We start from the raw sequence: 72,089 nt of genomic DNA, 5'->3' as shown, positions 1-72,089 counted from the left end.
CCTATGTGTAAAATCATGGATTTCAAAAATGAAACTATTTTAATAGAAACTAATTTTGGTAAATCCAAAATTATGACTTGAAGACCTATCAAATGGGATGAAATAGATTTTCCCAAGGAGTGGGTCATTGAAGGAGCAACACCTCCTTAAAATGTTTTTACTGAAATTTCAGAAATTGAACATATCCCAGATGGGACATTTAAATTGAGATTTCATGAACCAACATCTTTATTAGAAGCTAATGAACATAATAGTGTTCGATCTAGTTTACCTAGATCTATGTCTTCTTATAGATCTTATATATCCCCTGTTGATTATATTGTGCAGTCTCCATCAAGAGCATCTACTTCTCAAATAAGAGATACTGATTCTAATAGAATTAGTAATTTAAGAATTAACCAGGATAATATTGTAACTGGTATTAAAGACCCATAATTAACTGAGCCAGATATGAATTTTCCAAGTATTTAATGGATCAAGTCCAAAAAATTGATTTTTGTTGGGGATCACACGCAAGATTACAAATCAGAAAAGAATTTTGTACTCCTAAATGGGAACCATTTAGAAAATGGTTTCTTGAAAGTTTTAAAACTGAGGAAACAATAATTTTCCAAGATGAATTTTATAGTGATCTTTCCAAAGCAAACAAGATTATATCTTTTGTGCCTTGGTTTTATGGCAAAATATCTTGATAATTATATTTCTTTTCTCGAAAGAGATTATAAATTGACTAATGGAGAAATCGTTCATACTGTATTTCCTCCTCGACAGTCTTTTCAAATAGGCAAAGATGATAAAACTTTGCATTTTGCAGCTTTTTCAAAATTAATTGAAAGTGATAATTTACCTGTCATAACTAAATATGTTAATAATATGGTTGGACAGCAAAATTATTCAAACATTTATATGAATATTTTGGGTGAACAAATATTTTCACTTCATGAAAAAGTTGATAAACGTTTCACTTGTCTTAATAAGACTTCTATTTCTGATAAGGATAAACAGAAGGAAGTTGTTGCTACTCCAAGCATACAGCCTCCTCCTGAGATTCATGATTTTAAATTAAAACCTTTATCAGAATTAGAAAAACTTTTAGATGAAAAATTTAAAGGTTTAAAAATCAGTCCTTTAATAGCAGAGGATGACACATATTTGTCTGATATTGATTATAAGGCTCGCATAGCATCAGATATTATTAAAATTGATGAATATTATGTTGTTAAGCCTACCCAGAGGATGTATTATTATCCTCGCCCAACTCCTCAAGATGTTGTATTAGAGGAACATGAGCATGTCATTTCCAATAGTTATAGTGGTAAGGAAATATATGAATGGAATATTGACGGTTATAGTGAACGTTATATTTATTGTACTATTCATAGGATGTTGATGTACAGCACTATCTGCAAAGTTCATAAAAATACTGAAAGAGTTATTGCAGATATGATTATAGCTGGTTTTACTGGTCAATTAAAAGGTGGTGGGATAATTATTTAACCCCAACACAGCGTCATTCTATTCTAACTGCTGTTAAACCAGAACGGGGTAACGAAGCACCTGCTGCTACTGCAGTTTATACACTGGTTATTAATATTGTTGAACATTTTTCAGGAAGATGGACGGATAACAGTGAATCTATTCGTACCATGCTTCAAAACCTTAGATGTAAGACCTTAACCTCATTTAGGTGGTATAAAGATGCCTTTCTTTGCAGGGTCATGGAATTACCAGAAAGTAATGATGTCACACCCTAACCTTATTAGGGTGTGATGGGCACCCGACCCCATATACGGAGCCGAGCGAACCCTCAGACTCTGATTTCATACATATTCTTTTCAAATTTCCAAATCAAATCACATGAAGCATACAATAGGACTTTCAACAGAAACGGAGAATAGACATCGTCTTAGGCGGCCACGTGTATCAAACATATCACATCAAATCCGTAGGCAGGCGGAATGTACATCGCCTGAACATACATACATATACGAACATATAGGCCACCATAGCAAACAGGGCCGCTTAAGACACAGATCTCAGACCAGACCAAACAAAATCTGTGGACATATGAAGCCGCTTACGAACTGACACTCTGTACCCACGACTCTGTCTGCAAAGTCTCTAACACAAATCAGAAAGCACAACTTATGTATACTCTGACTCGGCGACACCCCAGAGGGAAGTGGAGCTCGCCAATCCCGCTGAAACATCTCCTAGCAAAGTATTCTGATCATCTGGGTGTACCTGCGTGGCATGAAACGCAGCCCCCGACGAAAGGGGGTCAGTACAGAATATGTACTGAGTATGTAAGGCAAGAACTACAGTAAACAGAGTCATAATCAGAATCAGAAGTACGGAAGTAAAACAAACGGAATCATAATCAGATTCGGAAGTACAGAACGTATGTACGATATGCAAAATAATGAAAATAACTTACTGGAAACACAGACCATGCATGCCAAGAACGGTATCCAGTCCCTTGCGGGACCCGAGGAAGAACGCGACGCCGCCCTGCCTTCGGCGCCACTCACATCTAACTCCAGAAGTTTTGCTCCGAAATCCCCGACACACACAAATCATAATATCATATCATAATAACAGATCATATGTGGTTCAGCGAACCATAACACATCTAACTCCATAACACATCTAACTCCGGAATTCATATACGGTGCCCGGCCCTCGAATGAGGGACTCGGGAACCGTGCGCACGATATAAACCGGCCCGGGACTCGGCGAAGGAAGTAATGACACATGCACGAGCAGAGTAGTGAGAAACTAAATGCACCTAAACCAAGACTCGATGGATAAGTATACTTACCGACCTCTGAAGGCTTAGAAACGATTTTCGGGTCAATCTGACTTAGTATGAGAAAGTTATGAGCTTTTGAAGTACAGAACGTTCTACAAGTGTTTCAGAAACCATTTTTGGAAAATCAAAGCCATAATCATGTCGCGTACCTTTCGGATCTCGTTGGGGATCAAATCAAATAGAGCTTTGAAATCATATGTACGTATCAAGGTATATCAAAGACTCGATGGAATCATCAAACGGGCTATCATACTTACAAAACTCTTTTAGAAACATATCGAAGGTGAATAAGGATCATAGACAAACTCGGAATCACAGAATGGAATATCCCCAAGATACATATCATACCTTACTTGGCTCTAAGACATGCCGAAAGAAAGAAAGGGTAAGCCTTACATACCTGTGCCACGACCAACTAGTTACGCTTATTCGTCCAAACTTGCTAATCTACATACAAAAGAATTCACATAATCATTAAATCCATTGTTATTCACTTGTCGCAACTTCTCAAATAAATTCACTTACATTCTGCCGAAATTTCGGCAGCATCTCCCCTGTAAATATACCATCCCCGAGGATACGACTCGGCCCAAACCATTAACAACAAACCCGAGAATTCAACTCGGCCAAACCAACAACAATACTAGCAACACTTCACTATCCAATTCAATTCAATTCGATTCAATAACCTTCAAACGATTCAATCAACATACTACTCCATCCAACATCTTCCAAATTTAACAAAACCAATAACAACCCATTTCCTTCTTCCAAATTTAATCACAACAACCTAACTTACAATCTTCCAAACTTAACAAGAATAATGACAACACATTTCTTTCTTCCAAATTTATAAACTACATCTACATCCCACACATTGACAACATTAACCACAATAATACAAGAACTATATGAAAATTATATTATCTTCTCCAACAACCTACAAACGATTCCAACTTCAATTTAAATCGTTCAACCTTCATTTTCATCATAGAATCCACACAACAACCAAAAATATTAAATAAAAATTAGTTCATCATTCCAACACAACCACCCCCTACACGGCCCAACTTCAACATTCAAAATTTCATGACTTTCATTCATTCTCACACACTACAACACACATAAACCATATAAAAAGAGGATTAAAACTTACCTTCTTCACTTAGTTCTTCAACATGACTAGGGCTTGAGATCGCAAGAATAAATAGTTTTCTTTCTCCAACAACCACTCCACGTTAATTAGGGCCTTCCACTTGCTTGGAATACTAGAAGGAAATAATTTTTCTTCATCAATTTTCCATGGCTCAATTGTAGGGAGCCATGGCCGAACCTCCCCCTTTGTTTCTTTCTCCTTCTTCTTTGTTTTTCTTTCTCCAAATTTCTAGAGCTTTTATGGAGAATATGACTAATATGTCATATATATATATATATATATATATATATATATATATATATATAGCTCCTCCAAACATGTGAGGGGCACATGCTTCCTTTCTTCATTTTTTTCTCTAGAATTTTCTTTCCTTTTCTTGAATTTTCCTTTAATTAACACAGATGACCACTTGGCTTGCTTCATAAGCTTCACCCATATAGGAGTGGGACCCACATATACATGCACATGCACACACACACGGCCAAGCCTTGGCTTGGTCCCGAAATTTCAAGACAATTTTTGTAAAATTCCCATTTTACCCCCAGCCTTCCACATTATTTTCATAAACCATTTTGCGAATTTCTCTTTCTACCCATGGCCTTTCCAAATATTTCCATACTACCAATGCTCGTAAATAATATTCCTAACAACTCGTTCATCGAAATAACTCTTGAAAATGATCTTATCCTTAACTTGCCACGACTTTCTCGGATTATCCGAATGTATAAAATACGGGATATAACAAATGACTCTCACTGGAAGTCCAAATTTATAGATGGACTCCCTCCTCTTTTTGCAGAAAGAGTTAGAAAAGCTCTTAGGAAAGGGGAAAGAAGTATTAATTATGATTCTTATACTTATGGAAAATTAATTGGTACTTGTATGCAGGAAGGATTAGCCTTGTGTAATGAAATTAGGCTCAATCAACAAATCAAGCGCCATGGTCTTAATGAAAGACAATAATTAGGAGAATTTTGTGGATAATTTGGGATGGACATTCCACGATCTTCTAAAAAGCCTCATAGGCATAAGAAAAAGCATAGAGACTTCCAACAATGGAAGGAGAAGCGCTCGCAGAAAAAAGCTAGGCGCAAAAAGACTTTCAAAGAAAGAAAGGATTTTATTAAATCCAAAAACCCAAAAGCCTGTTATAAGTGTGGCAGAGTAGGTCAAGATCATTATTATAAGAACTGTAAGTTTAAGGAGAAGATTAAGGCCCTTAACATAGATGATGACCTTAGAGAATCTTTATATAAGATTTTGTTAAATTCAGACCCAGAAATAGAGGATGATTCTGGAAAGGAGAGTGATAGTTCTTCCAACTCCTCTTCAAATGAAGATATTAGGGTATTAGACGAAGAGAGTTATATCTCAACCAGTTCTCATGATGAGTGTCAACCATGCCAAATAGGGCAACCTTATGTCAAAACCAAGGAAGACGATGAGTTTTATAAACTTGTTTTCCGATTTAGCGAAACTAGTCTTCATGTTTTAGATGGTAATAACCTTATTGACCTCCTTAAACATATTAAGGATTCTAATCTTAGGTCCCAAATCATAGACCAAATAGGTTCCAAACAGCAGCCCCAACAAGAACCAACTGATGTAGAAATTAGAGAACCTACAGGACCTTATACTATGGCTGGATTCAAACAACTCCTCCAAGAACAACGGAATATCATAAGTACACCGGCAACCGCCCAAGATTTAGAAAGAGAGGTTCATAACCTTAAACAAGAAATTTCCACCCTTAGGAGACACCAAACCACTCTAGATTATCGAGTCTCGCAACTGGAGGGAAAAGGAAAACAAGTCATAGACACACCAATTTATAACACTATAGAAGACCTACCAGTTGATAACACCATAGAAACTATTGCTACGGAGGAAGAAGGAAATAGTGGTAATCCTAGTTCCAGTTTTTTGACAAAATTGGATATTATTACTTCTTTTAAATTTTTTATAAAAATTACTCTTTTAATTGATTATAACTTCAAAAAAGAATTTACTGATCTAGTTTATAGCGGAGCTGATTTAAGTTGTATTCAAGAAGGATTAATTCCTTCAAAATATTTTCAAAAAATTACTCATAGTTTACGATCTGCTAGTGGCCAAAAAATGGGTATTACTTATAAATTACCCAAAGCTTATATTTGCCAAGACAAAGTTTGTATCCCTGAAAACTTTGTAGTGGTAAAAAATATTTCAAATCAAGTTATTTTAGGCACTCCATTCATCCATAAATTATTTCCTATTCAATGGATGAATGAAAAAGGTTTTATAGGGACCTATGATGAAAAATCAATTAAATTCCAGTTTATAACTAAACTTTTTTCAAGGATTTTAAATGAAATTAAAGATAGATTGATGAATAAACATCAACAAATTAATTTTCTCAAACAAGAAATTTATACTCTTCAAATTGAAGATATTTTACAAAATCCTAAATTACACGGAAAAATTGAGTTTATAAAAAATCAAATTTCTTTACAAATTTGTAGTGATCATCCTAATGCTTTTCGGGACAGAAAAAGACATATTGTCACTCTTCCATATGAAGAATCTTTTTCTGAAAATAATATTCCTACTAAAGCAAGACCATGTCAAATGAATTCCGAATATTTGGAATTATGCAACAAAAAGGTCTTATAAGATCTTCGAAATCTCCATAGTCATGCACAACTTTTTATGTTAATAAACATGCTGAACATGAACGAGGAGTTCCAAGATTGGTGATAAATTATAAACCCCTTAATAAAGTTTTAAAATGGATTAGATATCCAATCCCTAATAAAAGGGATTTATTAGATCGTCTTCATAATGCGATTATATTTTCTAAATTTGATTTAAAATCAGGTTATTGACAAATCCAAATAGCCGAAACAGATAAATATAAAACTGTTTTTAATATTCCAATTGGACAATTTGAATGGAATGTTATGCCTTTTGGGCTGAAGAATGCCCCTTCAGAATTTCAAAAAATTATGAATGATATTTTATGGATTATAGTAATTTTATCATTGCTTATATCGATAATATTTTAGTATTTTCAAATACTATTGAAATGCATTTTAAAAATCTTGATATATTAAAGAAAATTATTATCCAAAATGGTTTGGTCATATCTAAACCAAAAATGTCTCTTTTTCAAACAAAAGTCAGATTTTTGGGTCATAATATTGAAAAAGGGAAAATTATTCCTATTAATAGAAGTATTGAATTTGATTCTAAATTTCCTGATATTATCACTGATAAAAGTCAACTCCAACGATTTCTTGGAACAACAACAACAACAACAACAACAACAACAACAACAAGAAGCCCAGTATAATCCCACTATGTGGGGTCTGGGGAGGGTAGAGTGTATGCAAACCTAACCCCCACCTTGAAAGTTAGGGCGGCTGTTTCCGAAAGACGCTCGGCTCAAATTATATTTCACCATTTTATAAAGATTTGGCCAAGGACACATCTATTTTATATGATAGACTAAAGAAAATTCCAAAACCTTGGACTGATGCTCATACGCAAGCAGTTCAAAAGATCAAAGGGAAAGTTAATAATCTTCGTTGTCTTACTTTAGTCAATCCTAACTGGCAAAGAATTATAGAAACCGATGCCTCTGATATAGGCTATGGAGGAATTCTTAAGCAACTTTCTCCAAATGATAAACAAGAATATTTAGTCCAGTTTTACTCTGGCAAATGGAATAATAGTCAAAAGAACTATGCTACTGTAGCAAAAGAAATTCTTGCTATAGTTAAGTGTGTTCTAAAATTCCAAGGTGATTTATATAACCAAAAGTTTTTAATAAAAACTGATTGCCAAGCATCTAAATTTATGTTTAATAAAGATTGCAAACATGATGTTTCCAAACAAATGTTTGCCAGATGGCAAGATCTTTTAGCACCATTTGATTTTAAAATACATTATAAAAAGGGTCAGATAATAGTCTCCCTGATTTTCTCACCCGAGAATATTTAAGTTCATAACTGTCATTTTCTCATTTACAGGATGAGGTCCACATTGACACCTCCCTCTAATAGAGGAAAAGGAAGAGGACAAAAAGGAATGAGCAGAGACACTGTTCTTGCCCAAATGGGTAACAAAAGGCTAATAGCCGACAATATTGCAGAAACTTCTGGTAATACCTAGAAGCAATTCGCTTATGCTGAATATCTTGCTTTCATAGAAGCACAGAAAAAAGGGGATAATATGCCTCCATCATACTCCAGTGCTCTCGCAGCTGATGATAATGAGGACACTGATTCATACGAAGAAAATATTCATCGAGAGTTAATAATTTTCCTTGAAAGTGATGATCGCCAATGGAAGGATGAACCTTGGCAAATAATGCAAAGGTATTTTAATACAGCGTCATACGCTACTCCGACTTATAAATATCGGATGAATTATGAAATGATCCTTTCATATACAGGGTCAGCTGAATCCCAACATTTTTATCCCGTTAATAGCAAAAAAGTTTATAACTTTTCAAAAATTATCATAAAAAAGATATTTTCTCCAAATGAATGGGGAATAAGTCCATTAAAGGACAGGGATTATATCCACCCAGAACAAACGGTCCCAATTAAATTTAATTATTGGGATTATGTTGAAAGTTTTAATAAAGCTTTTTTATATGAGAATCCTAATGGGAAACACTCATGGTTTATAAAAATCTGTGCCAATGTTTATAAACAGGGCATTCCAAATTGGTTTTATCAATGGTGGATCCCTTATGGTCCAACCGTGAAATCTTTACCAGAACCCTTCAAAAGTTTATATACTGAATGGGTTGATGTTTCTCAAAAAATTATAGATTTGGAAAATAATATTACTTTCTCTGAAGAAATTTCTAATATGTATTTCTTCATTTAATTTTCTATTCCATGGATTATGAAATGGTCAGTTGAAGTGGGTTATACCCCCCCCCCCCCCCTTCCAAAATATGCCTTGCTTAAACAGAATTTTTTATATAAAATTCTGGAAAAAATTGGTTCAAAAATCAAAAGATGGAACCATCCCAGGACAAGATTTAATAAATCAGATTAAAACACCACCATTGCACATTATAAAGACTCCATTAATTCCAGACAGAAGGAAATTTCTAGTCCTTTTGAGCACATTGCTCGAAAAATTCAAATGAAGAAAGGAGTAATTCCCCCAGAGCAGCTTATAGCTACATACATGGAGGAATTTAAATCTAATTTAATGCAGCATCTTAATATGAAAGCTATTTCTGATACATCAATGGCATCTGTCGGTCATACCACTGATAATGATGATGAAGAAGAAGAAGACCATAATACTCAAGTCTTAGCAGGAGAATCTCAAAGTACAGATAATACCGAGGACTATGAAAAATTCATGGCTCAATTCATTGGCCAGCCGGAAGAATCTTCCAGCTCTACAAAAGACAAGGGCAAGTCACCGATGAAGTGATAAGTGGGACCCGCCACTAGGCGGCTACTTTAATAAAGAGAAATCTACTTTTATAAAGCAACTTTAATTATTTGTATCGTAATAATTATGTTTTATCTTTTGGTCACTTTCGGCCCCTTTTACTTTTATCTGGCCATGATGTTGTCGGCCATTTGTATTTTGTTGTTTAGTATGTCTGATCCGTTATATAAGGATCATTCTTATTTAGAAGAAGGCAAGTCTGGGATCCCCCAAGCACAAGCCCTCTACTACTCTCTCTTGTAAAAATCTTTTTTTCATAAATAAAAGTTTGTTTATATAAATTTCTTCTCTGCTGAGCACAACTTTCATCCTTAAGGTATAATTTTTATTTTTCTTTTAAACTTTTTAAATTTTAATCAGTTCATGTTTAGCCTTATAGGCTAAATACTCCGTTGAATTACGTCACACTAAACTACTGAGATTATGGTAATAATGCCTTAATGTATCATGATCAAAGCCAACACATGATGTTCAAGGTTAGGTAGAGACTGACCCAGGCGGACTGTTCATAACTAGGCGGTGGTCCTGTTGTTAGCCCGCTTAGCCGAGGATGGAGTTTTAGGGCGTTTGTTGGACTTGTTCTATTAGAAACAACCCCAACGCCAGGGGTAGTGACCTAGTAAAACTGTTGTTACCTAGATGGCATCATGCGGCGACGCGATCCATTATTATGGGGAAGGGGCAATTCTCAATTCGTGGGAGGAAGAAAGCAATGCCGCTGTTGTCGCCACCGCCCGTGACGACCAACAAAAATCCAATATCGATGTAAAACTATGTTGCAAACGCTTTTATGTGTAAAACTATGTTGTTTTTTTCTCAGATCTCGAAAATCGTTTTCCGATCACATTTGATTGTATTAAGATCTGAGGGTATTCATCATTTTTCAGCATATTTATAGACAATGTATTTTTTGAGTGTATTCTTCATTTTCTTAATGTATATATTATTCAACAAGATCACATTTGTATGATCTCCGGTGGAGTTGTTGCAGATCTATATGAATACAGTGTATCTTAATTATTTCTTTTTAGTAAATACAGTGTATTTTTAAAAGGATTTGAATATATTCTTCATTTATTTGAGTATAAATACATTCAACTACTGTCGAATAAAAGAATTTATGAGTGTAAATACAGTCGAATACATTAAAAATGATTATTCTTCATTAATTAAAAGGATTTCTGAGTATAGTCGAATACATTCAACTTTGCGACGCCGGAGGCGACCTTATTGATTGGAGCTCGAATACATTCAAATATAGCCAATACAAAAGGATATATCAATATATAAATACACTAAAATACAAAGCTCCGTCGTGCATGTATTTAAATGCACTGGAATACAATCATTTTGAATACATATGTATTTAGAGAAACTAATGTTGCATGTATTCAAATACACGTGACATCAGATAAGATTGAATACAACTGAAAAGTGTATTCAAATACAATCAAATACACGCGAATTGCCTAAATATAGCCACGAGCTGTAAATAAGTAAAAGGTAGCTACTATTCGTTAAGAACTCCTAAAATGTAGTTGTTTGTGTAAATTGTCCTTTTTAATATGATGCTTGAAGTTATAACTTTTTTTTTTTAAGTTATAACTTAGTGTACCAAGTTAAATTTTTTTCTTTTGGGAGTGAAGGAGTCGGGGTTACATTTTTTTTTTCGTACATGTTTAATATGGATGCTCGATGTTACTTATTGTATTAATTGCATCATATTTTTACTTTAATATAATATTTATTTTGAATGTTATTTAAATTTTATTATATTTTGTTGTTAAATCCATTATAATATAATAACGAAAACTGTCACGTTATGTAACGACTGATTTGGTATGATCGAGTTATTACCATTTTTTTTTCTCATCTTGTTCTTAGTTGTTATTTGATTGATACAATCAATTCAAACAATACAATGCAATACAATATAATATACTATGAAACGGTTTGCAACAAACATCCAAACAAGTTGTTAAGGAAAAGAGGAGAAGGACCAACTGAAATTCAAACCTTATCCCCTCCAGAATGTGAGGCAACAGCTTCACCACACTTTTAAGCTTTCAGCTAGATGGTTCTATTCAAATAATCATGCGCATGTTTGGAATTAAATTTAGAGTAAATTTACATTATGTAATCAGTACTCCTATAGCATGAGTCAGTTGTAGCTAGCCTTGCGGGTATAATTCTTGCAAAATTAAACAAACCATTTAATATACCCTTAAAATATGAAAATCTACACAATTATTAAATCTGTAGTTTTGAATTTGGAGTTTAAACTACCACAATTTAAACCAACCATAAAATTTTCTTGAAGTTTGAACTGCAATTTGGGACCCTGGGGATTTTTCGTAGTACATTGTGCCAAAGTTTCACTTATCAAAAATTGGAACTCCAACATCCTATGTTGAAACTCTTCCGTGTTTTAGCTATGGGTAATATTTATCCAAATTTTATTTTCCACCTAAAAAAAGAAAATTACTCTCAATTATATTAAAAATAATAACTAAATATTAATAAGCGGTCCAAAAACTGGTCATCCTAATTTTTACGAAAATATATGGGCCCAAGTCCCAACCCCAATCTCTTGGCTAAGATATGAATTATGATGGGCTTACCCGACCCAAACTCCATTTTCGGGAATATTGTGGGCCTTGATCCATTAACTTGTTTGGGCCTTATGGATTTACCTGCTTTGAACGGAAACTCTTCACAGTTCCCTCATTTTTTTTTTTTGTGCGTTTTGTCCTTCATTTGGAGCGGTCTTTAATTTTTTGTCCTTCAAATTGGTGGTCTTTAAGTTTTGCCCTTCGCCTAATACCCCAAGATTGTGGGTTCGAATCCCAGTTCAATATAAAAAAAATAGCAAGGTAGAATTTTGCTTCAAAATTCTGGCCATGCAAATTCTGCCTCAAGGCCAAAACCCTGTCTTGCGAATCCAAACTCTATATTGTGAATTTTTTTTAAATTTTTTACTGAGCGGGGGTTCAAACTCGAAACAAAGAAATTTTTAGCGAAGGGCAAGAGTTAAAGACCACCAATTTGAGGGCCAAAAATTAAATACCACCCCCCAGCGAAGGGCTATCCTGCAAATTACCCTATCACTCATCAACCACGAATAACAAAGACATTTTTTTGCGTGGAATGTCCTTCAAAGGCACTAGTCTTTAATTTTTGGCCTTCAAGTTGTTGGTCTTTAATTTTTGTCCTTCGCCTAAAAACCCATGAGTTCTGGGTTCGAACTCCAGCTCAGTAAAAAAAAAAATTTAAAAAAATCGCAAGGCAGAGGTTTGCCTTAAAGCCTAATTTTAGGTAAAAGTTTGTCTTAAGGCTTAACTTTTGCTCGAATAGGCCTAATTTTGCTACAACCCTCTATCTTGCGAAATTCTTTTTTTTTTCTTTTGAGCCGGGGTTCGAACCTAGAACCTCGGGATATTAAGCGAATGGCAAAAATTGAAGATGAACAATTTGAGGGACAAAACTTAAAGACCAGTCACGTGTGCTATGATTTTTCTGGTTTTCTTGTGTCAAATTCAACAGGTCCATATGATGGAAATAGTTGGATATAAGAGGGATTTCAAATTTATAAATTTCAAATGCACATTTTTAAGTATATAAAGTTGAAATAAATAGAAGTGAGTTGTGTTATTTGTTCCGTGTGCAAATAATTCCAGCTTATAAATTTGAAATGCATGAGACGAGATTCTCCATCCAAATGTGCGTCTGTGAAGTTCAAGTTATATATTGTTTAATTGCAAGTTTGCAACTGAAATACTTTTAGATGGAACTGTTAAAAACAGTATAATTGTTGACCGGAGAAGATTCAACATTTGAATTGGCAACAATGAAGAATTGTGACAATGACCATCTATTGAGACAAGTAGTTTCGTTATTGATTTACGCCACGGCTAACTTAATCCAACCTTATTTGGTTACTGTTCTCGTTGTATTTTTTGTTTTTTTTTGTTTTTTTTGGTCATAACTAGAATAGTGTTGGTTTTGCCTTAGGCCTCATTTGTTTGCACTTAATGAAGGTCAGAATCTGAATGATTCAGACCTTAAGTCATTAAGTGCATTTATTTACATTAAGATTTAAGCACTTATTCAATCATTAAAATTTTGAAAAAAGTCTTAGGCCTTATTTTTTTGCACTTAATAGAGGTCTAAATTTGAATCGTTCATCGCTTATGTCATCAAATGCATTTGTTTATATTTAGATTTAAACACTTATTTAGTCTGAATAGATCTTAATTATTATGATCTTGAAGAAAGTCTTAATATCATTAAGAGGTATTTTTGTATGGATAATTTTCGCCACCACTAACCATCTATGCCTTCACAACTATCAGCACCATCACCGTCGCCAACCAATAGCCACCACGACCAACTGCTTATGTCACTAGTAACCACCAATTAGGGGTGTTCACAGTTCGGTTTGGGTTGTTTTTTGGTCAAAACTGTTACTTCTCGTATTTTCGTACGTTAAGTTTCGTCCTAAGTTAGTTGACGTAAGCTTGGAGTACAAGCTTATCCTTGAGGTTATAAGTGCTTAAGACCATGTTCAATAAGTGTGAAGTAAGTATCGTGAAGATTAAAGGTCGAACGAATCGAAGAAAACGCGTTTCAGCGAATGCCAAGTAGAATGTGGCTGTACTGAGTATGTTCCACTGCATTTAGGCCGTATTTGGGTGATTTCTGTTGAGGTTTCTGGTGTGGGAAATGCTACTAGTTTGCGGTGGCATTTGGAGAATGCTAGACCCCATTTCGAAGCAGTAGGGCGGTGAACTTGTTTTTTAAAACGTTTTAAGCTTCATTTCCTATCCATGTCACTCCAAATAATTCCCTAAGTTCCATATGAGCTCTTAAGAGGTTTCCTTATCACCCAAGTGAAGATTTACAAGATTATAACGCGAGTTAACACTCGAAAAGTTCATAGAGATTGTGTAGTCTCGTTCTTTCATCTTGATGTTGTTAGGAAGTTATTTCAAGTTGAAGTAAGCTACAATCAAGTGTTGGTCTTGCTGAATTGAGGTAAGGATTAACCTTATTCTACTTAAGTTTGAGATTATCTATGTCATAGCTAGTTTATTTGATGAAGAACTTGTGAGATAAAGGTTGGAAATCATAGTCGAATTGTTGTAGTTTGTTGAGCTATTTTGGGTTGTTCCTAAGTTATCTTGTGGCTGGAAATCATGAAAAATGACTTGATTATGTTGTTTTTGTTGCTATGCCAATTATGAAAAGAGGGAAGTTACAAAAAAGTATTGTTTATCTACATGAGACGATTTTGTCACTCGATATACCGTATTCTAGTTTTCTGTTTGTTGACAATGGTTCTATTATCATTTTGTCGGGTGCCATACGACTAGCGTGCGTGATTGTTGTCGGATAGATCGACATAAGTTATGTAAAGGCTATTTCTCTATCTCTTGTTGACATGAGTCCGAACCTAAATGAGTTCTGAACGAGCATACAAAGAAAAGTCTTTCATAAGATCTCTTAGTCATATTATTCATGCTATAGTGATCCCATGTCGGGAGTTTATGTTTAGTCTACATCGTCCCATGTCTAGTTAAGAAGTAGAGCATATATATATGTGTGTGTGTGTGTCATTTACAGTATTAACTAGCTGCCTTCGGGTCATACAAACATATAGTTGCCTTCGGGCCATACAAATATACAGTTGCCTAAGGGCTATACAAATATACAATTGCCTTCGGTGCTATAAAAATTGCAGTTTCCTTCGGGCTATTCAGATATACAGTTGCCTACGGGCTATACAGATACACAGTTGCTTTCAGGACTATGCACTTTGCCTTCGGACTATTTAATAGCCTCTGGGGATATGCACTTACACACCGAGCCTTATATGAGGCTGGACAATTTATTTTAATGTTATCTATTTGATATGAGTCAGAGACAGGTAAGCATACTTCCAGATTTTTATTGACCCCTTAGTTCACATTCTGTATACCATGTATATTAGTTTAGTTTCAGTTATTCAGTTGCCTTACATGCTCGGTGCATTATTTCGTACTGCTATCCCTTTTGTTGGGGCGCTGCATTTCATGCATTTAGGTCCTGACAGTTAGATAGACATGCCTCCACAGTAGACGAGCCGAGTATCAGCTTGATTGGTAAGCTCCACTTCATCTAGAGTTACCATGTCCAGAATTTGGAAGTCATTTAAGCACTTGTAGACCATGATGGGTAGGTCGGGGCTTTGTCCCGATCGTAGTACAGTTATGTCCTTTTAGAGGCTTGTAGATAGGTCATGTATATTCAGTATATCAACATGGTAGCCCTGTCTATATATATATATATATATATATATATATATATATATATATATATATATATATATATATATATATATATATATATATGTTGTTTGTAGACAGACATGGTGGCCTCGTTAGCCCGTTTAGATATATTTATATATGTTGGGGTGATCCCATTTCCGTGAGATAGTTGCCATTTACATATTATTCAGAATGTGGCCTTATCGACCTAGGATGGCATGCTGATGTTACAGGTTGGCTTTGTCGGCCCAAATTTGTTGTACAGTCAAACCTCTCTATAACAGCATCATCGGGTCCGAAATTTTTCAGCTGTTATACACCTATAACAGTATTAACATTTAAATAATACTTTGCTGTTATAGACAAAAAAGATGCATAAAATCTAATTTTCATATTTAGTTGTGCAATTCTAAACTTCATCACACTTTGTATAACGAAGGAAGATAGTTTAATGATGAAAATATATATATTCATATGATATTTTTTGTCATAAATAATGTATTAAATGATCCAATATTTGATCAAAATCTCTACACTTATTATTGGTAATCATAGGTATTATATTTGTATAGAGATGGTTAATTATTATATTACCAAAAAAAGAAGATAGCTATTATATGGGAGGTAATTTTACAAAGAGCGTACTGTTATAAAGTTAGCTACTGCTGTTATAGGTGAAATGTTGTTACAGAGAAGTAAGATATAACATAAAAAATCGGTTCCGAAAAAACTTGGTTGTTATAAATAGGTGTTGTTATATGCGAGTTTCGTTATAGAGAGGTTTGGCTGTATATGTTCAGGTTATATGAGTTACAGTTGGTACACTCGGGGTCAAGTAAGGTACCGGGTGCCGGCCACGCCTCCCCAGGTTTGGGGAACGAAAAAAATCAAAACCAAACCAACTTAGTCGGTTTTTAAATATTAAAACCAAACCAAATGTAATATACATTTATCGTTTTGATTATTATCGGTTTTGGTTCGGTTATTCAATTTTTAACCATACATAAGTATATACTCTTTCCTTTTTTTCCTACTATTATTTCTTCACATTAAATTAAAAAAAAAATAAGGTGGCAAAATTTTTATTAGGTAAATATAATATCATTTCATTAAAATATACACAGAACAAGTCAAATATATTAACTATACAATGTCTTACGATATGTTCAAAGTAAGTTAGAATACTTGAAAGCTAAAGATTCTTGAAACATTATCTTCCTCTGGCACAAGAAAGATTGACTAATCAAACTTTGTGAATTTCATTCTAATTTATATATATATATATATATATATATAAATTATGTACATAATTTGTCGGTTCGGTTCGATTTTTTCTTCGATTTTATTTTAATAAAACCAAACCCAAAACCAAACCATACTATCGATTTTTAAAATTTTAAAATCAAACCATACCAACCCAAAAAAGTGTCTGTTTATTTAATCGTTTGGTACGGTTTTTGGTTTGGATCGATTTTTAACTATACCATGAACACCCCTACCGCCAACCACTAATGGCAGTCGCTACCACACCAAGCACCTCCATCATCATAATTATATTTATTGTCACCACCACCGCCTCTGCTACCACTATCAACCACTACCACCACTGTCGTCAATCACTACTGTCAATTACCTCCACCATCACAACTGGTACCATTTCCAATAACCATCACACATTCTTCGGCCACCAACACCTTCAACAACTAACATCTAGCAACTATGGTGGCTAAATGGTAATAAATGAGTAATTGGGCCCGGTAAATTAGTTGGCCGAATAGATATGGGCTTTAATTTTCCCGATGCAATAAGTAGGGTAAACGAATAACAAACATATTCTTTTTTTCTAATTTCAGTTTGGATCTTTAACTTCAGTCTTTCTTAAATTAATCTTGAAGCAGCTAAACATTAAGTATTTTGTAATTTTTTGTTATGTCTTAAATAGTGGTCCTCCAAGTGGCAATTTGTACACTTGCCCTTTTTCAACCTTAATAGTCGAGAAATAGATATTGCCTAAAGTTTCAAAATCTACAAGTGAAACTCAATATCGTAAAGTTTCACTTATGAAATTTAAAACTTCAAAACTATGTCTATTTTTGAAAGACATATCAAAAAGCATTCATTGGACGTTCAATCTTGTCACAGGGATTATCATGTCTTAGGACTTTCGTTGTTGCATCATATATGAAAAAATGAATATTGAGCCTAAATAAGGACATCGTAGCTAAAAAAAATGTAAAATTCTGGTAAAAAATTAGGTGTTCACACATATACTCATTCAAAGTCAATTAGGTGTTCACACATATACTCATTCAAAGTCAAAATTATATTGTTGAAAAGCTTACCAAAAATATTATCAACTTACTTTCGCAAGCGTTCACATTATAAGTTCTTCTACAAGTGCTTTTATTAATAAAAATGTTATGATGTAGATGTCTAAATTATCAAAATCATGTGCAATCTAGGTAGACTTTTAATTGCAAAAATAAACGTCACATTTGTTTAATAATTAATTTATCAACACAATTGACCATGTTAGTAATGGTGAGTTGTTACAAGGATTTTAGTTCAGATCATCTATAGATAAATTACATAAATCTAATTAATAACCACATCAATACAATCAAATATGTAAAATTGGATGATAAAGAATTATTCAAATGCGGTGAAAGAAATTGTTTTCTTACTAAAAAGAGGTAATCCTCATAATTTCACACACATTTGTTAAGATATTTTTTCTGGCCAATTTAGCTATATATACATCTTCCTATCTAGCCTTCAAACAACACTGCTAATTTCAACATATCTCATTCGTTACACTTCTTCCTAGCTGCTTGGCTTGTGGTAAGTATCTGATTTATTGCTTCAAGTATGAGCACTATGATTTTCTACGTAAATGATTTCAATTTCAACCAATTCGTTCCTCAATTTTCTTTTGAGTAAAATTTCTCTCTTACTCTTGCTTGTAGGGAAAAAAACGGATTCTTCTTTTGAAATTAACAACTGTCATAAAATAATATTTTACGTGTCTTCAATTGATATTGTTCAAATAGTGGTATGTTGTTTTTCAATAGTGAAATTTTCATCTTAATTCTTTTTATACAAAACACTAAAAAATAAAAAATTCACTATTGAAAGACAACATACCGCAATTTGAACAATATCTGTTGGGACCGTACAATATTATTTCACGACAATTGTTAATTTCAGAAGAAGAATTCATTTCTTTCTCTATAGCAAGATGAAAGAAAGAAATTTTACTCAAAAGAATATTGAGAAACAATTTGGTTTGAGGGCTAAATAGAGAGATGTATAACTAAATTATAACAACAACAACAACAACATACCCAGTGTAATCTCACAAATGGGTATGAGGATGGTACGATCTACACAGACCTTATCCCTACCTTTCTGGGGCTAGAGAGACTATTCCGGATAGATCCTCGGCTAAAAAAAATAAAATGTAATCAAAACAAGATAAATATAGCTAAACTGTGAAGAAAAAAATATCTTAACAGATGTGTGCATTATGAGGTTTAGTTGACACATTTACCTCTTTTGGTATGAAATATTGTTGTTCACCATATTTGGACAATTCTTTACAAGTCAATTTTGAATATTTGTTTGTAATGATGTGGTAATCAATTAGATTCTTGCAATTTTCCTATAGATGAGATGTAATTAAAATTCCTGTAACAGCTGATCATTACTAACATGGTTAATTGGGTTGATAAATTAATTATTAAATAAATATGACTTCTTAGTTTTGCAATTGAAATCCTTCCTAGATTGCACATTATTCTGATATTTTAGACATTTTCATCATAAAAAGTTTATTAATAGAAGCATATGTAGAAGAAACTTATAATAACGTGAATGCTTGGGAAAATAAATCCATAACGAAAAAGGAAAATAATGCCTAATCCACAGTGCAATTATTAAAAAATATATTTTGAATCGACCATCCATATAACCCAAAAATCCACCACACTGCACTAATCCACAGTGCAATTATTAAAAAATATATTTTAACTGTAAAAAGAAACTCAAAAAAAGAAAAAAAGCAGTAAATAAAAATCAACGGCCGACCGGTGCCTACGTGACTAACGTTGCAAAGACACGCTTCCCTCCTATAATAATAATAATAATAATAATAATAATATTCATTTACATTTTATTTTATTTACACTGTCCCTATTTATTAGATCTCAAACATATTTTCATTTCTTTCTTCTCTCTTCCCCTTTCACTCTTCTCCGATCCGGTACGTACACAAAATCTTCCTATAAATATATATATACACACACATGAAAAAATATCAGTTAATTACATTCAAATTTGATTTGATCGTTAATGTGTTTTTTTTATCTAGGGTTGGAGTTCCCCTTCATAATTTAATCTGAGAAAAATTAAATTCAAATGGCTGCTCCACCCGCTAGAGCTCGAGCTGATTACGATTATCTCATTAAGCTCCTTTTGATCGGTGATAGCGGTAATTTTTTATTTTAAATAATTTTTTTTTTAATGTTGTTTATGCATTTGATTTGTTTGTTTTTATACTTTTGTTACGTTTGATTGATTTGAACTTTTGTAGCGTTATTTGTATATGAGACGTTGTACTCCCTCTATCCCAATTTATGTGATATTTTTCGCTTCCCGAGATTCAAATCTGCATGAACTTTGACCTAACATTTTAAAATGTATCTTTCACCAAATTGACATGTGAAAGTTGTAACTTATGGTACTTTTCATGTAGTTTTCGAATGTATAAATTTTATTTTTAAAAATATTGAGTTAGTCTAATTCAATTTAGCTTCAAAGTTTAGTCAAATTGACTTTCAACAAGCGAAAAGTTTCACATATGTAGCCATGCGATCTCGGTGCTTATTTTCTCAGTTCTAAGTTGCAGTTTTATAGGTAATAATAAAAATTTGTGCAATGATGCTACATAAGTTTTGTCGGTCGAAGAATGAAGATTTGGTGTTTATAGGATTTTTTGCTTACTTGAGACACGAAACACCATTAGAGTTTGGGAATTTACTGTTATCATTGTTATATTGTTCTTGCGTTTGAAACAGCGCTTTAATTTTGCAGAGCTATTGTAATTAGTTTCATCGTCTGTAGCCCTGCCATCTAGGTGTAGAAATGTGATGTTAGCTTATTTTCTCAGTTCTTTTGTGATATTTAAATTAATGGCTTATTCCTCATTTCTAAGTTCGAGTTTTATAGGTAATAATAACTTTGTGTGCAATGATGCTAGAGAACTTTTGTCGGTCGAAGAATGTAATGGAGAGTTGTTTATAAGAGTTTATTTTTGCTTACTTGAGACATAGTTGGTGATAGTTCAGGTGTGTTTTGATAAATTGTTGGTGAAAGTTAAACACTTGATAGTTTAGATAGGGAACTCGCAAAAAAGTGATGCTTCAGGTGTGTTTTTAACCATTATCTCAAATTTTTATGTATGATATCATCTACATATTTGATTTGTTTGTATTTCTTATTTTACTACGTAGATTGATTTAAATTCTGGAGAGTTAATTGCATATGAGATCTTGTAATAAACCCTGCGGTCTCGGTGAAGAACTGTTATGTTAGCTTATTTTCTCAGTTCTAAGTTGGAGTTTTATAGTTTAAAATGTGTGCAATGATGCTGGAGAAATGTAATGGAGAGTTGGTGTTTATAGGATTTTTGTTGCTTCCTTGAGACATGAAATGCCATTAGAGCTTGAAGAATTTACAGTTAGCATTGTTAGTACTCCATCAGTTTCAATTTGTTTGTCCTAGTTTGACTGAGCTCGACGTTTAAGAAAGTAAAGAGAACTTTTGAATTTTGTGGTCTTAAACTAAAAATATGTATAATATACCAGCATGCCCTTGGTCTTGTGATCTTAAACGTGTCATACCAGCATGCCCTTGGTCTTGTGATCTTAAACGTGTCATATGGGATGTTGCAATTAAAGAGTTGCCAAATTAAGAAAGAGGCATTTTTTTTTGAAATAGACTAAAAAGGAAGGTATGACAAACTAATTAAATTAGAGGGAGTATTGCATTTTGCACTTGAAACTGTGCTTCATTTGCTGGTATGTGTTGCATTTTTATGTAAATAGGAAGGGAAATGTTATATGGATTCTTATTAGAGTAAAAAATCGACGTTATGCTTATTAGGTCGGGCTTTGAATTCCCTATTTTTTTCTTAGTTCTGTTCATTTCTTGTCTGATCTATTTTTTACATTTCATAAGGTGGGGTTGTTGTGGTTCTGTTACATTTATTTTGTTAAATGATAGAGAGCAAAGTTGATAAAAGTTATGTTACCATTATCAAAAAAAAAAAAAAAGAAAAAAAAGGAAAAAAAGGGAGGTTGGTAAAAGAAATACTAGTGAGGGAAACATAATATAAACATAATTAATCATCTATGGGAATTTTATTAGATGTATGCATGATATTTAGATCATAATTCAGAAGTGAACTAGCTCAATTTTTAGATGCAAACTGTCTGAACTGGTAAAACATGAAGAAATAAGAAACAAAAGCTAGTAATCAACTGTTCAATATATACATATATATATATATATATATATATATATATATATGTAAAGCTACTTTTTTTTTTTTTTTTTTTAAAAAGATATATATGTAAAGCTCCCCTTCAAGATGGAGAGTGTTGATCATAGCCCCGAGTTTGTTGCACATTTAATCTTGACCTTGAAGTGAACGTGTCATCTGGGTTCAAAATCTGGTAGATATAAATTGGACTATTTTATTTATAACCGTGGTGTCCGGGTCAGCTTGCACGCACCTCGACTAATTCCACGGGATACTTGCTACCTACCACCAGTAACAGGTACCACATAACTGTGTCCACCAAGGTTAGGACAGATGGAAAGAAATCACATGTGTTTTTGCCTCTCCTAGGATTTGAATCTGAGACCTCATGGTCCTTAACCCACTTCATCCACACCCTGGGGTGCAATATAAGTTCGGACTATATTCTTGCACTAATAGACTATCAATCAATCTCATCGTATTTGGACTTCTCATGTAATATCGGATTAGATACAAGATATATTGCAGTTTGATTATCACAAAGAACTTTGATTTTCATCACTTCTCCCGGCATTTCTTTTGATAGTCAAGGAAAGTTTTATTTACTTCAAACTTTGACTCCTCAAGCAATTGTTTTAACCACTTAAGTGCATAATGTGTGAAGGCCATAGCTATTTTCTTAACTTTTGCATATGACATCTCAACCAAATCTGATTTCTTATTTTTCCAAGACATCAGGTTTATACCAGCAAGGGTGGCCCAGTTGGTTGAGCATGGGGCTTCCATAATGGAGGTCTCAGTTTCGAAACCCCCTGCTTATGACAACAGGGGATTTGCCTTCTGGGTCGAGCTCGTCGCACTAGGCAAGCCTAGTGCGGGTTATCTCTCCTATGTGGTTTGCGGGCTATTGCACAGGAGCGGGGTTTACCTGTGCGCACCCGAAGGGTAGCGGCTGCGGGTTCCCTTGTCATTAAAAAAAGAAAAAGAAAAAGAAAAAAAGACATCAGGTTTATACTAATCATTATACAGTACTTGGATTACACATTGCCTTATTAGATGGATGTCGGATGTCCTAAATCTGATCTGCATGCTTGATAACTTTAGCATTTCCTCTTATTTTGGTATAAAAGTCCCTGACACATAATATTCTTGATATATCTAAGATGCGGACCATTGCATTTGGTGAATATTATGAGGATATTGCTAAAATTGTCTAACAATATTAAGTGTCTACAATTGATAATAAGTTAATTTGACTAACCTGACTAATTTCCTGTCTATAACAGTGTTGATTTACTAAAGGCTCCCATGTTGTGGGAACATGTTGATGTTAGGGTTAATTGGCTATGGCTGTGAGATGACTATGGCTGAGCTTGACTAGCGACCTTTATACCAAAAAAGATAAAAAGGAAATACTTACGCTGTCCCATGTTTTGGTCTAGATGTAAGGACAGGGTGCCTCCTTTAGTGCCTCAATCTATTGTTGCTCATCTTCAGTAATAACATTATTATTCAAAATGAATTTCATACTATGTATAGTTGGCCCCTTTTTTTAAATAAAGTAAATAATTTTATTGACGGTTTGAAACAATCTTAAAATTTTAATTTAATTAGTGTCTATATAAAGCACTAGATTGCATATGTAACAAAATATTGGTATAGGACAATGAGGAAGTAGTTACTCTGCTTGTATACCAAACATGGAACTGATTTATTATACAAGATGCGGGAAGCGAGGCTGAGATGGTTTGGGCATGTGAAGAGGAGAGACACAGATGCTCCAGTGCGGAGGTGTGAGAGGTTGGTTATGGACGGTTTCAGGAGAGGTAAAGGGAGGCCGAAGAAGTATTGGGAAGAGGTGATTAGATAGGATATGGCACAGTTTCAGCTCACCGAGGACATGACATTAGATAGGAGGTTGTGGAGGACTCAGATTAGGATAAAAGGCTAGGTGGCTTATCCTTTCATCATAGTAGTTGTAGTTTTGCTCATTTGTCTATTGCCATTTGATTTCTGCATTTGATTGCTGCTTATATTTGTTGGGCCGCTGTACTTTAGTTATCTTATTTATCTATAGTAGGTAATGCTCCTTTCTGTCCGGACTGTTCTACCATGACTTTCTCGCTTTTGTTATTCCTTGTTTTCATATTGTTTTCGATATGCTTGGTCCTATCTGACCTTTTGTCTTGTTTTCCTCTCTTGAGCCGAGGGTCTTTCGGAAACAGCCGCCCTACCTTTCAAGGTGGGGGTTAGGTCTGCGTACACTCTACCCTCCCCAGACCCCACATGGTGGGATTATACTGGGCTTGTTGTTGTTGGGGAAACTCTGTATACAAGCTATATACCAATAGAAAAGAACCTACATCAAAATATGGTTCTCACCAAACGAGATTCAATCCTCTATACAAATAGGGACCTCGAAAGTACACCAAAAAGCAACTAGAGACAAAACACTCCTATGCAATTTTACAAAATCTTGTTCCACCCCATCAAATGCCCTCCTATTTCTTTCTTTCCAAATGACCCACATGATTGCTAAGGGGACAACACTTCATACTCTTAGGCTTTTCTTTCCCTGCCTATGAGTCCAAAAAATAAAGACAGCATATAGTTGTGTGTTTCTCTGACACTGAATGGCATTTACTTCTTAGAAGAAGACAAAATGACTGGGAAACAAAGGAATTCAGCCTTCTAATGGAGCTGTTACAATCTGTCTCTGTAGACTCAGGCAGGAAGTATTCACTTTTCTGGTTTGTAAGCAAGAAGGGGGGCTTCTTAAAGTTGTTACATTAATATACAAAAGCAAACAGGCTGCTGGCATTTTAGCTGGCCTTACGAAATGATCTGGAAGACCTATGTACCTCCTAAAGTTGCTTGCTTTGGTTGGATAGCAGCTAAGGATGACTGTTTGACTCAGATAGACACCAAAAGAGAATTTTATCTCTATGTAATAGGTGCTTCTTCTGTAAGAACTCAACAACAACAACAACAACAACAACCCAGTGAAATCCCACAACGTGGGGTCTGGGGAGGGTAGAGTGTACGCAGACCTTACTCCTACCAAGGTAGGATGGCTGTTTCCGAGAGACCCTCGACTCAATAAAAACATAACAAGAGGTCAGATACGGCTAAGAAATTCAAAGCGATATGGAAATGAAGTAACGCAAGCGACACAGATAACATAGAATAATCAAAGCACAGGAAATAACAGATAATAGCATAATAGCATAAATTAGAGCACAAGAAATTATACTACGATAATGCGACTATTAATAAGGCAGGGTAATGAGACTATCTACTAGCCTTCTACCCTAATATGGGTCCTCCAAACCCTTCTATCTAAGGTCATGTCCTCGGTAAGCTGTAACTGCGCCATGTCGTGTCTAATTACCTCTCCCCAATACTTCTTTGGCCTACCCCTACCTCGTCTGAAACCATCCATGGCCAACCTCTCACACCTCCGCACTGGGGCATCCGTGTCTCTCCTCTTCACATGCCCAAACCATCTCAATCTCGCTTCTCGCATCTTGTCTTCCACCGAGGCCACTCCCACCTTGTCCCGAATATCCTCATTCCTAATCCTGTCACTCCTGGTGTGGCCACACATCCATCTCAACATTCTCATCTCAGCAACTTTCATCTTTTGAACGTGAGAAACCTTAACTGGCCAACACTCCGCCCCATACAACATAGTCGGTCTAACCACCACTTTGTAGAACTTTCCCTTAAGTTGTGGTGGCACCTTCTTGTCACATAGCACTCCGGAAGCAAGCCTCCATTTCATCCACCCTGCCCCAATACGATGTGTGACATCATCGTCAATCTCCCCGCTGCCTTGCATAATAGACCCAAGATACTTGAAACTACTTTTCTTCTGGATGACTTGGGTACCAAGCCTCACTTCCAAGCCGGCCTCCTGAGGTGCTTCACTAAACTTACACTCTAAGTACTCTGTCTTGGTCCTACTCAGCTTAAACCCTTTAGACTCCAGAGTTTGTCTCCAATCCTCCAGCTTAGCGTTAACTCCGCTACGAGTCTCATCGATCAGGACTATGTCATCCGCGAAAAGCATACACCATGGCACCTCACCTTGAATTTGCCGCGTCAATCCATCCATCACCAAGGCAAATAAGAACGGACTAAGAGCTGATCCTTGATGCAACCCCATCACAACTGGAAAGTGCTCTGAGTCTCCTCCTACTGTCCTTACCCTGGTTTTGGCTCCCTCATACATGTCCTTGATCACCCTAATGTACGCCACAGGTACACCTTTAGCCTCCAAGCATCTCCATAGGATTTCTCTTGGGACTTTGTCGTAAGCCTTTTCTAGGTCAATGAATACCATGTGTAAGTCCCTTTTCCTCTCCCTATACTGCTCCACCAGTCTCCTCACAAGATGGATGGCTTCTGTAGTTGAGCGTCCCGGCATGAATCCGAACTGATTCTCTGAAATAGACACGCCTTTCCTCACCCTCATCTCCACCACCCTTTCCCACACTTTCATAGTATGGCTTAGTAGCTTGATACCTCTATAGTTGTTGCAACTCTGGATATCTCCCTTGTTCTTGTATAGAGGGACCATTACACTCGACCTCCATTCTTCAGGCATCATTGCCGTCTTAAAGATGACATTAAACAACCTAGTCAGCCACTCCAAACCTGTCGGGCCCGCACTCTTCCAAAATTCCCCAGGAATCTCGTCAGGTCCGGTCGCTCTTCCCCTGCGCATCCTACGAACAGCACCCTTAACCTCCTCAACCTTAATACTCCTGCAATACCCAAAATCTTGACGCCTTCCAGTATGTTCTAGATCTCCCAACACAATGTCTCTGTCCCCTTCTTCATTTAAGAGTTTGGAGAAGTATGACTGCCATCTCCGTCTAATGAGAGTCTCCTCTACCAATACTTTGCCATGCTCGTCCTTGATGCACTTCACTTGAACCACATCACGTGCCTTTCTCTCCCTCGCCTTGGCTAGCTTGAACAATTTTTGATCCCCTCCTTTCTCTTCTAGTTCAGCATAAAGGCGTTCAAAAGCTGCCGTTTTTGCCGTCGAAACCGCCAACTTCGCCTCCTTCCTCGCCATCTTATAAAGTTCCCTATTCGTCCACTGCTCCACCTCATCCTTGCTTTCTATCAACTTCGCATACGCCACCTTCTTTGCTTCCACCTTCCCTTGAACTTCTCCATTCCACCACCAGTCCCCTCGATGCTGGCCACGACTACCTGTCGAGACCCCCAACACTTCCCTTGCTACCGCCCTAATGCAACTAGCCGTCCTATCCCACATACTTGTCGCATCCCCACTGCTATCCCAGGCGCCCATAACCTTCAATTTCTCTCCCATCTCCACGGCACTAGTCGTGGTCAAACTCCCCCATCTGATCCTAGGTCGGTCATCCACGACCCTCTTCTTCCTCGGCATCTTGATCCCTAGATCCATCACCAAGAGCTTATGTCGGGTTGTAAGATAGTCGCTCGGAATGACCTTACAGTCTTTGCACAGACCTTTATCGTCCTTCCTAAGGAGTAAAAAGTCAATTTGGGTCTTAGCCACTGAACTACGGAAGGTTACCAAGTGCTCCTCCTTCTTTGGGAAACTCGAATTGGCTATCACCAACCCGAAAGCTCTTGCAAAATCCAAAAGTGAGACTCCTCCTCCATTCCTGTCCCCGAAGCCAAAGCCTCCATGCACATCATCATAACCTCCCGAAATAGGCCCGATGTGCCCATTGAAATCACCTCCCACGAATAACTTCTCAGTAGGCGGTATGCCTCCCACTAATTCGTCCAAATCCTCCCAAAAGCGCCTCTTCTCCTCCTCGCCTAAGCCCGCTTGCGGCGCATAAGCACTAATAATGTTCAAAGTGAGTCCTTCAACGACCACTTTAATCGACATCATCCTATCAGTGGCTCTCCTAACCTCTACCACCTGGTCTCTTAAATCACTATCTACTAAAATGCCCACCCCATTTCTATACTTCGACCTACCAGAGAACCACAACTTATACCCGTCTACCTCTTTAGCTTTAGGACCTACCCATTTAGTCTCTTGGACACAAGCTATATTAATCTTCCTCTTCTTAAGAATCTTAACTAGCTCTATGGACTTTCCCGTTAACGTCCCAATGTTCCAAGACCCTACTCTCAACCTAGAGACTCCTTTAACCCACATACCCCTCCTAACCCTCGCCCCCGTCCCCGAACGAGAACATGACCCTAGTCTACCATCACTAACCAAAGCCACGAAAATAAGTATGAACTAATAAATTATTCAAAGGTCTAAAGTCAGCAAAATATAACTACAAGTGTATAGACAAATAGTGAATATGGCAACCGGAGGTACCAACTCCAGTTGAACTAAACCTGGTTGTCGCCGGAAAACACTGTTCACGGTCGAGTACTGTTCACTGCCGGAAAAATGTTCACAAATACCTGAAAGGGAGAAGAGAATAGGAGGGAAAAAGAAGAAAAGAAAAATAAAAGAAAAAGGGAAAAGGAGAGAGAAAGAGGGGGCTGGCCGGAAAAAGTCGCCGGAAAAACTCGCCGGCGATGGCGCAGCGGCGTACTGGCAGCGCCAGGAGCAGATTAGAAAAGGAAAAAAAAGGAGAAGAGAAGAAGAAGAAAAGGAAAGAGAGAAGAAAAGTAAATCTAGCCGGAAAAGTGGCCGGCTTTACCTGGTCGCCGGCGTTACCTGGTCGCCGGCGTCACCTGAACAGTGGTGACGTATGGTCGCCGGACGGAGTGGTGGGTGGGCAGATCTGGGAGAGAGCAGAGGAGAGAGAAAGTGCAGAGGAGAGAGAAAGAGTCGACAGAAAATATTAGTCATCTGTTCCTTCATTGCAGCCAAATTTGGAAAATATGGTCACTGTTTCTGAATCTTTTGGGAGTTAGTTAGGTCATGCCAATGGATGTTAAAAACATGCTGAGTTGCATGCTGTCAGGGACAGGGTATATGCAGGAGTTTGAAGACTCTTTGAAAAGCTATCCCATTATGCATAATGGACTGTTTGGCTTGAAAGAAACAAAAGATATTTTGAGGGGAAGAAAGACCATATTTCCTAAAACATAATTGTTCACAAAATTTATACTTGTGGTGTAAGGGCTGTAAGGTTGAGAATATGGCATACTTTTTAGATTTTCTAGATGGTATGAGGAAATAGTGTTGGGATTGTGATACTCTATGGTTTTTTATTCCTCAAAGTACCATCTTGGTAAAGATTCTAATTATATTTTGCTTCACCTGATTAAAAACAAAAACTTCAAGGCCCCTTTGGACTGTCCGACAAATTTTATTGACTGTTGCCTTTCTCCATCCTAGATTGGACAATGCTATATTAGTAGATGTTGGAATAAACATATAAAATTGAAAAAATAAGTGCTAAGTACCGTGAAAGCAAGCGATGACAACTCAATATATATGAGGTGTTGTCCAGACGGATTATTTTGGAATTTGCATAGTAAAGGGAGCCTTCACAGTTAAGCCTAGCTACTGGAAAATGAACAGTGATCAGTCACTGACAGTGATTTGGCCCCTTGGAAATTAATATGAAAGATTAAATTTCCTCATAAAGTTGAGAGGTGAATTCCTCTATGAGCTCAATCATTGAGGCTTATTGATATTCTGACTTGCCTGTAAAATAGAATTTAAAAAAAAAAAAAAAAAAAAAAAAAAAAAATTTCCTCATAGAGTCTCTTGTTTTGTATGTTTGGTGATTAGAAGGGCTTGTCTAACTCATGAAGTGTTACAGAGAAGAGGTATGCAGATTAGCTCACGATGGTCTCTGTGTGGCCAAGAAGAAGAGAGCATGATCATTTGTTCTTGCACTGCAAAACAACTATAAATCTGTGGAACATGTTCTTGTGTATCCTAGGAGTGAGTTGGGTTATGCTCAGGACTACTTTTGAGAGTTGGAAGAAGAGAGGCAAAGGAGGACTGGTGGAAGAGCATCCCAACGTGCTTATGGTGGGCAATATAGAAGCAAAGAAAATGCAAGATGTTTTGAAGATAAAAGCAATTTCATCCAATAGATCAAGATGAATTACCTCAACCTTTTTTATTTTTGGTGTAAACAGAATATGTTGGGGAGGTAGAAGATTCAGTAGATTTCATAGGAAAAGTGTAAAGCTTTTAGCAATCTGAGCTTTTCCTCTGCTCCATGTGGGTTGTAAATCCCCACCTCATCATCATTTGATTGATGAGTTCCCTGTGATATATATAGTTACCTTTACCGCAAATAAAAGATAATTGTTTGTCAATGGGATGACCATGTCTGAATGTGGTGCTGGCGAAGGAGGTGAGACCGAAATCTTTGGCAAGTTGTAATCAGGTCAACCTGTATAGTTTCCGCTCAGTCTGCCCTGCCCCTGCCATGGGGGAAGAGTAGAATGGAAGATGCATGCATGGTTATACATGGATTCTATAGTGAGAACTGCTAACAGTCCAGATTTAATTACAAGTTGAATAAGGATCTATGAAATTATGGATAGTAGTTAGAATCTAGGAATGCATTTTAGTACGCTGTAGCAGACTTGCTGGAAAGGAGATGATCGTGTCAATCCTTGTGCCAGCATGTTCAGCAGTTTGAGGATGGACACATCGACAAAATTGACGAAATTTTCGGCACTATTCATTTGCTTTCACTTTCAAATTTTCTCACTACAGTATCATGAGTATTACCATGTCCTTGTATATATCAGTTACCTTCCAATGAAACTGAAGTTCGATTGCTGTTTAATTTTTTTTTCTTAACAGATTGTTGTTCATTTTTCCCCACTAATATGTCGAACTTCCCCTATTAATTGTTTAGTCCTTCTGATTGATGATATAATAGCATCTTTTTGAATTTTCAGGTGTGGGTAAGAGTTGCCTTCTTTTACGTTTCTCAGATGGCTCCTTTACAACCAGTTTTATCACAACTATTGGGTAATCATCTTCTACTTTTTAAGGACTTCTTCTTATGTTATCAAAAGGTATATTAACGTGGAACTTCATTAGAAAATAAGTTCTTATGGAAAAGTAGCACACAACCTCTTAACTTGAGTTTACATTATGAAAATATGAATAAAATGCTGATAACCTCTTAACTAGGAGTGTAGATTAGGAAAGTTAACTACAGTGGTTTGATTGAAGAGTAGTTAGTAAAGACATGGATGGACTGTTGCAAGAGCAAATGATTATTTACCTATGTCCTTATTTTTTGGGAGACCTACTCTGATTCAAAGTTTTCTTTCACAGTATTGACTTCAAGATAAGGACCATAGAGCTTGATGGTAAACGAATCAAACTGCAAATCTGGGATACTGCTGGTCAGGAGCGGTTCCGAACTATTACAACTGGTAAGCTTGTGGGTGAAACATGCTGTGCTTTATTTCTTCTTGTTATCTTGTCATTTGGTTTTTCTTTTGAGCAAACATAGCCAAATCAATACTACTCCGTGCTGCTACATTAATATGTCTACTTCACGTTTTAGTAATTCTACTGCCTTGCAGCTTACTACCGTGGAGCCATGGGTATATTGCTGGTGTACGACGTAACTGATGAGTCGTCTTTTAACAGTAAGTTCCCACATTGCACTGGGGAAGCTATCTTTATACTTTTTGTTATGTCAATTTAGGAGTGGTTCCTTTTACTTTGTAGATTTTTTAAGCACTGAGGGTTTGACTTACTTGTAGGGGTATATATACCCGCTTGTTGGAGGTCTTGACAGGGGATCTGCCTCCTCCAATCCCTTCTAATCAGGCATTTGCCGAAGAAACTATATTTGTTCTCCTTTTATGACTTGTAGTCTGCCCTCCTCTTTATAATGAATCAGTTGTGTTATGGATGAAGCAGGGCTTCAAGAATATGAAGAAGCTATTCATTTTCTCATTGTTGGACTTTCTCTAAGCTAGAGTAATGTATATTTCTGTTGGGTCAGCTCAAAACTAACTGTGCACATGTTTAGACATCAGGAACTGGATTAGAAACATTGAACAGCATGCTTCCGACAATGTCAACAAAATTCTGGTCGGCAACAAGGCTGACATGGACGAAAGCAAAAGGGTTCTCTCTCCTCCCTAGCTCCTTTTATCTGCTTGTCTTTGTATGTTGTTGTATACATGCTATGTACAGCTATTGGACGACTGAGTTGATTAAACCTTTTCTCTAGGCTGTTCCTACATCCAAGGGTCAAGCACTAGCTGATGAATATGGCATTAAATTCTTTGAAACTGTAAGTAGAACTGTTTGCCAGCATTGGAATTTTTTGCAATACCAATTCTCCTTAGATCCTAGTGATATTTCATGCAGAGTGCCAAGACAAATATGAATGTTGAGGAGGTTTTCTTTTCCATTGGTCGGGATATAAAGCAAAGGCTTTCCGAATCTGACTCAAAGGCTGAGGTATTATTTTCCAGACCAAGTTAATTTAAAGTAGTGCATACTTGGTGCTGGCTGACAAGTTTGAATGCTGAAAATTTAGTGGAAGTTTAAGATGATTGATATCTCTATTGATTAACTTTTCACAAGACAGAGCTTGAGGGTGAAATTTTGGTGTACGGATACGTTGGGCAAATATTATTTCCTCCTAAAAAACTAAGCGAAAAGATGGGAAGAGCACACTAATTTGTTAAATTTCTGTTTGTCCTGTTTCCCTAATACAAAATAATTTCCTGTCAGGTTCCTATTGGTGTGCATGATTCTATCTTTCTTGCATCCTTCTTTGCACTTTGAATCTTTCGTTTCTCTCACTCTTTTGCATGAGTTATAAAAAGATACTCTGTTGCATGATGAATATCAGCACAATGCTCTCTTCTTCCATTTCCTAGATATGGATTATTTGGTGCACTAACTCGTGCATTTCCGAATTTTGCAGCCCCAGACCATCAGGATAAATCAACCGGACCAGGGAGCAGGATCTTCTCAAGGCGCCCAAAAATCAGCTTGCTGTGGTTCTTGAAATATTGATATCAAATGAAGGGGAATACATCCTCAAAGTGACCATTTTAGTGGGAGGGGTGAAACTAATCTTTGTTATAACATTCTCACAGTTGATTGTATTTTTCTCTTTACAGTTATTCTCTTCCAATATCTATTTGTATTTGGTGGCAGCTCTTAGTATTGCAAAATTTGATCAGTGTATGCTCACTACTTTTTGGCTTATATAAAGTGAAGGGACAGACTGCCTTCTGATGTTTTTGTACAAACTTTTGGGGTTGCTATTAGTTTTCTGATATTTGATGAGCTTTTGCAGGGGAAGTAAATTCTTCCAATGGGGGTATGGAGTTATTATGTGGTTAAAAAGTATTGCTTAATGAGGTAGATTTTGTCATCAGATCGAAAACAAAATGATGTCACAAATCTAATACAGGCACCACCACTGTTTGAAATGTAGTTGGAAATAGTCACGGTTCGAATTGTTGGACAAAAATACGCGTAACATGAGCTGCAGAGATATGCTTTTTCATCTTCTATTTTTTTTAAAAAAAATATTCCAGACACAACGTTATGAAGTTTTACTTGTAGAAGTTTAAACTCAAGGATACTGTTCTGGAGTGAAAATTCAAGAATATTGTACTAAAAAATCTGGACAACGTTCTCACATGGAATTCTAAGTTTGAAGCTGTATTTGTTTGTAGAGAAGAAGAATCTTTCCCAGGTACCATGATGTTAAAGTTATATAGTTATTACCAAGATTTAAATACAACAACCATGAATGAATTCACTACGTCAACAAATTATTTTAGTCATGCCACTTCGTGATAATATATTCAAGTTCGAAATGGTCTTTGCCTTTGTTTTTTTTTTTTTTTGTTATGTTAAAATGAGACACGATACGGTGTTCCTTCTAAGTGACAGAAATCGTGCTGTAATCAAACGGAACTTACCTTTAATTATGTGATTTTTTTTAATTTTTTTTTGTAATTCCAGTCAGCAAACTAAATTCCTCTCATTCATGATGACGAAACTCAAATGACTAATCATGATACCATGGGTCCAGCATTTTCTAGTGGACAACTAGTATCACTATATTCTGATTTCATCTCGATAAATATAGTCTGTCGCGTACGTTTACTCACTGTTTGATATGTTATATATAGTCATAATAATATTTAAAAATTCTATTAGGTAATTAAACAAATTATAAAGAAACAAATAAATAAATTAGATCTTGGTAAGACTTGGGCATGTTGGATCATTGTGTAGACCATCATAACCCAACCAATTTCAACTCAAGTAGTCTTTGGATAGGTATGAGCAGTATTAACCACCAGAAGCGGATTTACGGAGGGGGAGTGTTTACCCGAATATCCTCGGCAAAAAATTACACTATATATAATGTAGATTTTCTATGTTTGTGTAGTTATATTAGTTTTGAATACCTAGAACAATGTGCAAAAGGCTAGCTTAATGGTTTAGGTTGTTCAAAATATGCCCAACGTCTATGGTTTGATTCTCAGCGGCTGCATTATTTTTTAAATTTATTCTAGATTGATACATTGTAAAGGGCTAACACATTTACATCTTTTATTTTCCTAACTCCTAAGTGAATTCTGAATCTATCACTGATATTAACTCAACCATTTTGGTCTATACAAATTCAGTCCAACCGCTACATTTGATACCTCTAACACCTCGCAATGCCTATTAAAAGAAAAAGCGTCTCCTACCAACATTTATTTTTAACTTGAATAAAAAACCTCTAACGGGTCGTTTGGTTAGAAACAAGTTATTCCAGGATAACTTATCCTGGGATTAGTTATTCCACCCTCCCACAGGGATAAAATAACACTACAATCTGAGATAGCTAATCCCGAGATTAGTTATACCACCATTTTATCCCAACCAAACACGGGATAAATTCATCTCAAATATAATCCTGAGATTATTTATCCTTATCCCTTATACCAAACGAGCCCTAAATAGATAAGATATCTCCAACGTTAACTAGCTCAAGAGTTATTATATTGTTCACGTTGGATTAAATTCATACAAATTTCTTAAATATTCTTATAATATTAGGATGTCATCCTTTTTTTATTTAACTTCCATTTCTCATCAACAGATCTTTGTTTGTATACGCGACACAATCTTTAAAATATTAATCAAATTGTTAGGAAACTATAGCCCACTTGCCCCATGTGGGTTAATTAAGGTATTGCTGGGGTCTCACTTCCTTTCCTTTTAAGTGCAATATCTTGACTTTAGATCTTGCTTTTCTCATTTTTATCAAAAAGTAGTGGTTATTACTGTTTGATATTCTAATTATAGAGATCTTTTAATGCTATCTTCATTTCAAATTATTTCTCATGATTCCTAAAAACAGTTATCTAGAGATATCTGACAAGAAGTGTGGTTCAAAAAACATCTTTCTTGCAACTCATTCGTGCAGGAGATAAGGTGATAAAAAAAGTTCTCTCAACGTCATATCTATGGGTTAAAAGAACGATAACCTTGTCAATCTTTATAACCTCAAAAAAGAAAAATTGAAAAAGTTTCAAGAGGCTTAACATAAGGGACTAATAGAAATTCCTTCTCTAACTTGTCTATGGATTCAATATGTATGCATTATTGGAGTAATTCAACGTAGCGTACGTAAAAGGTTAACTTATTTAATTTTCAGGTTACTTATTAGGCTTGTTTTTCAGGTTACTAATTAGGCTTGTTATGAGCAATTAACTATTTGAAATTACCTCTCAAGTAACCTGATAATATAGTGCAAAAAACAAAAGTAAAATTAAGCTATCATTCTCAACCTCAGCAAATTGAGCTAACCCCCGAGACAAAGTGACTACACATATTGCAATGCCAATTGGCATTAGTTAAATAGTATAGTATCAATTTTTCATCTAAATTATTAAAGAAAATATACCTTTTTATTATTGTTTAGATATTTAACAAAATGAATAAGAGTTTTACTGCACAAACACATGGAAAAATGGTAGTATTCATCAGGACCATTAAAATTTACGAAACAAAAAGTAGAGTGAAATCTGTTAGGAGGTATTGGTCGAGGAAGTGGTACACTAGAAAATAAAAAGGAAGAGCGAAAAGGTATTGAGCTATTGGTCGAGAAAGGGCAAAATCTTGCTCGTACCAAATATTTATATCAGACCAATATAGCAGTTATTTAATCGTGATTAATTGATAGATTTTTATTTCACTAAATCATTTAACTATAGTAAGTCAAAATAATTTAACGTGTGTTCAATATGATCAATTTTCACATGTTTGATTGATCAAATATTTTGAAAAACATTTATTCTAGGAAAACGAATTTCTTAAAAATGAAGAAAATGACTATCCTAGTGAAAGTAAGGAAAACAAGTTCCACAAAAGACATTCAACATTGATTGTCTTCTCCATACCTTTCAACACGCCCCACCCTCACCACCACCCACCATAACACCCATCCGCACCACCCCACACCCCTCCCATAGTATATGCCTATACTATATACAAATTCTTTTGGAACAATGTTTTCTGCTTACATATCAAACATAAGAAAATTAGTTAGAAAAAATTTATTATCCAAAAAAATATTTTCAATGAAAAACATTTTCCCACTCAATGCGGATAAGTATTTACCTACCGTCGAGGAGGTGGAATACTAGAAATGACGTATCAGATCATAAAGTATAAAAATATTAGTTGGTGCCATGGCAATAATGGAAGCCCTATCTCTTATGGAGGACACAACAGCCCATATTGGCAACAATTGCAGTCAGACGTTACTTCCACTCTCTCATTTCGTTTATCTTCTTTTGTCCTTCTATGAAAATTGCTTTACATATAATTCAAAGCTACTTCATGTTTTTACAATAATTCAATCTTTATGTGGAGATTGGATACTCATCAAAAGAACCCACCTTTTACTTACTACTTTCTTTTAAGTTTGACCACCTTTTCAGCATAATAGTACTCACTATATCGATTTCCAACGGACTTAATTAGCCAATAGATCACCCCTTCTGGTGCTACAATCCATGTCAATCAAATATAAAGTTGACAATAATGTCAAAAACAGATTCAAGTGGTTAATTTGAATGAACATATCACATTCGATGTTAGGAACTCGGATTTTTCAAGTGGGACGTAAGAAAGCACTATGGCGTATATGCATATTTCTTTCATAAAGAAGATTCTTACTAGCACCTAGACAATCTTTTGATCCCTTCTAATCATTCTATACATAAAAATAAAAAATGGAAAAGGTTACCAACACAACATGCAACATCAAAAAGGTTGGCAATTTGGCACGTAAACACTTAAACCCCTATGCTTTTTGATGCAGAAGAATTTTTTATGCAAAAGATATTGGCAATGTGATTGGTCTAACCATAAAGAAATCAATATGGTCAGATCAATCATGATACGAATTTAAAAAGACTAATGCCCTGTGAACATTTCCTGGAACCGTTTGTAACTTTAAGATGATGTACCTCATAATATTCATGTGCCTAACCTAGGCACTTGGAACAAAGGTTTTGCCCACAGCTAGGTGTCAGAGGTTATAATACTTAAAATCCACAAGAATATTCAATTCAGAAGTGGCAAGTTTGGTGTACTGCCAATGGGGGCTAAAGAACAAATCAACAGAGAAGTAAAAGAAAATGTAGGATACCTGACTGCATTGCCAATGGTCTAGGCATAAAACTATGATACCAACTCATCATCGCCCAGTTGGGGAAATTTCTAACACATAGATTCTCATTTAACCGGCGTGCAAAAACTTATGTACTTCTAATTTACATATATCTGTTAACAAAAATTTAGAACCAAAGGAAATATATAATTTACAGCCATGACTATCTGACAGGAATTATTACCAAGGATCAAGGCAGTAACGGAGTCATCAACTATGAGGACCAATAGCAAAAGGAGAAACACAGTTTCTTTGAGCACGCAACCAGCGCACCTTGGTTGTCAATCTGCTGTATATAACCATAGAAGTTCCTGCAAAGGAATTAATATCCATGAATATGAGTATAGACGGGGTGCAAGTATTTTCTCAAAGAATAAGATACAATTTTGAATATTCAAAATATTAAGATATATGAGAACGTATTAAACCAATTTAAGAACATTTGAGCTCATAAAAAGCAGGCAACTAACAGAAAGTATAGCAACAAAATAAAAGGGTGCTTAGTCCCAGTTTACTTTTCCTAGAAGCAAGTGACAAGTAGGTCCAGATGACTAAGCCACTTCATTTAAAATGTGGAAGGCTTTCCGAGTAATTAATTAAAAAATTATGTACACAAATGAAAATCCAACAGATTTTGTCCACATCTGCTGATCAGATAATGGGCAGAGAGAACGAAAATTGTGTGAGAGAATTTGTCTATATATACAGAAAAGCAGCAGTTACTTGTGCTGTACTTGTGACCTTACAACAATAGTAGTGCTTTCTCAAAGAGGTTGAGCTTTGTTGCAAGTAAACAATGGAGGCAATACTTGAACTATACAACAGCGCAAAACCCTTTCTTGCTGTAATTTTTCTCCAATTTGGGCTAGCGGGCATGGATATCCTCACCAAAATGGCCTTGAATGAAGGAATGAGCAACTATGTATTTGTTGTGTACCGCCACGCAGTTGCCACTCTGGTTATTGCTCCCTTTGCAATAATTCTAGATAAGTATGTCTCTCCCTCCCTCCCTATGTTCAGTTAACGTGTTTGCAATTTCAGTTCTAGTCTACTTCCCAGTAGAAGAAAGACAAATAAAAAAAGCCTTTCTTAATATCCCCCCTAGATGACAAGCTGAATCTCTTAACAGGAAACTAAGACCAAAGATGACTCGCTCAATATTTGCTAAGTTGGTACTTCTTAGCATACTGGAGTAAGTCTTAAAACACTCAATTTCGTTTTTTCTCCAAGCAATTAGTATCTAACATAAACATGTCTCTCTTGACTAACAGGCCAGTCATAGACCAGAATCTCTACTCTATTGGCCTGAAATACACAACAGCCACTTTTGCAGCTGCAATGTGCAATGTTCTTCCTGCCATTACTTTTATAATGGCCTGGATATTCAGGTAAATTATATGCTTTGTCTCATTCTACATATATAATTGCACACATGATCACCAGCAACAACATACCCAGTATAGTGATCATCAGCAAACATGAATTAACAAGAAAACCCCAACATGGATTTAAAATTCCCAAATTATGATGTTAATTCTTTTTGCTCATATTTTGTTTATTCTAGGCTTGAGAAGGTGAAGCTTACAAGCATCCGCAGCCAAGCAAAAATAATTGGCACTCTTGCCACAGTTGCAGGAGCTATGATCATGACACTGGTACGAGGGCCAATACTTGAACTATTTTGGACAAAAGGAATTGCCAGTCATGAATCTCAAAGTGGTGGGTTAGATCTAAGCCATGCTATCAAAGGTTCCATCATGATAACAATTGGGTGCTTCAGTTGGGCTGCATTCATGATTTTGCAGGTAAAGATAGAACTTAGTTAGAAATCAGTAATTAGAAAGTAAGCAGTATATCTGATTCTAGTACTCTATGCGCAGGCAATCACATTACGGACTTATCCCGCTGAGCTCTCGCTCACTGCTTGGATATGCTTGTTGGGAACAGCTGAGGGAGCTATAGTAGCAATGGTAATGGAGAGAGGAAAAACTGCAGTGTGGGCCATAAACTGGGACTCTAAGTTTCTTGCAGCTGTATACAGTGTAAGTCAAGCTTATACACAAAACACGATGCGGTTAAATCTTCTTAGAATACAAGCATACAAAAAAATTAGAAGTATCCGTTCTTTAGATGTTTATCCGACGAATGCACCAAATTTCCCAGTTCTGTACAACTATATGTGATCGAACATGTTATCTGGAAGCTGCTTATGCTTCGTCAAATTTTAGACATTAATTTAAAGATCAATCCCTAACCATTGTAGCGAGCAACTTATCTCTGTAACATGAGAGAAGTGAGAAAAAAAAATCTAGAAGCATAGTTTTTCCCGATCTCATAAAGTTAAGCCTATTAAAAGCTCCTCACTTTCCATGTCACAATCCAGGGAATATTCTGTTCAGGACTTGCGTATTACATCCAAGGAATCATAATGAAAGACAGAGGCCCTGTTTTCGTCACAGCTTTCAATCCATTAAGCATGGTTATTGTAGCTATAATGAGTACAATCATTTTACGTGAACAACTGAACCTGGGAAGGTAATTCTTATAACCCCTAAAGCTCTTATAAGTTACGACCAACACTAAACTAATGTGATGCTTTTTGCAGGGTACTTGGTGCTGTTGTGATTGTTATCGGTCTTTACATTGTCCTGTGGGGTAAAAGCAAGGATCACAAATCTCCATCACTCGATGAACAAACAATACCAACACAGGAAATGACGCATGAAACCAAAATTGACAGGGAAAATCTAAGTCAGACAGTTATCCACATCAATCCATCGACAGGAACAACTGCTACCAAAGATGAGAGCACGTAATGATTTTCTATTCGAGGCTTTATCTTCCAAATTCCAAAAGGAGGTCCGGCTAAGAGCAGCCTCTTCATCTAAGAAATGAGCTCCTCTTCAGCTGCATCTTGAATTAGTAATTATTAGTTAAAGATGGTTTATGTATAAAGAGGAGTTTCTTTCTGGTCTAAGGAAATAGAAAAGGAATCTCAAGTTGTCAACCAAATTTCACACAGCATGTGCCCAAAACTTAGGCCAGTTAAACCACCACTTTTGGAAACTCCTTTCTGAACTATAGAATGACTACACTATGTTAAGCCAATAGGCTTTTTCTTTTGGTCTGTTGAATAGATATTAAAAGGGCAGCCTGGTGCACTAAGCTCCCGCTATGCGCGGGGTCCGGGGAAGGGCCGGACCACAAGGGTCTATTGTACGCAGCCTTACCTTGCATTTCTGCAAGAGGCTGTTTCCACGGCTCGAACCCGTGACCTCCTCGTCACATGGCAGCAACTTTACCAGTTATGCCAAGGCTCCCCTTCTAACCATGTATAAATTATAATCATGCCCAGACATGTAGATAAGTTGGTTCTTGAACTTCAGATCTAGAATAACGAAGTTCTATCTGAAAAAAATTCCTGTGATAAAGATCAGTGCCCAAAAAGTTTGGATCAGTCAGTCTTAGCAGTTATTCCGCTGTATGGCTCAGACCAATATGAATCAATTGACATCACGCGACATTACAAATACTACTCGATCGCCGATCATTTACCTATCAATGATGACCATAGATGTCTTCCCCAAAAGAGAAAAATAATGGAACTAAACAAAGGGACCTAAAGGCCTTTAGACGGACACACTAGTGTATCAAAATTAGAAGCATATAATCAATAGCACCATAGCTTGATTACTATAGTATGAGAAACTTTGTGGTCTCCTTCCATATTCTTCCTCGTGGAAAAAGAAGGTAAGATCATTCTTGTCCTTGGTCCATTCTATGTTAACCATCTGTGCAAGGACTTGTTACAGATTTCCTTTGATAAGCAGGACTTCTCACAAAGTGGGGGGGGGGGGGGGGGGGAGGGGGTGTGATGAAGTTGAATGTGGGACAACTCAAATTACTGCACGTCTGCAACAGAGATGTCAAGATAATAGCGTCTGAAACTAGCTCAAGTTAGGCTCCTCGCCGATTTTTGACCAGTTTTCGACCTTCCTCAGGTTACTAGAGAGCCATGAACCTAAAACTAACATCAATGTGAATGTGGGCAACTAAAATTACTGCAACAGAGATGTTAAGATAATAGAGTCTGAAACTTGCTCGATTTAGGCTCCTCACCAATTTTTGACAAGTTCTCAACCTTCCTCATGTTACTAGAGAGCCATGGAACCTAAGACAAATATCTCGCATGTTTAACGAGACAAAGGTATTTCATCCCTTCCGGACATCACAGTTTGTTACGGGAACGAACACATATATCATCAAATTATGTATCAGACTGCAGAGCAAGTTGAAATGAGGAATTTTTTTTTTTCTTTTTGAAGAGGTAACAACTTTGTATTATAGACCAGTACTTAGGTAGTACTGAAAACCCCTTTGAAATGAGGAATTATTCAAAAATCAAAACCATATCAAGCATACTCAAAGGCATACTATTGGCATTCTTGAAATAAAACATTGCAATTTGAGGATTGAAGCTTACACCACAAAGCACCCGAGCCACCAATTTTCAAGTACTAACAACTAAGCTTAGTCTCACTTTTATCAATAAAAAAATATTGAGTTGTCTATTATTCATCAATATATGTGACAAACTTCAACATGTTTGGACGTCTCAAAAAATTGACTCATTTGTAACAAGAACTGATAACACGCATGATATTCACCAAATTAAAGATTCAAATGAGTGAACTAATGTACTCCAAACTTTAATGCCATATTTTCCCTATAAAACAAAATTTTCGACCTTCAAGAAAACAATGCTTCAATCCAAACTAGTTGGGTTCAACTATATAATCCTCAATACTCATTTCGCTTCATTTGAAAAATATTTGAACTTCTATTTTAACATTTTTCTTAGTTCCTTCCAATATCATATACACATCAAACATGCATATTTAAATTCCATGCCAAATAAATGGGAGGAGGGAGTGCCATTTTTATATGAATTGAAAAGGTGTTTGAACTTTTTACTTCAATGTGTATATGCACTTGCCTAAATCCTTATGTTCCACATTTATACTCTTAGCCTAATCTCATCACCAGCTATCCATTTTTTTCTTTTTTGATAAAGTGAATCATCAGGTTTCCTTTTTAATTTGTCCTAGCTTAATTGATTATTTCTCGTATGTTCAAAAGTTTTACCATCTCTAAGAGTACTTGATTTACGGTGTCTTAGCCTAAGCATGACATCTATTTAGCGGAGCATACAGTTTAAACAATTGAATACTTTTTTTATAAGGACAGTTTTACTCCCTCCGTTCAAATAAAGCTTATGTGACAGTATTTCCTAGTTAATCCATATCCGTTTGAAAAAGAATTGACACATTTTTATATTTAGAAACATCTAGCAATAAACTTCTCATTTTACCCTTAATGAGAAGCTTTCATAGCAAAAGTGCTATGCCATGTTTAAGACCACAAGTTTCAAACGTCTCCAATTTTAACTTAAATTACATGCTGAGTCAAACTATGTCGTATAAATTGAAACAGAGGGAGTACCAATTATTTTAAACATGTCTCTAGCTAACCCCGGTGAGAGCACATTCAAATGCTATTTTTTTCGTTTGCTTCTCCCTCTCTGTATAGCATTTTTGAAAGACAAGTATAATTTTCTAATTTTCCTTGCCTTTCAAATATGGTTAGGGTGAAGGGAAAATAAATGTTGATGCATACGGAGAAACATGAAGACAAAACATAGGCAGAGATCACAGTTCATTGAATAATGTCAAACTTGTCTATTTTTTCAATTAAGAAACTAAAATCATAAGCATCGTACACATTATCAATGTTTTTAATCATTTTCACTGAAGCATTGTCGACTTTGTAGTTTGAAATTTGCATTTTAAGGGGCACCTTAACAGATGATATAGAGCCCGTTTGGCTTAGCTTATAAGTTGCTGAAAATAGCTTATAAGTTGTTTTCAGCTTTTTTGAGTGTTTGGCTGGCCAGCTTATAAGCCATTTTGTGCTTAAAATAAGCCCAAAAAAGAAGTTGGCCCGTTTGGCTTAGCTTAAAAAAAGCAGCTTATTATAAGCCAAAAAAAATAAGTTGGGTAATAACTTTGGGCTACCCCAACTTTTTTTTTTTTTTGGCTTATAAGCTGTTTTCAGCTTATAAGCTGCTTTTTTTAAGCCCATCCAAACAGGCTCATAATCTCTTCTCAACATATTGTATATCTCTAATGACATAACCAATTTAAATTAGGTCAAAATCTTACTGCCAGAATGTCTCCTTTGCAGTCACTGACTTGGAACCACTCCCAACTTTGCCCACAAAATTTATAGCTTCCATAGACAAGACAAATTAATTTGATTCAACTAATAAATCTGGTGAAAATTCACTTTGAGATCTTTAAATTAGCAATGCATGGATGAGCCTGTTCTTGCTTCAATACACAGGTTTCAGGAGAGTTATAATTATGAAATAACAGGTTGTGCAGGATTAGCATCATGAATTCTTGCTGTTAGTTTATGCCAACGGACTCCCAAAAAAACCGTTCCAGATCAACCATGATTTATAGGGCAGCACAGTATTAAAGAACACACACTTATATGGTACCGCAGATGCAGGCGCGTTTTGCATCATACCTTGCATAGGGATTCCTCTTTATGACAGTCGTCTGACCTCATCCTTCCCGTATATACGCTGAAGTTCACGTGTCGCAGCTAGAAAAGATTCTGAAGACAGAAGAAAAGATGCCAACATGAGGAGAAAAAAAAAATACACATTCTAGAATATTAACAGCTCAGTTAATTAAGACACCTTTCCAGATGCGAAATGATTTTTGGTTAATGGATGATCCAGTAATTGTCTGAATAACTTCAAATAATAGATCCTGAGGTGTGTTCCTGAGCTCCTGAACAATCCCATAGATTGTCTTCCCATTCTCAAAGTATATATGATTATTAGGGTGTTTTGTCTTACAAGCAGCATGGCGCTCAAACTCATAAGCATTAATTGCCTACACGTAGAAGTTACACCACATGTGATCAGTAAATTGTACAACAAGCTTGTCCTGCAATAACGAAAATTGACATCAAGTGTACCTTGGAAAAATTACATGACTGACAGCCACAGAGGTAACCAGAGCCTTTTATAATACCACAGAGCTCCTTCTACCATGCAAAGGAAGAATAGTGTCATCTAATGAACATCACAGTTGCAAAGATGAAACCCATAAAATGCAAAGTATACCTCTCTGGACCAAGCTATATACTTGACAGGTACTCCATCTAACATGCCAGTTGAGAGCAAGCTTCTCACATTTGAAGGGAAACTGTTCGAAGGAGGCTTTTTAGTTGCTTTCTGTTCCTCCTTTTTAGAAATAACTTCCTTACTGCCAGCCATTTGAGCAGCACTTGTAATTGTATCGGCATTTGACTCGACCAGTTGCTTTCCGGTCACAATATCCGATTGTTGGCCCGAAGACTGACTCATTAATAACTCATAACTGCAAATCAGCCTTCCAGAAGAATTTATATCATCATCGTCATTGAATCCACCAAAAGATATGATATTGCTTTCTCCCCTGCCAAAAGATTGGCTCATTGACAAATTATTGTTTTCAACTTTGCTATAGGTCTGACTCACTGATAGTGTATTGTCATTGACTTTGCTGTAGCAGTGGCTCATAGGTGGATTGTTGTCACCGATCTTATTAAGAGTTTGGCCAATTGATGTAATAGTGCTATCATCATTACTGAATTGCTGACCAATTGCTATGGCAGTATTGTTGTCATTGAATGAGTGACTCACTGATATAGTGCTATCATTCTCTCTACTAAAACTTTGATTCAGCATAGTAATATTGTTTTCATCTTTACAAAAAGGGTGACTCATTGACAGTGAGTTGCTCTCCTTGAAGCTATGACCCGCTGATATTTCATTGCTATCCACTTTGTTAAAAGGTTGACCCATAGATATGAAGTTGTTATCCTCCCTATTAAATGTGTCACCTAATGATATCAAATTATCATCACCTCCATTGAAAGAGAGTCCCATAGCTATGCAATTTTCCTCAGCCTTACTAAAAGCATGATCTGTTGGCATCGCATTGCTTGACATTGCATTGCTGATCCCTCTGGTATAGGTATCAGCCATTGACACAGGCATGAAATTCTCAGCCTCCTTCACCTGGCTGACTTTGACCTTTCTGATACCACTAAAGTTAAGACCTGATCTAGGATCCTCCAGTGTATGGGATATGGATAAACCAAATGAGGAATCACTTCCAAATGAATCTTCCATCACCTTTCTAGCCATATTCATGTTGCCTATGCCAACAGATGGAACACTGCTGTCATCAAAGCTGAGCGATCTTGCACTTTCATTGTCAAAGTGCCTTTCTGCATATTGGCCTGGAACTGAGTGGAAACCAGGAGTGTTCATCCAGGGAGCAATATTTGAACTTAAAAGTCCAGAGAACGAACTATGATTAGGTACTTCGATGGCTTGCTTCTTGTTCGGAAACAATTCAGGCTCGACACCATCCATGAACCATTGATGGGAACGTTTGGGCTCAAGCGTGGAAGAGTTATCATAAGCCATTTCATATGGACTCACTTAGCCACTCAGAGCTGCAAGATCTGCAAAGAGTAAAACAAAAAGAGTGAATTTGAGATTTTTATGAGGAAAGGAGTCTTATTAAGACTCTAAGCTAGTTACTATAGGGGAAATGCAAGGTTAAACAACTGTGAATGACATTCCTTCAACATTACTTTTCTTATTCAACTTCTATCTGAGATTAAGGTGGGTGTGGCTCCCGTGGAGGATAAGTTGTGTGAAGGGAGGTTGCGTTGGTTTGGACATGTGCAGAGGAGATGTGCAGAGGCTCCAGCGACGAGGTGTGAGAGGTTGGCCTTGGTGGGCCGGAGGAGAGGGAGAGTTAGACCTAAGAAGTCTTGGGGGGCGGTGATACTACATCTTACCGAGGACATGACCCTTGATAGGAGGGTGTGGAGGTCGAGTATCAGGGTAGACCGCTTGGATCTCTATACCGTACCAGGAGTAGTAGTAGTCTTGTACATCTGCTTAACCTTAGTTCTCTAGAGCTACCTGTTTGTTTCTTTCAGTTTGTTTATCTTATTATGTGGTTGTTGTTACTGCCTTTTATTACTACTACCTTTTATTATTGTTGCCTTTGACTACTGCTGCCTTTCATCTTTCCTTGAGCCGAGGGTCTATTGGAAACAACCTCTCTACCTTTCAAGATAGGGGTAAGGTCTGCGTACACTCTACCCTCCCCAGACCCCACCTAGTGGGATTATACTGCGTATGTTGTTGTAACACAGAAAAGATTAAGGAACCCATAATTTAATTCAGAAATGTGTTGAATCAACAATAAATCTTAAAAAGCAGTCTCAATACTATTAGCTTATCAAGTACCTACCTCTCTAAACTTGAGGCGAGGCCGAGTTGTAAACCATAATACTAGCTTATTGATCTACTTAATATCTGTTTGAGAGAAGTTGTAAACTGTAATACTAGCTTATCAAGTATCTACTCTTCAGGTTTGATTTTCCGAACCAATCTCTTTCACCCTAAAGTGGTACTCTGTTCATCAGCTGCAGGAGATTAGAATTCCAAGAATTTGGTATTAACTCTGAAGGTCTTAACATAGTGCTTAAAATTCAAGTCCTCCCCCACCCCCCCAAAAGATCTTAGTTCTAGTCCCATATAAGCATTACCATGACCAACCTAAGCTTGTTAAAGAGAAAAGAACTGCAAACACTTTTTTTATTAAGAAATTATGAACATTATGATTCAACAAAAGGAGTTCCAAGTTTACAGATGATCTAATCTGATGATACTTCCTGAGACCAATCTGATTAGAATATTCGTAGTCAATCAAGTATGTGGAGAAGGGGATAATGACCTAAGTTGCTCCACATAGACTAGACCAACCCAATGTTGTCTTTTGTGCTGTTGCATGACATTCATTTGACCTAAATTGGCATCAAATTCCGAATATGAATGGCAGTTAATTCAGAAGGGAGGATGAAAGACGAAATGCATCCAATAAAAGTTTGTGTTTTAGCTTCACATTACAAAAAACAATGTAGTCATTGGTAGAGATATCAATAGAAACAAGCAAACATAGTATCAGTATCTCTAAAATGCACAAGCATGTTGTTGAACCAGGTGTCTTTATTTTGATGGAGATTCGGACATGCAATCTTTAAGTTTTTTGAAAACATATTTAGAAACTAAAGAAAAGGTACTATAACTCACAATAATTAACAAGTGAAAATATTTAAAGGGCATACGAAAAAATCGTGGTTAAAGACTTTCTTGTTTGACTCTTGAAATCCGAATTGTATCACATAAATTGGGAAGAGTACTAAGTAAGCAACTTTCACATATTCAAAACACTCATTGCAACTGCACTGCAAAAAACGTCAAAAGCACCAGATATTACACTCATTCACTTAGAGCTAAGATTCATTAAGCTTTTCAATGTCCTTCATAGTCAAGCTAAAATTAAACCCTAAGTTGCAACCAATGTTCCTACAATTCTGCATCAATCCGAGAAACACCACATAATGTGAACATTTCAATTCAAAGCATATCAGTTCAATGAGTTTGTTTACATAAATGAAACATTGATGATCCAACAGAAATAGTATAAAACCCTAAGCCTAACACTCCAACATGCAGTGGCAATAGATACATTTATATAAGCATAATGGTGAGTATTACAATAAGGGTAAAAAAAAAAAAATCTTCTTAAAAAAAAACAATAAGGATAAAATAGGTATAAGATGGTAAATTATCTCTTGGTTTTCCAAACTGGACAAGTAAAAATGGATACCTATTTTTATTTTTTAGCATAGAGGACGAGTAAAAATGTACGGAGGGAATACCAAATAAGCAACTTTCACATAGTCAAACCACTCATTACAACTGCTAAGATTCATTAAGCTTTTCCAATGTTCTTTACAGTCAAGCTTAAATTGAAATTTAATTTGCAACCAATGCTCATACAATTCTGCATCAATTTCTCAGAAACCACAAAAAAATGTGAACATTTTCGATTCAACGCACGTCAGTTTGACTCAACGCACATAAATGAAACATTGATGATCCAACAGAAATTGTCTAAAACCTAACCCTAACACTCCGACGAAGATACACATATAAGCATAATAGCAACAAAAACGTTGTGCATTGATTCTCCTATATCACATAAATTCATAACACATGCTCCTGCGCAAGGATGACACGCACAAATCGAGAAATGGTCCAGAAAAAATAAAGCATGATAAAACTATTGTATGCACTTTTACTCTCTGCACTAAATAAGCAGTTTCACATAGTCAAACCACTCATTGGAACTAAAATTAAACTTTTAAATTCACAAAGCATGATAAAACTATTTTATCCACACTTTTAACTGCAAAAATGTTAAAAGCACCAGATATTATTACACTCATTCACTTAGCTAAGATTCGTTAAGCTTTTCCTTATAGTCAAGCTAAAATTAAACTTCAATTTGCAACCAATGCTTATACAAGTGTCAACATTTTCAATTCAACGCACTTCAGTGACGATCGTATCAATGAGACATTTGCATAAATAGAACTATAAAACCTAACCCTAACACTCCAACATGCATTGGCGATGATATTAAATATAAGCATAATGGTGATTATTACATAAATAAGTACCGATCGAAGTATTTCCAGTATTCCAGTGATCGCAAAATTAGAAATTGTATTTCACCGGCGAGTGTACGGAAAGCGAGATCTATAAAGGGAAGAGTAGTAGAAATATATGGCATTGGGGGGGCGGGGTCATTTGCACTTTTAACCAAATTTTGTGTTGGTCTTTAATTTTTGGCAAATAAATTTTTTACGGGACATGAATTTATATTTTCGCATCATAATATTCCACAAATTATAGGATCGTTCGTACAAATGCCCACCCCCCCCCCCCCCCGAATTTGTGGTCTTTAATTTTATTTCTTTCAGCATGTTTGACATGGAATAAATTAAATTTCGGGGGCATAGCTAGCGTTTAAGTTCGGCATATGTATTATAACGTCTCACAAGTTATGCGAGACAAGGTAAAACTTTCAATATTTAATATAATCTGAAAAAAACGTAAATTTAGATTTTGCTCGGCATAGTTAGCGTGTAGCTTCGGCATATATGTCATCACATCGACATAAGTAACGCCAGAAAAGGTAAAACTTTTAACACTCAACATAATTTGAAAAATATTACACAATAGGCTCATATCATGCAAAATTTATACCGAGCGAGACAAAAATTCAATTTCTAAAGATGAAAATATTACAGAACTTATGCCGAGAAGCATATCTGGGTAGTTTCATTAAATAAGCATCAGAGATAAAAATTAAAGGCCACAGATATGCGGGCCAAAAAGTAAAGACCGGTGCGTTTGAAGGGACTGCAAAAATTTGTAAGTTATGCTATGCATCCTTAAAGAACGGATGTCTCGCTAGGCGTAAGTTCGATTTTGAAGAGCAAACCTTAAAAACCAGTTCATTTGAAGGTCAAAATTAAAGACCAGCCCATTTGAAGGACAAACCGTGCAATTTCTTCATGGTGGGATGCACGATTGAGGATGACTGTCGAGAGATCTGGACCGTATACGTCGACCTTGTCAGAATTAACGGTTATGATTTAATATATTGAAAAGAACGGAGTGCTGTATTGAAGAGATGAGCAACAAGGAAGATTGCCTACTTGGAGGCTTACGTGGCATTCTAAAGGGTGGGCCTGATGCATGAACAATGGACCCACATTATAATTTTAACTTTTAAAAGAAGTTTTGAGTTTTTCGCCAAAATTAGTTTGGAGCTTAATCATTTTCCCTTAAAATTAAAGGAAATGTTCAGAATCATGCTCTCCTTGAGTATTATTTTCCTTCAATTACGATTTAGAGGGTGTTTGAATTGACTTTTTAAAAATAGCTTATAAGCTAAAAGTCATAAGTTGAGAATATCCAGTTTTTGACTTTTGGCTTATTTTTGTACTTTTTAGCTTAAAATAAGTGCTTAAAAATATTTTTTATATTTTTCCAACACCACAAAAAATAAAAAAGAATTTAAAGCCAATAAACACTTAAAATAAGCCAATCCAAACACCCCTTATTATCGTTACTATAAACCTGTTTCTATGAAAAAATTCAAAGAATTACCTGAGGCCTGAGAGGTTCGTTTTCGTACTTCTTCGTAAGAAAAGACTTATTATCTTCTTTATAGAAAAAGAGTTTGTTATTATTTGGATATTCATTCTGAATAATTATTTGTTTTTTCTAAATTATTGTAATATTTTGTTAAGAGTGATTAATAGAAAAAGCTCAGTCGGCCTCATCTTGCTTTGGGTCTGGATCCTATGCAAGTGGTCGGCCCATTCGAAAGTTTCAGTCCCAAAATTAATGCTTTAAAATAGAAAATTCAAACTTTTTCACAAATCATTATCATTCTTAAGTGGCTGTCTTAAGTAGAGTTTTTGACCACGACCATCCTTAATGTTTCATCTTGACTTTACCTACATTCAGAGTATTTTGCAAAGTGATTTTTTTGTTACATTGATAGAGTAGTGCGATTTTTATGCAACAAAGTAAATTATGTGACTTTAGATAAGAAAGAGTCAATTTAGTTACCGTTTTTAAAATTCAACCCGCTTAATTCATGTCCAAACGGTCCAAACGCCTATTAAGTACACTATGCATACATCTTTCACTTAATCATAAAGTAAATAAGATGGACATGTAAGTATTAGTTTATTCTCCTAAATTTTGGCTAGTTCGGGCAACTCAAGTTTTCAATATTAAACATCAAATCAATTTAGAAAATTTCTACAAGGAAATTTATATAAACAAACTCGAATTTATCACGTTTGTTTCCGCTACTCATGTTTTACTCATTATGGTCGGTCAAAGGATTGGTCCAAAACCACTTGAACTCATTCAATTACTTTGTTAGGACAAAATTAGAGAAGATTGTCCCAGCACATTGAGGGATTAGATCAATAGGGGATCTCATTATGTATTTTAGGTGAATTTTTAGCAGAAGGTTGTGTGGAGTATGGTTATAATTCATTTTAGATGATATAATGTATTTTTACTCTTTATAATTATTCATTGGTTCTTGCTATTTATATGTTGTCAATATACATGTATGTTTAATTCCAGAGAAGCTAACAAAGAACCAGATTATGATTGATATCGACAAAAGAAGCTGGTGAGTGGCTTTTTTGCTTGCTTTTGTTTTTGATTCGGGTGATGGGTTAAATTCATCTTTTCCAAATGGCCTGAAAGGACTGTAATAGTGCTCGTATCACCTTTTTTTTTTTGGGGAACTTCTATGGTAATTGTTACCTTATTAAAAAATAAAAATAAATTGCATTCTCTTCCTTGGAGGATCTCCAATACCATTTCATCAACGTTATTATTATTGTTTGTGTTTGCAATACATTATCTTGTATGTTGCTGTAAAAAAATTACTTATCAATATGAATTCTTGAGTAGTGTAATTCAAAGTTCTAACTAATTTATGTTGAGGCAGTTTTCTTTCTTTCCTTTAATATAAATTTTGTACTTTTTTTTATATAAATTATAATCTTCTATATTATGATTAAGTGATTTAATGAGGTGGAAATGCATATTAATCAACCATGCATAACTCTAACCACCTACCAAATCACCCCTTGTGGTACTTGATGCAACATTCAACTACTATGAAAAGAGCATTTTAAGGGTATATTGTTACATACCGTATTTTCATACATTGGGTTGTGTCATAAGTAAATCGGCGTAAGCACGGGAATAAGATCATTTTTGAGGTTATAAGTGATTCAATCATGTTAATCCTAAAGGCTACAAGGGTTGTGATCATGTTGAGTAGGTGTCGGAAGGTTTAGAAGTTAAGCGAATCGAAGAGAACACATTTTGTCAAAGTTCGACAAGATTTCATGTTTTACGGTGGGAAGTACGGTCCGTAGAAGTGATGTACGGACTGTATATTTTGTCTGAGTGACCATAGAAGTATTCAGAGAGTTGGGCATGATATACGGTGGGAAGTATAGACTGTGTATCATTTTTCGGTCCGTATATTCCACCGTATATCAGAGGACTATGTACAGATTTTAGGAGTCACTTTGAGTATTTATAGACATGATGGGTAGGTCGGAATCCTGTCCCGATCACAGTACAATTTTGTTCTCTTAGAGGTTTGTAGACATGTCCTGTATATTCAGTATATCAGCATGGTGCCCTTGTGTATGTTCTTTTGGGTTTGGTGTTTGTAGATATATATATATAAATATAAATATCTTTTGGGATGATCCCACTTCAATTTCGACGTACATTATTTGAAGATTGTGCTGAGCATGGCCTTGTCGGCCTAAGATGGTATTGATTGTCTTGCAGATTGGCCTTGTCGGCCTAGATTGTTTGCTTGTACTCAGGGTTTATGAGTTACAGATTGGTAAGCTCGGGGTCAAGTAAGGCATCGGATACCGGCCATGCCTTTCCAAGTTTGGTACGTGACATATATACTCACCTGTACCAGATATCTCTACCAAATCATATTAATTTATTATAATAAGTGATTTAATGAGGTAAAAATGCATGTTAATCAACCGTGATTAAGTGTTAAAAGTCTATTAACATGTCATGTATCTACTAATTTAGCGTGAACATCGGATGCGAGTAGTCCATTTGAAGATCAAGATTCTCTGAAAAATCAAAGAAAATTCAGTGCAAAGGCTAAACTACAACCTTCTTCAAAGTACTATTAAAAGGTGAGAAGGTGTCAATCAAACAAATGCACCTTTCATATTTGGAATGAAATCGAACACGATTCTATGTGTTTGTGGCCAATGTGTGGCTTTCTCACAACAAATTAACGAGAAAACAAGAGTTTCAGTGACAATTTACCAAAAAATTGACACAATATATTATTTAAATAATTGATAATGAATTATTTGAATATTTTCCTATTACCTAACCCCTCCAACCACCCCCTCCCAGGGTATGGTTCTGGTGTAGTTCACATTTATGGAGAACCATCTTAATTAAATAACTAATAATTGAGAGAATTGAGAAGAGAAAATTGGTGTGGATGAAAATAAAATGGGGAGGGATTTATATAGGAGTGAGGGAGGGGTTAAAGTGTTTAAAATAAAAGTTTGGGGGGTCAAATACCTTAATTTTGCCCGTTGCCAACAGTCAAAAATGCAAATTGGACCGTTGGGCAACGACCCTTCAACAACAATTTTTTTTTTTTTTTTAATATTTCACCGGTGAACCGCTTGGCCAACTGGCCAGGCCGGTTAACCGGTTCACCGGTCAATATTTTTAGAAACCATAAGCCGACCGTCAATGACGGGTAACCATCAACCGAGAACCGGTGATACGGGTTCGGGACCGGGATTGGTTGAGCCGGTTCCGATCAATAGTTACAACTGATTCAACCGGCCCGTTGACAGGTTTACTCTAGGCATTGCTATAAAATAGTAAAAGCTGCTTTTAATATGCACAACCTTACAAAGGGTTTCTCTGATGTCCTCAGAATCATTTTGACGAAACTGCTCAATTATAACTCACTCTCTCTGAGTTAGGAAAGTTACCTTATATGACATTGACTCAATAGAGTAGGTCAGTAGGACGCATAACTTTATACTTGAGTTCATACATGTAGATAGGGGCGAATTTAGGCCTTAAAATAAGGTCACGTGAACATATGGTCACCCGATTAAATTCAATATATTATGTGTATAATTCTTAAAATATATCTAGTATTACCATTTGGAACCCATGCTACAAAAGGCTTAGTGGTGCACTTAGTTGAAAGTTGAGTTATTTACCTAGAGGATTAAGGATCAATCCCCACTTAATGCATTTTTTTCATCCTTTTTTTAGTAGTGAATCCATCTTCTAGGAATTCTTGATTTGCCTCTGCATGTAGAGATATAAAGTGTAGTAAATCAAGAAAAAAATTCCAACCAAAACATTTTTCCTCCGTATCAGACACACCCTAATTGTTAGCTTTGTCTGTTGATAAATAGAAAGCTTGTTGCTGTCTACATTTTCATGTTGATTTTTGAGTTGTTGAAATTGGGTATAGCACATTTCTAGTTTCTTGGTCATTTTGTGTCACTTTTATGCTATTTTGTGTCTTTTAACTTCTGGGTTTTCCTTATAATACAGTAAAGCTTGTAGCTTTTGTGTGTCGAGGAATAAATTAAAGAAAGTTAATTATTAGCTTAAGCTTGTTGGTTTTTACATTTTCATGTTGATTCTTGAATTGTTGAAATTGGATATTGCACATTTCTAGTTTCTTGGTGAATTTATGCACTTGTGTGTTGAGGAAACAAAACTTAATTATGATATGCTCCCCTTCTTTACATACCAGGTAAATTTAGCTACTTGGTTCAGTTGTTAGGTATCATGAGGTGACAAAATGTATAAGGGATCATGAGTATGACCAGATCTTGATAGGAGGAAAGTTATGTGTATTCCTTTTGTCCTGGAATAATAGTGTTACTATATTTCAGGCGCGGAGCTACAGTGTTAAAGTGGGGTTCGGGCGAACTCAGTAGCTTTTGCGTAGACCCTATATTTTTACTATAGAAAAACAGTAAAGGTTGATATTATTTACTTGCGAACCCATATACACAAATAAGCGGACGGTTCAGTGGCAATGCAGAGGCTAGAGAAGCTCTCTCTTTCCAGAGATGTGGATTCGAAGCACCACCAGTGCCTATGTTTTTTCGTTTTTTTCGTTTTTTGGTTATAATAAGCAAGATTCTCTTTTAATTCACTTTTTAATATTAGAAGAACGTATAAATTGAACTCATGCAGTTTTTTTCCTTTGGGGGTAACTTTTTCCCTTTTTGCTATCATACAAAATATTATACAAATTTCTTTTAACACTTTATATTTTAAAGACAAAATATAAAATTGGCAAATCAATAAGCAAAAAGCAAACCAAATTCTCCTAATACTTGCTGCTACCATTCTTTTTCACAAACCCGAACCCAAAATTAGATTTTCAAAATATATTAAATACTGATATACTTGTTCGTTAGTTTGATGGTTGTTATCAGGGGTGGCTCCAGGGTGAAGCTAATAAAACCTTTGCGTTAGTCCCTCAAACTTTTGAGGCCCCAAAATTTTTACGGATAAATTTTATGATTTTTTTTTCTTAGACAATATTGAAGAAGTACAAAATTTATATAATAAAAGAAGGGAAACAACTATCTACTTTTTAAGAGAAATATTTTAGAATTTTGAATTAAATTACTCAAAATCTTGATATTATTAAATCAAGTTTTTACAACAACATCTAAGGTAATATATTTAAAACACATGACTAGCATCTTATTAACTTGAAATAACCAAAGATTGAATAAACCAAAAAAAGGGGAAATAAAACTATACCGTGATTTTCTCTCTTCGCTAACACAGTATACAGATGAATTGAAAATCCTTCTAAAAATAAACAAACGAACAATACTTGTTTATCAACGGCGACCGGAAATTGAATAAACAAAAAAAAAGGGAAACAAAACTATATCCGTGATTTTTTCTCTTCGTTAACACAATTACACAGATAAACTGAAAATCCTTCCAAAAACAAACAAACAAACAATGCTTGTTCTGGAAGTATCAACGATGACCGAAAGTTGAATCAACCAACAAAACAGAGGAAATAAAACTATATCAGTGATTTTCTCTGTTCGTTAACACACACGAACTGAAAATCCTTCCAAAAACAAACAAACAAACAATGCTTATTCTGTAAGTATCAACAATGACCGGAAATTGAATAAACCAAAAAAAAGTTTAAATAAAACTATATCCGTGATTTTCTCTGTTCGTTAACACAGACGAACTGAAAATCCTTACAAAAACAAACAAACAAACAATGCTTGTTCTGGAAGTATCAACGACGACCGGAAATTGAATAAACAAAAAAAAAGGGAAATAAAACTATATCTGTGCTTTTTTCTCTTCGTTAACACAGTTACACAGATGAACTGAAAATCCTTCCAAACACAAACAAACAATACTTGTTCTGGAAATACCAATGACGACCAGAAATTGGACAAACAAAAAAAAAGGAAATAAAACTATACCGTGATTTTCTCTCTTCGTTAACACAGATGAATTGAAAATCCAAAAACTGAAACAAACAAGCAATATCTGTTCTGGAAGTATCAACGACGAATGGAATTGAATAAACCAAAAAAATAAAACGGAACTAAAACTATATACGTGATTCTCTCTCTTCGTTAACACAGTTACACAGATGTACTGAAAATCCTTCCAAAAACAAACAAACAAACAATACTTGTTCTGGAAGTAACCAGAGATTGAATAAAGCAAAAAAAGGGGAAATAAAACTATACCATGATTTTCTCTCTTCGCTAACACAGTACACAGATGAACTGAAAATCCTTCCAAAAACAAACAAACGAACAATACTTGTTTATCAACGGCAACCGGAAATTGAATAAACAAAAAAAAAGGGAAACAATACTATATCTGTGATTTTTCTCTTCGTTAACAAGTTACACAGATGAACTGAAAATCCTTCAAAAAACAAACAAACAAACAATGCTTGTTCTGGAAGTATCAACGACGACCGGAAATTGAATAAACCAAAAAAAAGTTTAAATAAAACTATATCCGTGATTTTCTCTGTTCGTTAACACAGACGAACTGAAAATCCTTGAAAAAACAAACAAACAAACAATGCTTGTTCTGAAAGTATCAACGATGACCGGAAATTGAATAAACCAAAAAAAAGTTTAAATAAAACTATATCCGTGATTTTCTCTGTTCGCTAACACAAACGAACTGAAAATCCTTCCAAAAAAAAAAAAAAAAAACAATGCTTGCTCTGGAAGTATCAACGACGACCGGAAATTGAATAAACAAAAAAAAAGGGGAAATAAAACTATATCTGTGCTTTTTTCTCTTCGTTAACACAGTTACACAAATGAACTGAAAATCCTTCCAAACACAAACAAACAATGCTTGTTCTCGAAGTATCAACGACGACCGGAAGTTGAATCAACAAAAAAAAAGGAAATAAAACTATACCGTGATTTTCTCTCTTCGTTAACATAGATGAACTGAAAATCCAAAAACTGAAACAAACAAGCAATACCTGTTCTGGAAGTATCAACGACGAATGGAAATGAATAAACTAAAAAAAGAAAAAGGAACTAAAACTATATACGTGATTCTCTCTCTTCGTTAACACAGATGTACTGAAAATCCTTCCAAAATCAAACAAACAAACAATACTTGTTCTGGAAATAACCGGAGATTGAATAAACCAAAAAAGGGGAAAATAAAACTACACCATGATTTTCTCTCTTCGCTAACATAGTACACAGATAAACTGAAAATCCTTCCAAAAACAAACAAACGAACAATACTTGTTTATCAACGGCGACCGGAAATTGAATAAACCAAAAAAAAAGGGAAACAAAACTATATTCTTGATTTTTTCTCTTCGTTAACACAATTACACAGATAAACTGAAAATCCTTCCAAAAACAAATTGTCACGACCCGACTAGGGCCGCGATGGGTACCCGGGGCTAACCACCGAGCATCACTCGTTTCCTTACTTGTCATAATCATTTTACATTTCTTTATCATTCATACCCTCATAATCATAAGACAACCATTTTTCATTTGACAACACAAATGATTTTGTATACATGTGCCCATTAGGCCATCAAAATAACATATACAAATATAACATAGTACTCTTGTGAGACCATCTAACCCACACTGCACGTCTACGAGCCTCTACTGACATATTATGCATATAGACGGAACATGACTCCATCGTGCGCGAAATACATAAAGGAACCAAAAGAATAAACATAAGCACCTCCGAACACTGGAGTGCTCTCAATCAGCTGACAGCTACTAAGAATCTGGATCAAGCTCACCTCCCTGTCTACCTGTGGGCATGAACACAGCGTCCGAAGAAAACGGACGTCAGTACGAATATTGTACTGAGTATGAGGGGCATAAACAATAAAAATATATCAATGAAATAGGAAGGCATCAATGAAATAAGGAAGCATCAAGAAAGAGCAATCTGTACTGGCTGTCAAATATAATTGAAATAATGCATGCTGACTTACTCATAATCATCATCATGTCATGTATCTATACATATATAATCTGCCCGTCCATATAGGTACGGTGTGATAATGTATAAGCTGCCCGTCCATGTAGGAGCGGTGTGATAATCATAGCCTGCATCCAGGCCTCCCGCGTCCAGGGTATAAGCTGCCCACTATAGTGGTGTGCACATCTACGTGCCTGCCCGGCCGACTATAGCGCGGCGCGGTGTGAGAAAATACATATATATATATATATATATATATATATATATATATATATATATATATATATATATATATATATATATAAAGCATGCACAAGAGCCCAATCAAAAGTCATAACTATATCGGAGCGACGTAAGGTCGGTGGCTTCCGACGTCATTATGGACCATTCATTGATATCCTGCCTCACCTTGAAGGAATTAGCATATAAGGTGAGTGTAAGCAATAAATAGCATCATTAACATTATAGGATCATCACAACATGAGTATTGGGATTTCTATACTTTACTCATTACCTTGTATGGCTAATTATGGACATAGACTCATATTTTCCGGAACTTAAGGAAACTCATGGATAAAAAGAAAGTCAAGCTATAAGATTCATGCCATAGAAAGAAAGGACTAGCCTCACATACCTTGAACTCTATCTAATGTCCAACGTCTACTTCTCGAGCTCGTAGGTCTAAAATCAAGATAACATAGGCCACAGTTAGATTATCCACATCACTTACTAACCAATCCAAGTACGAATGAAACTTAACAAAATTCGGGCAGCATTTCCCCTGTAAACTTAACAATCCTCGAAATTTCAACTTAGCCAAACATCAATAAAAATATCAACAACAACAATACCAACAATTTATCCGATTTCCCGCAATTAATTTCGTATTTTTCATTTCACAATTTAGCTATGACTGGGATGAGTTTAAATATCTCAAGAATAAAAGAATCCTTACCTATGAAGCTCTTGGACAAGCGGAATGAAATCCAAGTCGTATTGGAAAAGAGTTGCTCAATTGAGTGAGCTACTTTTGATCAGAATGTTATATCCGTGGAGGAACAGAAAAGTGCATATCTAATCGTTTTATATAACTTGGGAAGGATTGAGAATTTTTTTTTTTTTTTTTTTTTTTTTTTTTTGTGTAAAGAAACATATTCATCATTCACTTAGTGGACAATCACGTGTAAGGAAACTTAGACACATAATTGTCTTACACGAATAAAGTAATGGGATAATTATCTTCTCCTCCCTTTCTTTTTTTTGACCAGCCACGTGGATTTCCATTCCATGATTTACTAATCACTTTTTCAACAGATGATATATCACCTTTGTGGCATAATTGTTCTTGAACAACACAATTTTCAAATGATCATTTCATGCTTGCCCCTTGTGTTTTACACGTAGGGTTTACTTGGCCCACATATAAGACACTTATTCAATATCCATTGCTGCCACTTCATCCCCCACTCACGTTAACCTTGCTAATTAAAGAATTAACCCATGTAAAAATTATACCATAATTAATTCCTTAATCTCAATTCACTTAAATAATAATTATTTTTTTTAATACACTTTATATACTTATTGCCGTGATTATGTGGCATAGCACTAGTCCATAGTCCCTTTTGGTACACATAAAATATTATTCTCAATCACCGTGGTCACACTTGTTAAGTCCTAAATTATTTCAGGACCTCAAACTCTTTGTACACCGAGCTCTCAATTTCCATCCTTGAATATGATCGAATTTTATGGGCTCGGGTAATTTTTGCTCATATTGGACGATTAAATTTTTCTAATCCAAAAATACGGGATATTATAGCTTGGACCGTATTTCATCAAATAAATTTCGAACCTCGACAAAACTTATTTTCTTAGATTTGTTTAACTTCAAATATTTATGACACATCTTTACCATTACTACAACCACCCACAAACTTGGGAGGATAGCCTCGTTTTCGTTACTAATATCATTTAACTCGCACCCTTTCCAACACATGAAAATACGGGATGTAACATCCTTCCCCCCTTTAGAACATTCGTCCTCGAATGTTAAACTAGTCCTGCGCTCCCAATAATTCCTTAAATGTTCTTTTATTGAATTATGCCCTTCACATGCCTCTTTCGTTGGTCGATTCCCTTCAATTTATTATAACGCATTCCAGATCTTTAAGTAATTATTCCCGTAATATTTCCTCTTTCTGTTTCTTCTCGAGGTAATAATTCCACGTCGTTGTCTTTACTCTCCTCTTCATTTCGCAATTGGTTGACAGTTGTATTGCGAATTCTTCTGCTGAAATCTTACTCTCTCCCTGGTGTACTTAGTCATAACTCGACTTTTTCTTCTTTAAGCCACCAAGAGATGATATAACCAAACACCTAAAAGTGCATAGTCACTTAGTTGCTGCCCTTGTGATGCCACGTCGTCCACTTAACACTTCTACTATTCGTGTTTTTTTTTTTTTTTATTGGGGACTTTGCCTAACTTAATTTTAGAAAAAGGAAAATACATATTTTTCCATACTAGCTCATCGTTTGCTGGTCATAGGAACATTTACACATACATTCTTAAGAGGTATGACAATAGTTATAGAATATTAGTGGACCGTGGGGTCTCCCCCCCTTTTGCCATTACTCTAAAGACTGAAACAAACAAGCAATACCTGTTCTGGAAGTATCAACGACGAATGGAAATGAAAAACCCCAAAAAAAGAAAAAGGAACTAAAACTATATATGTGATTCTCTCTCTTCGTTAACACAGTTACACAAATGTACTGAAAATCCTTCCAAAATCAAACAAACAAACAATACTTGTTCTGGAAATAACCGGAGATTGAATAAAATAAAAAAAATGGGGAAATAAAACTATACCATGATTTTCTCTCTTCACTAACACAGTATACAGATAAACTGAAAATTCTTCTAAAAACAAACAAACGAACAATACTTGTTTATTAACGGCGACCGGAAATTGAATAAACCAAAAAAAAAAATGGAAACAAAACTATATCCTTGATTTTTTCTCTTCGTTAACACAATTACACAGATAAACTGAAAATCCTTCCAAAAACAAACAAACAAACAATGCTTGTTCTGGAAGTATCAACGATGACCGAAAGTTGAATCAACCAACAAAACAGAGGAAATAAAACTATATCAGTGATTTTCTCTGTTCGTTAACACAGATGAACTGAATATCCTTCCAAAAACAAACAAACAAACAATGCTTGTTCTGTAAGTATCAACAACAATCGGAAATTGAATAAACCAAATTTTTTTTTAAATAAAAATATATCCGTGATTTTCTCTGTTCGTTAACACAGATGAACTGAAAATCCTTTCAAAAACAAACAAACAAACAAACAATGCTTGTTCTGGAAGTATCAATGACGATCGGAAACTGAATAAACCAAAAAAAAGTTTAAATAAAACCATATCCGTGATTTTCTCTGTTCGTTAACACAGACGAACTGAAAATCCTTCATAAAACAAACAAACAAACAAACAATGCTTGTTCTGGAAGATACAACGACGACCGGAAATTGAATAAACCAAAAAAAAGTTTAAATGAAAGTATATTCGTGATTTTCTCTGTTCGTTAACATAGATGAACTGAAAATCCTTCCAAAAACAAACAAACAAACAAACAATGCTTGTTCTGGAAGTATCAACAACGACCGGATATGGAATAAACAAAAAAAAAGGGAAATAAAACTATATCCGTGCTTTTTTCTCTTCGTTAACAAAGTTACACAGATGAACTGAAAATCCTTCCAAACACAAACAAACAATGCTTGTTCTGGAAGTATCAATGACGACCCGAAGTTGAATCAACAAAAAAAAAAAGAAATAAAACTATACCGTGATTTCATCTCTTCGTTAACACAGATGAACTGAAAATCCAAAAACTGAAACAAACAAGCAATACATGTTCTGGAAGTATCAACGACGAATGGAATTGAATAAACTAAAACTATATACGTGATTCTCTCTCTTCGTTAACACAGTTACACAGATGTACTGAAAATCCTTCCAAAAACAAACAAACAAGCAATACTTGTTCTGGAAGTAACCGAAGATTGAATAAACCAAAAAAAGGGGAAATAAAACTATACCTTGATTTTCTCTCTTCGCTAACACAGTAAACAGATGAACTGAAAATCCGTTCAAAAACAAACAAACGAACAATACTTGTTTATCAACGGCGACTGGAAATTAAATAAACCAAAAAGCAGGGGAAACAAAACTATATCCGTGATTTTTTCTCTTCGTTAACGCAGTTACGCAGATGAACTGAAAATCCTTCCAAAAACAAACAAACAAACAATGCTTGTTCTGGAAGTATCAACGACGACCGGAAATTGAATAAAACAAAAAAAAAGTTTAAATAAAACTATATCCGTGATTTTCTCTGTTCGTTAACACAAACGAACTGAAAATCCTTCCAAAAACAAACAAACAAACAAACAATGCTTGTTCTGGAGGTATCAACGACGACCGGAAATTGATAAACAAAAAAAAAAAGTTTAAATCAAACTATATCCGTGATTTTCTCTATTCATTAACACAAACAAACTGAAAATCCTTCAAAAAACAAACAAACAAACAAACAATGCTTGTTCGGGAAGTATCAACGACGACCGGAAATTGAATAAACCAAAAAAGGGGAAATAAAACTATATCCGTGCTTTTTTCTCTTCGTTAACAAAGTTACACAAATGAACTGAAAATCCTTCCAAACACAAACAAACAATACTTGTTCTGGAAATATCAATGACGACCAGAAATTGAACCAACAAAAAAAAAAAAGGAAATAAAACTATACCGTGATTTTCTCTCTTCGTTAACATAGATGAACTGAAAATCCAAAAAATGAAACAAACAAGCAATACCAGTTCTGGAAGTATCAACGACGAATGGAATTGAATAAACAAAAAAAAAAAAGGAACTAAAACTATATACGTGATTCTCTCTTCGTTAATACAGTTACACAGATGTACTGAAAATCCTTCCAAAAACAAACAAACAAACAAACAATACTTGTTCTGGAAGTAACCGGAGATTGAATAAAGCAAAAAATGGGGAAATAAAACTATACCGTGATTTTCTCTCTTCGCTAACACAGTACACAGATGAACTGAAAATCCTTCCAAAAACAAACAAACGAACAATACTTGTTTATCAACGGCGACCAGAAATTGAATAAACCAAAAAAAAGGAAAACAAAACTATATCCGTGATTTTCTCTCTTCGCTAACACAGTACACAGATGAACTGAAAATCCTTCCAAAAATAAACAAACAAACAATGCTTGTTTATCAACGGCGACCGGAAATTGAATAAATAAAAAAAGGGAAGCAATACTATATCCGTGATTTTTCTCTTCGTTAACAAGTTACACAGATGAACTGAAAATCCTTCAAAAAACAAACAAACCAACAAACAATACTTGTTCTGGAAGTAACCGAAGATTGAATAAACCAAAAAAAGGGGAAATAAAACTATACCGTAATTTTCTCTCTTCGCTAACACAGTAAACAGATGAACTGAAAATCTGTCCAAAAACAAACAAACGAATAATACTTGTTTATCAACGGCGACCGGAAATTGAATAAACCAAAAAGCAGGGGAAACAAAACTATATCCGTGATTTTTTCTCTTCGTTAACACAGTTACGCAGATGAACTGAAAATCCTTCAAAAAACAAACAAAAAAGCAATGCTTGTTCTGGAAGTATCAACGATGACCGAAAGTTGAATCAACCAAAAAAAGAAAAAAAAGGAAATAAAACTATACCGTGATTTTCTCTCTTCGTTAACACAGATGAACTGAAAATCCAAAACCTGAAACAAGCATGCAATACCTGTTCTTGAAGCATCAACGACGAATGGAATTGAATAAACCAAAAAAAGAAAAAGGAACTAAAACTATATACGTGATCTTCTCTCTTCGTTAACACAGTTACACAGATGTACTAAAAATCCTTCCAAAAACAAACAAACAAACAATACTTGTTCTGGAAGTAACCGGAGATTGAATAAACCAAAAAAAAGGGGAAATAAAACTATACCGTGATTTTCTCTCTTCGCTAACCCAGTACACAGATGAATTGAAAATCCTTCCAAAAACAAACAAACGAACAATACTTGTTTATCAACGGCGATCGGAAATTGAATAAACAAAAACAAAAGGGAAACAAAACTATATCCGTGATTTTTTCTCTTCGTTAACACAGTTACACAGATGAACTGAAAATTCTTCAAAAAGCAAACAAACAACACTTGTTCTGGAGGTATAAACGACGACCGGAAATTGAATAAACCAAAAAAAAGGTGAACTAAAGCTATATCCGTTATTTCCTCTCTTCATTAATACAGATGAACTGAAAATCCTTCAAAAAAAAATAAACAATGCTTGTTCTGGAAGTATCAACGATGACCGGACGTTGAATCAACCAACAAAACAGAGGAAATAAAACTATATCAGTGATTTTCTCTCTTCGTTAACACAGTTACACAAATGAACTGAAAATCCTTCAAAACACAAACAAACAATGCTTGTTCTGGAAGTATCAACGACGATCGGAAGTTGAATCAACCAAATAAAAAAAATGGAAATAAAACTATACCGTGATTTTATCTATTCGTTAACATAGATGAACTGAAAATCCAAAAACTGAAACAAACAAGCAATACCTGTTCTGGAAGTATCAACGACGAATGGAATTGAATAAACCAAAAAATGAAAAAGGAACTAAAACTATATATGTGATTCTCTCTCTTCATTAACACAGTTACACAGATGTACTGAAAATCCTTCCAAAAACAAACAAACAAACAATACTTGTTCTGGAAGTAACCGGAGATTGAATAAACCAAAAAAAGGGGAAATAAAACTATACCGTGATTTTCTCTCTTCTCTAACACTGTACACAGATGAACTGAAAATCCTTCCAAAAATAAACAAACGAACATTACTTGTTTATCAACGGCGACCGGAAATTGAATAAACCAAAAAAAATGGGAAAGAAAATTATATTCGCGATTTTTTCTCTTCGTTAACAAGTTACACAGATGAACTGAAAATCCTTCCAAAAACAAACAAACAAACAATGCTTGTTTTAGAAGTATCAACGACGACCGGAAATTGAATAAACCAAAAAAAAGTTTAAATAAAACTATATCCGTGATTTTCTCTGTTCGTTAACACAAAGGAACTGAAAATCCTTACAAAAATAAACAAACAAACAAACAATGCTTGTTCTGGAAGTATCAACGACGACCAGAAATTGAATAAACCAAAAAAAGTTTAAATAAAACTATATCCGTGATTTTCGCTGTTCGTTAACACAAACGAAATGAAAATCCTTCCAAAAACAAACAAACAAACAATGCTTGTTCGGGAAGTATCAACGACGACCGGAAATTGAATAAACTAAAAAAAGGAGAAATAAAACTATATCCGTGCTTTTTTATCTTCGTTAACAAAGTTACACAAATGAACTGAAAATCCTTCCAAATACAAACAAACAATACTTGTTCTGGAAATATCAATGACGACCAGAAATTGAACAAACAAACAAAAAAAAAGGAAATAAAACTATACCGTTATTTTCTCTCTTCGTTAACGTAGATGAACTGAAAATCCAAAAAATGAAACAAACAAGCAATACCTGTTCTGGAAGTATCAACGACGAATGGAATTGAATAAACCAAAAAAAGAAAAAGGAACAAAAACTATATACGTGATTCTCTCTCTTTTCGTTAACATAGTTACACAGATGTACTGAAAATCCTTCCAAAATCAAACAAACAAACAATACTTGTTCAGGAAGTAACCGGAGATTGAATAAACCAAAAAAGGGGGAAATAAAACTATACCGTGATTTTCTCTCTTCGCTAACACAGTACACAGATGAACTGAAAATCCTTCCAAAAACAAACAAACGAACAATACTTGTTTATCAACGGCGACCGAAAATTGAATAAACCAAAAAAAAAGGGGAAACAAAACTATATCCTTGATTTTTTCTCTTCGTTAACACAGTTACACAGATGAACTGAAAATCCTTCCAAAAACAACCAAACAATACTTGTTCTGGAGGTATAAACGGCGACCGAAAATTGAATAAACCAAAAAAAAGGTGAACTAAAACTATATCCGTTATTTTCTCTCTTCGTTAACACAGATGAACTGAAAATACCTCAAAAAACAAACAAACGAACAATACTTGTTCAGGAAGTATAAACGGCGACCGGAAATTGAATAAACCAAAAAAAAAGGTGAACTAAAATCATATCCATGATTTTCTCTCTTCATTAACACAATTGAACTGAAAATCCTTCCAAAAACAAACAAACAAAACAAACAATGCTTGTTCTGGAAGTATCAACGACGACCGGATGTTGAATCAACCACCAAAACAGAGGAAATAAAACTATATCTGTGATTTTCTCTGTTCGTTAACACAGATGAACTGAAAATCCTTCCAAAAAATAAACAAACAAACAATGCTTGTTCTAGAAGTATCAACAATGACCGGAAATTGAATAAATAAAAAAAAAAGATTAAATAAAACTATATCCGTGATTTTCTCTGTTGGTTAACACAGACGAATTGAAAATCTTTCCAAAAATAAACAAACAAACAATGCTTGTTCTGGAAGTCTCAACGATGACCGGAAATGGAATAAACCAAAAAAAAAAGGGAAATAAAACTATATCTGTGCTTTTTTCTCTTCGTTAACACAGTTACACAGATGAACTGAAAATTCTTCCAAACACAAACAACCGATAATTGTTCTGGAAATATCAATGACGACCAGAAATTGAACAAACCAAAAAAAAAAAAGGAAATATAACTATACCGTGATTTTCTCTCTTCGTTAACACAGATGAACTGAAAATCCAAAAACTGAAACAAACAAGCAATACCTGTTCTGGAAGTATCAATGACGAATGGAATTGAATAAACAAAAAAAAGAAAATGGAACTAAAACTATATACGCGATTCTCTCTCTTCGTTAACAGAGTTACACAGATGTACTGAAAATCCATCCAAAAGTAAACAAACAAACAATACTTGTTCTGGAATTAACCGAAGATTGAATAAACCAAAAAAAGGGGAAATAAAACTATACCGTGATTTTCTCTCTTCGCTAACACAGTACACAGATGAACTGAAAATCCTTCAAAAAACAAACAAACGAACAATACTTGTTTATCAACGACGACCGAAAATTGAATAAACCAGAAAAAAGGGGAAACAAAATTATATCCGTGATTTTTTCTATTCGTTAACACAGTTACACAGATGAACTAAAAATCCTTCCAAAAACAAACAAAAAAACAAACAAACAATGCTTGTTCTGGAAGTATCAACGGCGACCGGAAATTGAATAAACCAAAAAAAAGTTTAAATAAAACTATATCCGTGATTTTCTCAGTTCATTAATACAGATGAACTGAAAAATCCTTCAAAAAACAAACAAACAAACAAACAATGCTTGTTCTGGAAGTATCAACGACGACCGAAAATTGAATAAACAAAAAGAAAGGGGGGAAATAAAACTATATCCGTGTTTTTTTCTCTTCGTTAACACAGTTACATTGTTGAACTGAGAATCCTTCCAAACACAAACAAACAATACTTGTTCTGGAAATATCACTGACGACCAGAAATTGAATAAACCAAAAAAAAAAAAGGAAATAAAACTATACCGTGATTTTATCTCTTCGTTAACACAGATGAACTGAAAATCCAAAAACTGAGACAAACAAGCAATACCTGTTCTGGAAGTATCAACGACGAATGGAATTGAATAAACCAAAAAAAGAAAAAGGAACTAAAACTATATACGTAATTCTCTCTCTTCGTTAACACAGTTACACAGATGTACTGAAAATCCTTCCAAAAACAAACAAACAAACAATACTTGTTCTGGAAGTAACCGGAGATTGAATAAACCAAAAAAAAAGGGGAAATAAAACTATACCGTGATTTTGTCTTTTCGCTAACACAGTACACAGATAAACTGAAAATCCTTCCAAAAACAAACAAACGAACAATACTTGTTTATCAACGGCGATCGGAAATTAAATAAACCAAAAAAAAGGAGAAACAAAACTATATCCGTGATTTTTTCTCTTCGTTAACACAGTTACATAGATGAACTGCAAATCCTTCCAAAAACAAACAAACAATACTTGTTCTTGAGGTATACACGACGACCGGAAATTGAATAAACCAAAAAAAAGGTGAACTAAAACTATATATGTTATTTTCTCTCTTCGCTAACACAGATGAACTGAAAATCCTTCCAAAAACAAACAAGCGAACAATACTTGTTCTGGAAGTAGAAACGGCGACCGGAAATTGAATAAACCAAAAAAAAAGGTGAACTAAAACTATATCCATGATTTTCTCTCTTCATTAACACAGATGAACTGAAAATCTTTCCAAAAACAGACAAACAAAACAAACAATGCTTGTTCTGGAAGTATCAACGACGATCGGAATTTGAATCAACCACCAAAACAGAGGAAATAAAACTATATCAGTGATTTTCTCTGTTCGTTAACACAGACGAACTGAAAATCCTTCAAATAAACAAACAAACAAACAATGCTTGTTCTCGAAGTATCAACGATGACCGGAAATTGAATAAACAAAAAAAAAAGTTTAAATAAAACTATATCCGTGATTTTCTCTGTTCGTTAACACAGATGAACTGAAAATCCTTCCAAAAACAAACAAACAAACAATGCTTGTTCTGGAAGTATCAACGACGACCAGAAATTAAATAAACCAAAAAAAATGGAAATAAAATTATATCCGTGCTTTTTTTTCTCTTCGTTAACACAGTTACACAGATGAACTGAAAATCCTTCCAAACACAAACAAACAATACTTGTTCTGGAAATATCAATGACGACCAGAAATTGAACAAACCAAAAAAAAAAAAGGAAATAAAACTATACCGTGATTTTCTCTCTTCGTTAACACAGATGAACTGAAAATCCAAAAACTGAAACAAACAAGCAATACCTGTTCTGGAAGTATCCACGACGAATGGAATTGAATAAACCAAAAAAAGAAAAAGGAACAAAAACTATATCCGTGATTGTCTCTCTCTATGCATTATGTGTGTGAGAAATGAATATTTGCAAGTCTGAAATATTTCCCTACTGAGTGCTCCCGCTCTGCAAACAAAAAATAGAGTGCTCCCGGTACTAAAAGTGTGATATGAAAATGAAGTGTAGAAATTGAAGTGAGTGAGTGGAGTGTGGTAGTTTTTTTTTTTTTTTTTTTTTTTTTTTATGGTTATTGCATGTGTAGAGAATATGCAACAAAATGACATGAGGCACCTTTTTAGGATGTGGAAAAGACAGCCGGCAATTTGTGATTGATTCTATAGTCGTAGGGGTGGGCATGAAACGGTAGAAGTCAATTTCAGAAAAATGAGAAACTGATTCGACTGGCTGAATGCTTAAAGCTCCCAACTCATAATTGCCGAATTCGTAGGTTCAATTCTTACTGGATGCACGCTAATGATACCAATTATTATATCGAAATTAAAAAAATTTATACCGCAGTTTTGATATTATGATATTTGATACGATATTTGGTATGGATTTTAAAAATTTTTGATATTCGGTACGGTATTTGGTATCCATACAGAAAATACCGACTATCATACCGAAGTATATAGTTACATATGCAATTCATAGATCTTAGTATTCTAATACTAACAAATATATATATCAGTATTACTAGAAAATTAATTTCTTAAATGTTGGAACTTTGACTACTCTATCTAGGTTTAAATATTGTTTTTGTATAATATTTACGAAGGGGATTGTTTGTACTTACTTTTGAATATTTTTACATTTGTAAGGTGTTAGTATAATATAATTGAGACGTTTCTTGAATAGCCGGAGTCATAATTCTCTACCATATGAGTATGGAAGTCGAAGTCGGACAAACTATGGTATCGCTTTACCGTACAGCAAAATACCGAAACCGAATTTAAAAATACCGAACCGTACCTTAATTGATATGATAATTACTGAAATTACCATACATAAGTTTTAAATACCGTACCGTGCCCACCCCTACTAGTATAGTGTGTGTTGCAAGAAAAACAATTACTCCCTCTATTTCAATTTATATGAACCTATTTTTATTTGGGAAGTTTACGAGGTAGTTCTTTGATCACATTTTCCTTATATTGTTTTTAAATTATTTGAATTATAAATTATCATGACTTATAGTAATTTTATATAGTTTCTAAATATATAAATTTTAATTTTACAAACTTAAAAAATCTATATTAAAATTAACGATTAAAATTATAAAATTTGACCCTCGTACGCGAGATTTACATAAATTAAAAAGGAAGGGAGTATGAGTCTGTTGACCCCAAGTGATCCCCGCGTACAAAATTGTGATACAGCGAAAATGACGTCTGGAATTTTTTATTTTTTTTGTTGTTGTTATGTGAAGGGGTGTGTAAAGAACATGCAAGAAAATGACATAGAGGCACTTTTTTAGGGTCCCATTTTAGTATGTGGATAAGAAATGTGTCAATTTCCTATTGGTTCTTACTTCCTTTATTTCCTCCTCCTTTACCAGCATATAAACGGACAATGATTTCCTTCATATTTCTTAAAACCTTACCGCTATTTTATTAGACTAGCTTGGTAAATCGATTTTTCAAATTAATTCAAAAATAAAATGTAAGAAAGTCACTTATATAATGCTAATATTGACAATATATATGATTATAGGTATTCATAAACAGGAAAAGGCCAAAAAAATAAAAAAGAATAAGACATATTTAGCTACATAGCACAATGTTTTCATTCAGACCAATAATTTTTTCTTCACTTTCTGTAGAGAAATGCAAACTAAGCTTTATGTCACACACCCTTGTACGAATGCATTAACAAAACAAAAGCTTCCGACTTAATAATAGAGATTAAACAAAAGAAGTCAGAAATTAAATATTCGGGAAAGGAAATTTGATAAAACCACCTAAAGGATCCTTA

General features: G+C 35.1%; 3 protein-coding genes across 7 annotated transcripts; 2 read left to right on the top strand and 1 right to left on the bottom strand.

The window, feature by feature from the left end:
• Nucleotides 1-19,896: 19,896 nt before the first annotated feature.
• Nucleotides 19,897-33,464, top strand: LOC132630230 (ras-related protein RABE1c). Its single transcript, XM_060345820.1, has 9 exons — nucleotides 19,897-19,997; nucleotides 20,106-20,225; nucleotides 31,131-31,203; nucleotides 31,516-31,616; nucleotides 31,770-31,835; nucleotides 32,225-32,322; nucleotides 32,429-32,491; nucleotides 32,569-32,661; nucleotides 33,134-33,464. The coding sequence occupies exons 2-9, from the start codon at nucleotides 20,153-20,155 to the stop codon at nucleotides 33,215-33,217; spliced, it is 651 nt and encodes a 216-aa protein (XP_060201803.1). The 5' UTR covers nucleotides 19,897-19,997; nucleotides 20,106-20,152; the 3' UTR covers nucleotides 33,218-33,464.
• Nucleotides 33,465-37,856: 4,392 nt separating this feature from the next.
• LOC132630227 (uncharacterized) lies at nucleotides 37,857-49,723 on the bottom strand. 5 transcript variants are annotated; one of them, XR_009578548.1, is made up of 7 exons: nucleotides 49,562-49,721; nucleotides 45,102-46,492; nucleotides 44,954-45,022; nucleotides 44,670-44,868; nucleotides 44,495-44,584; nucleotides 39,489-39,688; nucleotides 37,857-38,214 (listed from the first exon to the last, which is right to left on the bottom strand). XR_009578548.1 is itself a non-coding variant. In XM_060345816.1 (6 exons), exons 2-5 carry the CDS (start codon nucleotides 46,452-46,454, stop codon nucleotides 44,514-44,516), a joined length of 1,692 nt encoding a protein of 563 aa, XP_060201799.1. In that variant the 5' UTR covers nucleotides 46,455-46,492; nucleotides 49,574-49,723; the 3' UTR covers nucleotides 37,857-38,214; nucleotides 44,495-44,513. The 5 variants fall into 5 exon arrangements, 4 of the variants coding, with proteins under 4 accessions (XP_060201799.1, XP_060201798.1, XP_060201801.1 ...); XM_060345816.1 differs by lacking the exon at nucleotides 39,489-39,688 and having other exon boundaries at nucleotides 49,574-49,723; XM_060345815.1 differs by lacking the exon at nucleotides 39,489-39,688.
• LOC132630229 (WAT1-related protein At2g37460-like) lies at nucleotides 38,574-41,011 on the top strand. Its single transcript, XM_060345819.1, has 7 exons — nucleotides 38,574-38,893; nucleotides 39,033-39,095; nucleotides 39,175-39,291; nucleotides 39,468-39,708; nucleotides 39,784-39,945; nucleotides 40,287-40,438; nucleotides 40,509-41,011. Exons 1-7 carry the CDS (start codon nucleotides 38,700-38,702, stop codon nucleotides 40,717-40,719), a joined length of 1,140 nt encoding a protein of 379 aa, XP_060201802.1. The 5' UTR covers nucleotides 38,574-38,699; the 3' UTR covers nucleotides 40,720-41,011.
• Nucleotides 49,724-72,089: the final 22,366 nt, after the last annotated feature.

The sequence above is a fragment of the Lycium barbarum genome, chromosome 3, assembly GCF_019175385.1.
Source record: "Lycium barbarum isolate Lr01 chromosome 3, ASM1917538v2, whole genome shotgun sequence".
NCBI classification, from domain to species: domain Eukaryota; kingdom Viridiplantae; phylum Streptophyta; class Magnoliopsida; order Solanales; family Solanaceae; genus Lycium; species Lycium barbarum.
This window is presented reverse-complemented; position numbering and strand designations above follow the sequence as displayed.

Bases quoted from the DNA above. Each gene is read 5' to 3' on its own strand.
- LOC132630229 (XM_060345819.1), top strand. From the start codon at position 38,700: ATGGAGGCAATACTTGAACTATACAACAGCGCAAAACCCTTTCTTGCT. The intron at 39,292-39,467 runs GTAAATTATATG...TGTTTATTCTAG, and splicing joins ATAATGGCCTGGATATTCAG to GCTTGAGAAGGTGAAGCTTA. The intron at 39,946-40,286 runs GTAAGTCAAGCT...GTCACAATCCAG, and splicing joins TTCTTGCAGCTGTATACAGT to GGAATATTCTGTTCAGGACT.
- LOC132630227 (XM_060345816.1), bottom strand. From the start codon at position 46,454: ATGGCTTATGATAACTCTTCCACGCTTGAGCCCAAACGTTCCCATCAA. The intron at 45,023-45,101 runs GTATACTTTGCA...TTTGCATGGTAG, and splicing joins ATATAGCTTGGTCCAGAGAG to AAGGAGCTCTGTGGTATTAT. The intron at 44,869-44,953 runs GTACACTTGATG...TTCTACGTGTAG, and splicing joins AGTCATGTAATTTTTCCAAG to GCAATTAATGCTTATGAGTT.
- LOC132630230 (XM_060345820.1), top strand. From the start codon at position 20,153: ATGGCTGCTCCACCCGCTAGAGCTCGAGCTGATTACGATTATCTCATT. The intron at 31,836-32,224 runs GTAAGTTCCCAC...GCACATGTTTAG, and splicing joins TGATGAGTCGTCTTTTAACA to ACATCAGGAACTGGATTAGA. The intron at 32,662-33,133 runs GTATTATTTTCC...CGAATTTTGCAG, and splicing joins AATCTGACTCAAAGGCTGAG to CCCCAGACCATCAGGATAAA.